The following is a 72089-nucleotide window of genomic DNA, read 5'->3' as shown; positions in this document are numbered from 1 at the left end:
TTATAAAAGTAAAAATGTGTTCTTTAATTCTAGCTTTAACTTTTAAAACATGCCCTTTTTCAATCAATAAAACACCTGCTGCTAAACTCGGTTCAAAAAGCATGGCAGCCCCTGCACTGGTATTAGAGCCGTGGCCCAGCACACACAGCCCTGTCCACTGCAGCTGCCAGTCCGCTTCATAGCCTGGGTCTGAGTGCATCTCCTGAAGGAACGCAACCTCTACCCGCTTCAGCTCTAAAAGGTTAAAAACGTGCTCTCTTAAAAAGTTGTCTGCAGCCATTAGCATTAAAATAGATTAAAACATTTGTTTAGGTGCCATTAAACATTTGTTTAGATGCCATTAAACTATACATTTTAAAATGCATCTTTGTTTTTCTGTCACAAACTTTTTGGCATGTCTAGCTCTTTCACAGTTGACTTCTTATATGCTAGTTCTGTATACTAAATAAAGATCTTAGATCAGAAAAAATGGGTGCTACATCCACCCTGCATTTTCATTTTCATTTTATCAAGGAAATCATTTTAAGCAGATACAATGCTACGCCGAGTGGCTTGGCTCTCGGGGATGTCGGAGAACAACGAGGAGTCGGAGATTTCTCCTTAATCCATGTCTTGCCCTTCCTCACAGCTTTCACCCTCTTCCAGGTCAGCGCCCGTTTCCTCCTCTGCTGTCAGTGGCTGCTGCAGCTGGGCAGGATCCCTTACAGAGCTCGGAGCCCTGCTCTATCTTACCTTTGCCCACTGACGAATTTTCTTCACTTTTGTTTTTTTCTTTTTTTCTGGAGTGATAAACACTTCCTCACTTTCACTTTCGGGGATCCTGCCCTCCTCCCCAGAATGCGTCCTTTTTTCCTGCCACTGTGCATCTGTCTCTGGCAGCAGCCAGTGGCGGCGTTAGGGATATGCAACCCATACAATTGCATGGGGCCCCAAGGCAGCGAAGATGAGTTTTTTTTGTTGTTTTTTTTTAACATTTTATTAACAATACATACTAATTCAAAACATGACAAGACAACAAGGTGACAGTTACATGACACATGACTAGGGAAAGCCAAAGCGAAGTGTATATCGCTTTTTAAGATGTTCGGGCCGGAGCAGGGACTCTGCCGGTGCCGAGTGTTGCAGGTTAGAGCACGACACACATTACGTGAAAAAAAATACATTACCAATACTGACAGCCGTGTGACCTGACAAGACCTGACAGAGGGGGTTATGCTGCAGATTATAAATGTGTTTAAGGTTAACAAATAAAAAAATTTTAAAAAATAAAAATAAGGTATACCTATTTTACACGTGATTACATAGATCGGTTAAATTTTGTGATTATTTTTGTAATAGAATAGTCCTATTCAGTTTCATAGTGCATTTATTTGTGCAGTCTAAAAAACAACCCTCATACGTAACGAGTAGATTAACCCATCTTCTAGCGCGGACCGTTGCTTATGCTTTAATTACCACAGAGTAAGCGCGTGAAAAAGAAAAATGAAATTACGTATCCCTGCAGCGATGAAAAGCGAAAACACAAGAAAAAACAAAGCATATGGTAACTTACCCTAAACTAACATCATTCTTTGCATCACAGCAAGAGGCAGGCGATAAAGAAGATGTTAATACTAGTAGTACGTCGTTGGCTGCAGCTACTGCGGATGTTACTGGACCACATCTCACATCATGCTGCCGCTAGCACAGCAGCTATCAGCATGTTATTTAATGAACCATCACTTTGGCCAGATCACATAAGCAATGGTCAATGATGCGAAATTGTAAAAAGAGGTCTGAAGCAGATTATGGAAATGGAATTTCCACAGAACGATATGACAGCAGTTGCACGCCGTTTTACAAAAGAGAACTACTACATGCACATGAAGAATGGTGGCAACATTCTTCGGTACGTGGCGTGTATATTCTCCTTCTTCGGATGCAGTGTTTTGCTTTTGCTGTGCCCTCTTTGGCAAACATGATAACAGTATTTCCACGGAGGGCTTCAAGGTCTGGCAGCACCTTTCACGTAATCTTAAAGCCCAGCCTCCTGCAAGGATTGCAGTCCTACCGCTACCTTACACAGATGACTAAGCCAGTCCTCACTGTGGATAACCACGTCATCTATGTAAGCGGTGGCGTACTGCTGATGGGACCACAAAATGTGATCCATCATCCTCTGGAAAGTGGCTGGTGCTCCGTACAACCCAAAGGGCATGGTCCTAAATTGGTATAACCCAAAAGGAGTCGAAGATGCGGTTCTCTCTCTGGATTCCGGGGTTAGGGATACCTGCCAGTACCCCTTCATTAAATCCAGTGTCATCATAAAATAAGCCATGCCTAGATGCTCCAGCAATTTATCTACCTGGGGCATGGGATAAGCATCATCTTCGATTTTTCATTGACTCGCCTGAAGTCAATGCAAAATCGAGTTGACCCATCTGGCTTATCCATTAAAACAAATGGACTGTTCCAGTCACTTTGGGACTCCTCTATTACACCCAGCTTGAGCATCTCATCAGTTTCCGCTTTGATTACTGCCTTTTGCGTTCAGGTATGCGGTACGGCGAACTGGCGACCCCGGCTTAACTTCAATGTGATGGTGGGCTACTCGAGTCTGCCCCAGGATGGGAGAAAACACATCAGGAAATTCCGCCACCAGCGCCCAAGCCTGACATTTCTGTGTTGGTGTCAGATTGTCTGCAATCTGTACTGACCCTGTTTTTGCCAACACAGAAAGATTCGGTCCCAGGTCTGTGACGTCATTTGCTTGCACCACTAACAAAGCCTCCTGTTGCAACCAGGGCTTCAAAAGGTTCACATGATAAATGTGCTTTTCTCTCCATCGCTCCGGCTGGCAGATCTCATAGTCCATCGTCCCAGTCCGATGTGTAACCTCAAAATGTCCTTGCCACTTCACCAGACATTTGGACTCAGAGCTGGATAACAATAAAAGTACTTTTAACCAGGCTCCTCTGTTGTATTTGTCATGCGCCCACTTCCCTACGACTCAAGACGTTTGCGCAGATCCAACACATACCGGACCGTATTGGTCAAATTGTCCTGCTGCTCCTCCCACATCTCTCTGACCAGATCAAGTACACCCCGGAGTCTCTGCCCATACAGCAACTCGAATGGAGAAAACCCTGTAGAAGCCTGAGTACCTCTCTGATAGCAAAGAAAAGGGGAGGAATCAGCTGGTCCCAGTAGTGCACGTCACTAGTAATAAATCTGCGGAAAATGTTTTTGAGGGTCTTATTAAAACGCTCCACAAGACCAACGGTCTGAGGATGGTAAACTGAGGTCCTAATGGTCTTAATCCCCAAAAGTTTACATGTTCTGCGAACTAGCCGGGACATGAAGTTGGTGCCTTGCTCGGTCAGTATTTTCTTGGGGATCCTGACCTGGGAAAAAACCTTCACTAGCTCGTTGGCAACATATTTAGAAAATACAGCTCAGAGGGGAATGGCCTCCAGATAATGCGCAGCGTAATCCAAAATGACCAATAGGTGTGTGTATCCCGCCGCACTCCTTTGTAGTGATCCAACTATATCTACTTCAATACGCTCAAACTCAGCTTCCACTAGTGGCAACGGCACCAGTGGGGCCCGTGGGACAGCTCTAAGGCTGGCATTCTGGCACTCCCCGCAGCATTCGCATAAACAACGGACATCATCATCCAGCCCCAGCCAAAAGAACTGTGTCACGAGCCTCACTTTGGTCTTGTCCCTTCCCAAATGACAAGACAGAGGAATAGCATGAGCCAATTGCAACAAATCTTCTTTAAAAGGCTGCAGAATGAGCAACTGATGACACACTTCCCCCTTCTGGGGTAATTTTTCAACACGGTACAAAAGATCTCGATCAATTTCAAAGTGAGGGTACGTGGCGGCATATCTGGGCTCAACCACCCGACCATTAACCACAGCTGCTTGGTCAAAGAGCCTGCCCAGCATGTCGTCACGCTCTTGCTCGAGCCAGAAGTCACGGGAGCGAGTTAAAAAATCAGCTCTCATGGCTTCTAGCTCAGGATCGGCCGCGGAGCCAGACCCCTGCGTCTCCAACCTGCGCTCTGCTATTCCTTCACTATACACTGGGGAGGCCAAGATTCCCCCAGCTACCTACACACGTCCCCTAGGGTACGTAATAATTATTTTTATATTCCTTTTATTTAATAGCAGCTGTCTTTTATTTAATCAATCTGTTATTTGTACCAATGTAATGAACTATAAAATAAAATCTAAGAAATTACAGCATTGAGACAAGCAGACTGTAGTGGATGACATCAGACCAGAAAGGAATACACAGAGACAGTAGTGGAGTGTGTTGAAACTGAGTCGTGGCAGCGCTCAGTGTTTTAATTGAACAAAATAAAAGGTTTAAACAAAACAGAAGACAGGACACGGCACTTACGCCAAAATAAATAGACAAACAAAACGGACTAACACTCAAACAAACGATGGACTAAGAGACAAACAAACACGGTGAGTACAAATACTTATTGTTATTATTATCGTTTATTTTCCTTTCTCCTCTCCACACCTGTTCTCCACTCACCGAACACACAACCCTGAGTGAGTAAAACGTGCATCTATATATACTGTTGTGCTGGGATTCAATTACTAATTAATTATTCACTTGAATCCCAGCACGTGAATTAATTATGTGCAACCTCGTGCTCGCATATTAAACACTTTAAATGCACGTGAAGTGCAATTCCCGTACCTAAATACAATTATACATTTTAAATAACTCGTGCTTCACACACCCATTTATATCCCATGCAGCCACATCTATACAGCAACATTAACACACCACATGCAACATATAACACAGAAATGCACACAGGGGCAGGACACATTGCCACAAGCATTCATTCACGTTTATTCACACTATATATATATATATATTATTATTATTATTATTATTTATTTCTTAGCAGACGCCCTTATCCAGGGCGACTTACAATCGTAAGCAAATACATTTCAAGTGTTACAATACAAGTAATACAATAAGAGCAAGAAATACAATAACTTTTGTTCAAGCAAAGTACAAGTGTGACAAACCACAATTCAATAATACAGCAGATAATATTGATAGTGACATCAGGATATGATTAAATAGTGATAGTTACATCAGGATATGATTAAATACAAAGTACTACAGGTTAAACACTTGGCAGATTACAGTATTCTGAAGTACAGGATTAAATGCAGTAAAATAGGGGGCAGATAAGAGCAAAATAAAGCACATTTACATGAAGGGTGATAGTGTCCCAGGATACAAACAGAGGAGTTCTACAGGTGCTGTTTGAAGAGGTGAGTCTTAAAGAGGCGCCGGAATGTGGTCAGGGACTGGGCAGTCCTGACGTCTGTAGGAAGGTCATTCCACCACTGCGGAGCAAGGGTGGAGAAGGAGCGGGCTCTGGAGGCAGGGGAGCGTAGCGGAGGTAGAGCTAGTCTTCTAGTGCAGGCGGAGCGGAGAGGTCGAGTGGGGGTGTAGGGAGAGATGAGGGTCTGGAGGTAGCTGGGTGCAGTCTGGTCAAGGCATCTGTAGGCTAGTACAAGAGTCTTGAACTGGATGCGAGCGGTGATCGGGGGCCAGTGGAGCGAGCGGAGTAGTGGAGTAGCGTGGGCGAAGCGAGGCAGAGAGACCACCAGGCGGGCAGCAGAGTTCTGGATGAGCTGGAGCGGACGGGTGGCGGACGCAGGGAGGCCAGCCAGGAGGGAGTTGCAGTAGTCTAGGCGGGAGAGTACCAGGGCCTGGACCAGGAGCTGGGTAGCATAGTTGGTGAGGAAGGGTCAGATTCTTCGGATGTTGCTCAGGAAGAACCGGCAATATATATATCCTGTTATTTACAGGTAATTTTCACTGCACTGCTAGTATGAAGACTTTAATGCAAGTAATGCCTCTATGATGCCACATAGATTTCAGCCCAGAAAAATAGGTTTAAATAGCGCACCTTATCAGAGGTTAAAGCCTGGTTTCCAAACAAACTAATTATCGCTCACTTCAAGGTGCACACTATGATTATCGCCCTTTAGTAAATACAGCGTGAATAAAGCTCATCTCATTATTCAAAGCGGGGTGCCTCATTTAAATATATTACCATGCATTACCATATAAATAACATATTCATTCTGATTACCATAGTATGGCACAATAAAATCAGTGTGCGCCATAATATGCCCACTATTTCATGCGATAATGAATGCAATTGCAATAGTAAATACGGAAATCATGAACATGCAAACTAATTGCAATTATGGTGCACCATAATGATTAGTGCCCTTTCGTAAAATATGTCCAAAGGATAGTATGGCTGGCCAAATAATTATGTCCAGTACTCCTTTACCTTTTTGGGTATCACTTTCCAAAAACTGATCTCTAAAATTGTACATGAACGCTAAAAACTGTTGTTATCAATACAGTTTCAACAAGTCAACAATTTACAGATTTTAGTATTTATTCTTCCATACATGTCTATGTTAAATAGTGGCACCTAGTTTTAATATCCATAAATTCATACAATATGTAGCTTGTTCAATCATGTAACATACAAAGGGTCCTCTCTCAAACTGTAGCCTGCTGAAGGTGTTACATTACTACATCTTGTCTTATTGCTGAAGGTGTTACATTACTACATCTTGTCTTATTGCTGAAGGTGTTACATTACTACATCTTGTCTTATTGCTGAAGGATGCTGCTACATATACAGCTATGGCCAAAAGTTTTGCATCACCCTATAGAGTTAATTAATTTTGCTTCATAAAGTCGAATTAAACCTGCTGTATAATGTTATGTTAACATGTTGAATTACATATACTTAACGAAAAACAGAAAACATTGAAAAATGTGACATTTTGAAATCTAAACCCTACCCCTGCCAAACTTACATTCAAAATTAAACCCAACACCAAAATCACACACACATACACACACACACACAGACAGACACACACACAGACAGACACACACACACACACACAAACACTATTGACACGTGTGTAAGGCTTTTGAAACTCTTGCCTATGTTTTGCCCTGACCTTGTAGCTCTTTAGCTTGGCATGTGGCCTGAAATACACCCATGCCAGGGAGTAACTGGCTTTTCATAATTCAGTGCAGCTGTGAGCTTGGACGGATGATAAAACTTTTGGTTTATCATATGTTGTTTCTGCTTAGAAAGCTGTTTTGAGCCTATGTACAAACCATAATCAAACCAATTAAAGCTGGTTCTAAAACCACTTTTGTTAAAAGTGACATGCTAGAACTTTAGGTAAGTGTCACGGAACGTCTAATAACACACTATACAAATGGAACACGTGGGCTTTTTCTGATAAACGTTAACCCTGTGCGGGGTGGTGTACATATTGTTTTGTTCCAGTTAAATGGCACAAGCTCTTATTGTTTCTTCAGCCGTTTGTTCCTTTCCATTATACAACCTTTGCTTATGTGTCCCTTTAAATGATGAAGAAGTGAAAAATCATTGAAACTGTCAGTAAACATTATGTGATGTTCCTGTGTTTAATTGTATCTCTGAATCAACTCAGGGTTAATGAACTCTTAAAATTAAGCTGTACATAGCTGGTTTACATCAGCAGTTTGCAATCACCAGCCTTGTTGTTTGACCTTGTGATGCGTGGGTATAGAGCTTTGCTGTCTGTGAAAATTGAGCAAAACTCATATCATATCAAGTTGTAACTATGCAGACAAGAAGACTGGGTATCTGGAAGCCTGGGCCACGGGAACCGATCCACAGGCGCCGGGGTGCTGTACAGTGATGGTGGTCGGGGTTGTGATGGAGGTGGTCTCCTCGCTTCCTCCTTCTCCCCTGGTTCTGGGTCTTCTATCAGGGGCGTCCATTTAACCCCCATGGTTACCCCTTTCTACCCTCTAAGTGACATTTTCCCACTCGGGTCTCCGCTAAAGAGGGGGCATTTGCCAGACTTGGGCCCTCTGGCATTGCCGGTTGTGCTGGGCCCTTCAGCGGTAGCAGGGGCAATATGCACTCTGAAGGTGGCAGCAGTGGCAGCTGCTCTGGGCCCTCCAGTGAGGGCAGCGCAGGCCTTGGTACGGGACCCTCAGCAGCAGGTGTAATGGCTGCTGAGGTTGGCCCGGCAGTTGCCCTTCTGAGTCTGGAGCCGGCAGAAGCTCCTCCCCCTCTGGCACTGGAGATGGCAGTGACTCTTCCTTCTATGTTCGTAGGCTGTGTGGTCCAGTGGTTAAAAAAGGGCTTGTAACCAGGAGGTCCCCAGTTCAAATCCCACCTCAGCCACTGACTCATTGTGTGACCCCGAGCAAGTACTGTTGATTTGATAGACAATGACATCTGTGCCTTCTGTTCTGTTGTCAATTCAACACTTGTCTTCTTTCTGTTCCTTAAGGATATTATCTTCAAGTATTGCTCATCTTTGTTAGACAGCTGGTGTTCCGGTCCTCAGGACTGTATATGCATCAACACGCACTTCCGCAGGTTAGTATTTCTAAGGGATTAATGTGTTCTTTTTTTGTGAGCAACTGTTTATTTTTTCCAAACAAAACAAATAAAACAGAGCAGTACAAAGCAAAACAAACTCAAGAATTATGTACAAAAGAGCTCATACACACAGCAAAGAGAAAAAAAGAAAAAGTAGTATTCCAGGAGTTTGGCCAGGGAGGTGGAGACCGAATCCCATGTCTCCACTGTCCCTTGCCCCATTTAGTCTAGCTGTTGCCCGCTCCAGATGAACAATATCTCTAAACACAGTTAACCAGTAGTAGGCTGCAGTCGTTGCAGGCTCAAGCCAGAGTGAGAATAACTTTTTTTGTAGCTGTCAACCTTGCCAACAGAATTTTACATTAAGGTCATTGCATTAAGGTCAACTAGTGAGTCATCATTGAGCAAAAATAAACAGGGTTCTGGCAGCAACTGAGAACATAACAATGTAGAAAGCACTTTGGCTACGTATTTACAAAATGCTGCAATTACTGAGCAGTTCCAGAACATATGAAGCACAGTACCAGGTGCACCAAGGTTGCAAATATTACAAGAAAAATCAGGAATAAGTTTCATACAAAAACACCTATAGGGAGTTGCATACGCTTTATGAATAAGTTTATAATGTATGAATTGATGGGCGGGATTTTTTGAGGCTGCAAGGTATTTGACCATACATTATCCCAATTAGGGGGATTTTCCAAACTCCCCAGTTCCCGATCCCAAATTTTAACAACAGCCAAGAGCCGTAAGATTTTTGTAACAGATTATTGCAAATATCTGAAACAACCCCTCGGGGGCGATTTGGATGGATCAATCCAATCTGCAATCAGATGAGATGGCAGAGCTGCATTCCATGGCACACCATAAGCACGCATAGCTGACCTAAGCCTTTAATACATGAAATAAAAGAAATGAGGAAGGAAGTAGGCCTCCTTGAGGTCTTGGAACATACAGAGACCTCCATTATCAAATATGTCCCCAAAAGTGGCAATACCTCGTGGTGACCAGGCTGGATAAATAAAGGGTTGGTTTCCTGTCAAAAGGAAGTAGTTATAGCAGATTAGAGATAATTTATTAAATTTGTAAGGACCCCCCAAATGTTTTTCAATGCTTTCCCATGTTCTCAGTGAGTTAGCTATAATAGGACCAAATTTCAAATGAATATTTCTAGAGCTAATACCAGCAAAAGGCAGGTCTTGTAATCTGTGACGTGATACCAAGGCTTCTTCCACAGAATGCCAGGGAACGCGAGAGTCGTGTTCCATCCAGGTTCTCAAAGCTTTAATCTGAAAAGCCCAGTAATAATATCTGAAGTTAGGAACAGAGTCCACCTGACAATTAAGCTAGTTGAAGAGTAGTTAACAGTACGCGTGGCCGCTTGCCCCCTGCCCACAAAATAAATTTTGAGATCATTGAGAGGACTTCTTCAAAAATATTGTGGAGGAGGAGCTAGAGGCAACATAGAAAACAAAAAATCAGATCTTCACAATTCCACAGCCTTTCTGTTCACGCGTTTCTTTATAAATTCCTTCTTATTTTGATACATCAATGTTCTTTAATGATCGTATTTTCTTTACATAAATCAATAAAATAACTCCAAGAAAACCCTCCCCTCCTATCAACAGCAGTGTGGAGTAGTGGTTAGGGCTCTGGACTCTTGACCGGAGGGTTGTGGGTTCAATCCCAGGTGGGAGACACTGCTGCTGTACCCTTGAGCAAGGTACTTTACCTAGATTGCTCCAGTAAAAACCCAACTGTATAAATGGGTAATTGTATGTAAAAATAATGTGATATCTTGTAACAATTGTAAGTCACCCTGGATAAGGGCGTCTGCTAAGAAATAAATCATAATAAATAAATAATAATAAATAAATAAACAATGGTATTTGGTTTGGTTAAATTAAAAAGTCTTATACATAAGAGAACAGCTAACCAAGGACTTACGATAAACAAAGTTTTTACAGCTTCCTGGGGGGCTTCACTTCGTGGGAAGAGTCAGCATCCCACTGGGTTTGTTCCCAGACCAAATCAATATCTCTTTCCTATAAGTCAGGAACACTGAGAGGAGGAGAAGCATCTACCATGCCTCCGTTACTAGTAACCCCGCTCTCCAAGTCACACTGAACGGCAACACCTTTGTCGTTTCGTTTGGTGTTCTGGCTTACAAGCACCTCTGGCCCCTCCCTTATTTGCATAAATGTACTCGGGTGTCGCTCCGCCCAGCACTCACGGCGTGTTATTCGGGGCCGGAACCGGGTAATAAACAGGTTAGATTGAAGGGGGAAGATCTCGCCAATCGTCTTCTCCCCTTTGTTGGGCTGTTGTTGAGTACCAAAACCTCCCTTTGTTTGATTAATATATCAAAGAAGGGCCAGTCCCTACCCAACAACACTGGGTACAGTAACACCTCTGTAACAGAGACTCTAACGTCCGTCGTCTGATCACCTGCTATGATCCTAATTTTAGTGGTAGGGAGTAGTCTGGTTTTGCAGTGCACACAGGTAATAGCCGTATGACCTGTTGTTACAAGATATCACATTATTTTTACATACAATTACATTATTTTTTACACATTATTTTTACATACAATTGCCCATTTATACAGTTGGGTTTTTATTGGAGCAATCTAGGTAAAGTAGCTTGCTCAAGGGTACAACAGCAGTGTCCCCAACCTGGGATTGAACCCACGACCCTCCGGTCAAGAGTCCAGAGCCCTAACCACTGCTCCACACTGCTGCCCTATATCAGGGCAGTTTTCTGATTCCTATGAAAAGATCCACTTTTAATTGCAAAATTTATGGAGTCCAGAATCAAAGGGCCGACTGTTCCAAAATTCTACTAATAGTTCGGTAGGAATGCCATCAAAGTCAGGGCCTTACCTTTTCATTAATTTAATAGCCATATCTTTATCTGTCCTTATTGCATTGATAGAGGCCAGAGATTCATTGTGTTTTCAGTCTCTACTCCGCCTATCCCCTTGAAAATAATATTTCTGTCTAGTGTGGTGCATAATAAATTCAGCTCTGGATAGAGACAATGCATTAAACTCACCCTTTAATACATTCAGTGGTTTAGCTCTATCCTCCAAGAATTTTATTTTCTGTGCCTTCTCCAACTCCAAGAATTCTTTCTATGTCATTGTGACAAAAATAGAATGATTCTTGGTGGTAAATCTCCCTCCCGACCTGTGAGGGCGCTAAGTAACGGGAACAGAGTACCCTGGACTGGTTGGCCTGACAATTCATTCCCAGGGTTAAAAAGGAAGTCAGTCATCTAGAAAGTGGGCGGAGCTTCGGTGCACTCATCAACCCGGAAGGGAAATGATGTGGCAGCCGCGGATTGGTGGAGAGGCTGCAGTCGTTTACCAAGGGGTCATGCTTGACAGTACAAATAGGGGTTGAAGTGATGTAATCTGTTCCTTCAGTTATGGTTAATACTAGAAGGACTGGAGATATACTCATACCTAGAAGCCCTGCAGCAGTCTTTCTGACGGCTGTATTCAAAACACTGTAAATAGTATAACGAACAGAGAAACAGTCGGATGTAATAGGTTTTTTTTTATTTTCTATTGAGTATGATACATAACATCTGAAAAACCGAAGCATATTATATATACACACACACATATGAACATTTATTTTACAAATCAAAACAAGAAAATGTAAGTGAATAAACATCTGAACAGACATCGGTTTACAACATAAATATTTATAAAAATAAACAATAGCAAAACATTTTTAACTTTTCAACAGCAATCAGTTTATTATCAGATGCGCAAAAGCAACTGAACAACGTAGATAAACTTAGAAGAAAATGTTTTACAGAAGCGCACAGCACAAGTAGTTATAAAAAAGTCTAATTTATTTTTCTTTTTTTCTTGTTTTGAGACAAAATGGTATTCCTTTACCTTGAGTAAGATAATGCGCTTCTCCACGCCGCCTTTCTGCACAGGGCACAGCTGTTCAAAGTTTTATTTTTATTGCACTTGCCAACCTGCATTGGCGTCTCTTGCGGCTCTCAGCGGGGTTGCCAGCTTCAGCTGTGGGTACACGCTTGGCAGTTTCTCTCTGTTCCAAATGCTTCTTGCGAAGTTCCTGTGCTAACTGTAAAATATAGTCTCTCCTTGGTAAATTCTTCTCTGTGCATTCTTTGTAAAGTACCCAGGAGTTGATGGCTGCTGGGTCCAATACATTGTAAAACACCTGAACAGGCCACCATCGGGAGCCAGCTTTCACGGAATACTTCCATGCCATCTGATCCAAACATCAATTTCATATTTTGTTGCGTTGTAAAACTCCACGGTTTCTGGTATTTATTTTCACTAGTCCTAATGCTAATTGACTGACCAAAGCAGCGCAGCTGGCAAGCAGGCGCCAGCCTTTCAAAAGGCGGATTGAAAACAATAGACTGTCAGTCATTCACTCAGACAGAAAGTAGAGACTAATCGAATTACCGCTAAACACACTGCGAACTGGTAAATAAAAATAATAAAGTAGAATACCGTTCTGTATAATGAAAATACAATTGTTTTATGTGTGGCCGTCAATGTGACTACTCCCAGGGCTTTTAAGTATAATGTAATATATCTCCTTTATTTCTGCACTCCCGCGTTTCATGCTTTGTGAGAATATTTAATACATACGGACAGAAAGGTACACGAACACACAGCCCCATATGTGTTACACGACTGGAGAAAATTACATTTTAAAACCAAAAACAGCCAAAATGATCACCGCGGGGCTTTTAGTGTTAATGCACGACCCGGAAGGACCAGTATTGTGAAAAGTTTCGTGAGTGTTTTGTTTTGTTTTGTATAAAAATACTGTTTGTTATTGTTTAGACAGCTAACACAATCTGGAGCTATCGCCAAAGGCCAGCACCAACCCGGACAACATCACTGCACTTTGTTACATTAAGGACTGTATATTCACTATGAGCACTCGAGCACGCACTGTGGACTTAAACAGAGCAATACACGCTGCTGTATTGCCTGTTTATTATTTACCGCTGTTATGCCATCAGGCAGTTGGATTACAAACCATTAAATAGCACCTGGATTATAATCGTCTGTCTGTTTATTGATCACCATTTAACCACTTTGCCACAGTCATTGATACGTTTGTTCCGAGATTAATTAAAATGTGAAGAGAGGAATGTGCAGTTACCTCTCAAGAAGCATTCAGTAACTTCCCAGAGTGTCTGTGGATTCTCCGTAGAATCAGTGTTAAACTGTAGAAATTCAATCAGTTTTGTAGCAAGGAAGTATTAAAATGCCATCTACTGGCTCGCAAGGTTTTATTGCTACAATTGAAAGTGTAAAGCACTGGAGAAGGATCTGAGTGCAATCAGAAGGATGTCAGTTTTAAACACAGAATTATAAACATTATAAACAGAAACAAAAATGTAATCCATCCGGGAATATGACTGGCAGAAAAAAACCTAAAGTCTTTAACAGTAATATTCCTCATACGCCACACATCCATTATATTCAGGTTGTTTATAAGATTGCACAGGGCCCAGGATGAAAAAGTTGTAGCAGGATCAGAAATAGATTTATCTAAATTGGGGTTGATTACTGTGTTAAAGTCCCCTTCTATTACATATGAATAATCTGAGAGACCAAGCATCAGATCCTGGGAAAGAAATCTGAAGGATATTTGTTATGGGCATAGATTGAACAGAACAGTATTTTAACATCATGGGCAGCAGTGTGGAGTAGTGGTTAGGGCTCTGGACTCTCGACCGGAGGGTCGTGGGTTCAATGCCAGGTGGGGGATGACTTTGCCTCCTTCTTCTCTTCTAAAATCTCAGATATCCGCAAACTCTTTAACACCTCTCCCTCCCCCGCACCTCCTCCTGCTCCAACCCCTACACCCACTACATCCCCTACTAACTCGCCCTCCTTCTCCACCTTCTTGCCCCTCTCAGACTCTGACCTCTCCTCCCTGCTCCAGGGTCACAAACCCACCACGTGTGCCTTGGACCCCCTCCCCATTTTTCCTCTCCTTCCCCACCTCTGACTCCACCATCTCCTCCCATATCTCTACCTGTCTGTCTGCTATTTCCTCCTGGATGCACTAGCATCACCTCAAACTCAACCTCTCTAAATCTGACCTCCTTTTCTTTCCCTCCTCCTCCCCCTCCTCTGATCTCTCTATCTCTGTTCCTCTGGAATCTACCACACTCTCTCCCTCTTCCTCCGCTAAGAACCTCGGAGTCACCCTGGACCCCTGCCTCTCTTATTCCCAGCACATCTCCACTCTGGCACGCACTTGCCGATTCTTCCTGAGCAACATCCGAAGAATCCGACCCTGCCTCACCAACTTACGATTGTAAGTCGCCCTGGATAAGGGCGTCTGCTAAGAAATAAATAATAATAATAACAAGGCCGCAGAAATGGAGGACAGGAGCTGAAGGAATAATCTGCGGCTGGTGGGTCTGCCTGAATCTGAGGAAGGATTGGATTTTTGAAGTCTATGCTACTGAAATGGATCCCCATGTTGGCAGGTCATCAGATTGAAATTGAAATGGCATACAGACTGTACAGTATTAGAGATGCTGATAGAAGACGACCTGTACACTGATATTTAACCTGCTTAGATACAGTGACAGACAGCTAATAATACAAGGGGCGAAATCTGCTTACACCATATGACAAGGTGAAAATAATTGGCTTCTTTTTCCACCGACTACAGCAATGTGACTGCTAGGAAGAGACAGGAATTTGCACCGGTAAGGAAGCGGTTAGTGGCGGGGGGACTGAGGCCTTTCCTTATATATTCGGCTACCCTGAAAATCATTGGTGATGGCTAACCCTCTTCAAATCTCCGAAAGCAGCTGAGGATTTCCTAGCGTCTCGGGGCGATGCTTGGAAGCAGACTTTGTTCGCCAACCTTACTTCCATTAATCCACCTGCACTGAAGATATTATTATTATTATTATTATTATTATTATTATTATTATTATTATTATTATTATTATTATTATTATTATTATTTGTGCTGCACTATTACCTTTCTCTCTCGTTATGCTATTATATTAGAATTTGTAATGTTTTTGTTTTCACCTGAGTGTACAGACAGAAGCCCATTTGAATTTAAGTTAAATAATCTGAGTGGAACTTAAAGTGTAAATGTTTGTTTCTATGTTTGTTTCTAAAGGGTTGACTGGCTGCAGTGCACACGGGAGCTTGGCTTGGGCATACGTTGCGGTTATAAAGATCACGGTCCCAAGCTGTTGGGATTGTTTGAGCCAGGGAAGCTGGTTTTGTGATCTGCCTCCTGCGGTTCTTCTTTTGTGTTTATAGTTGTTCTTCTAATGTTGTCTGTTTTGGAGCCTGTACCACATTTGATGTTCAAATTAGATGTTTTTTGGATATTAAGGTCTTGTCTTGGAACGTACGAGGTTTGAACTCACCTATTAAACATACAGAATGCCTTGACTTTCTGCATCGTAAACATGTAAATATAGCTTTATTACAAGAAACACATCTCAAATCGTGTGACACACATCGATTTCAAAATAAATTCTATAATATTGCTGCATACTCTTGTGCTGCAAATAAAACTAGAGGTGTATGTATCAAATGAGGCATTTAGTTAGTAGGGTAACTGGTCTGAGAGTCGGTTTTGGCTTAAGGGTTGGCACCTGAGGCTAATTATAGGGGCTGCTGCACGAGAAAAAAGGGGTATGGAACGAATGCAGAGAAGGAGAGTGCAGAGTGAAACAGAGTGCAGAAAGAAGGCAGCAGACATGAACATACTAAACAAAGAGTGCCAGAAAAAACAAATGAAAGACAGTTAAAAGAAAGAGGACACCATGTAAAGCACATACTGAAAAGGTTACTGGAGAGATATATATAAGAACATCAGAAACTTTACAAACGAGAGGAGGCCATTCAGCCCATCTTGCTCGTTTGGTTGTTAGTAGCATATTGATCCCAGAATCTCATCAAGCAGCTTCTTGAAGGATCCTAGGGTGTCAGCTTCAACAACATTACTGGGGAGTTGGTTCCAGACCATCACAATTCTCTGTGTAAAAAAGTGCCTCCTATTTTCTGTTCTGAATCCCCCTTTATCTAATCTCCATTTGTGACCCCTGGTCCTTGTTTCTTTTTTCAGGTTGAAAAAGTCCCCTTGGTCGACATTGTCTATACCTTTTAGGATTTTGAATGTTTGAATCAGATCACTGCATAGTCTTCTTTGTTCAAGACTGAACAGATTCAATTCTTTGAGCCTGTCTGCATACAATATGCCTTTTAAATCAGGGATAATTCTGGTTGCTCTTCTTTGCACTTTCTAGAGCAGCAATATCCTTTTTGTAACAAGGTGACCAGACCTGAACATAATATCCTAGGTGAGGTCTTACTAATGCATTGTAAAGTTTTAACATTACTTCCCTTGATTTAAATTAAACACTTCTCACAATATATCCGAGCATCTTGTTGGCCTTTTTACAGCTTCCCCACATTGTCTAGATGAAGACATTTCTGAGTCAACATAAATTCCTAGGTCTTTTTCATAGATTCCTTCTTCAATTTCAGTATCTCCCATATGATATTTATAATGCACATTTTTATTGTCTGCGTGCAGTACTTTACACTTTTCACTGTTAAATGTCATTTGCCATGTGTCTGCCCAGTTCTGAATGCTGTCTAGATCATTTTGAATGACCTTTGCTGCTGCAACAGTGTTTGCCACTCCTCCTATTTTTCTGTCGTCTGCAAATTTAACAAGTTTGCTTACTATACCAGAATCTAAATCATTAATGTAGATTAGGAATAGCAGAGGACCTAATACTGATCCCTGTGGTACACCACTGGTTACCTCACTCCATTTTGAGGTTTCTCCTCTAATCAGTACTTTCTGTTTTCTATAAGTTAACCACTGCCTAATCCATGTGCATGCATTTCCTTGAATCCCTACTGCGTTCAGTTTGAGAATTAATCTTTTATGTGGGACTTTGTCAAAAGCTTTCTGGAAATCTAAATAAACCATGTTGTATGCTTTGCAATTATCCATTGTCGATGTTGCATCCTCAAAAAAGTCAAGCAGGTTAGTTAGACACGATCTCCCTTTCCTAAACCATGCTGACTGTCTCCCAGGATACTGTTACCATATAGGTAATTTTCCATTTTGGATCTTATTATAGTTTCCATAACTTTACTTATAATAGAAGTCAGGCTTATTGGGCTGTAGTTACCTGGTTCGGTTTTGTCTCCCTTTTTGTGGATCGGTATTACGTTTGCAATTTTCCAGTCAGTCGGTACAACCCGTGTCAAGAAACTGTTGCATGATCTTGGTTAGCAGTTTGTAAATAACTTATTTAACTTCTTTGAGTACTATTGGGAGGATTTCATCCGACCCAGTGGATTTGTTTATTTTAAGAACTCCTAGTCCCTTTAACACTTCTGCCTCTGTTATGCTAAAGTTATTTAAAACTGGATAGGAACAGGTTGACATGTGGGGCATGTTGTCCGTGTCTTCCTTTGTAAAAACCTGTGAAAAGTAATCATTTAATATATTTGCTATTTTTTTTTTTCTTCGTCTATGATTTTGCCATTTGTGTCTCTTAGACATTTAACCTCCTCTTTGAATGTTCTCTTGCTGTTATAATATTGGAAAAGCATTTTGGAACTGGTTTTAGCCCCCTTAGCAATATTGATTTCTATCTTTCTTGGCCTTTCTAACTTCCTTTTTGACTTGTGTTTGCAGTTCCAAGTACTCTGTGTACTTTGTTTTTGGTGAATATTTTTTTTAATTGATCTATTAAACCATTTTGGCCATTTTGTTTTAGGTTTAGATTTGTCTACTTTTGGGATGGAATTGTTTTGCACCTCTAGTACTACATTTAAAAAAAAAACAGCCATCCTTTTTCTGTGGATGTTTTCTCTATTTTACTCCAATCTACTTCTGTTACATCTGTTTCTTACCTTCATAGTTTGCTTTTCTAAAATTGTAAACCTTAGCTTTAGTCATTACTTTTTGGGTTTTAAAAATCACTTCAAATGAGACCATGCTGTGGTCTGTTTTTGCCAATGGCTCTCTGACCTGTTTTAGTTATTCTAACTTCGTTATTTGAAACATAACAGGCCAGACAACAAAAAAACCATAATAAAAAAGCTGCCCGCATTATCATTAAGGTGAACTACACCACTGCTAATCAGTGGTGTAGTGGTTAGGGCTCTGGACTCCTAACCAGAGGGTCGTGGGTTCAATCCCCAGTGAGGGACACTGCTGTTGTACCCTTGAGCAAGGTACTTTACCTAGATTGCTCCAGTAAAAACCCAACTGTTTAAATGGGTAATTGTATGTAAAAATAATGTGATATCTGTATAATGTGAAATAATGTATAATGTGATATCTTGTAACAATTGTAAGTTGCCCTGGCTAAGGGCGTCTGCTAAGAAATAAATAATAATAATAATAATAAAACCGCCCATCAGCCACTTACTTTCTGCCGTCTTGGAATCCACAGTAACAAATGACTTGCTCCCTCGCAATATTTATAGTGATGTCACTTAAGGATAAACAAGCTTATTAACATTTACAAGTGAAATGTGGGTTTCTATGCAAAACTGGGTGTGGATTTACCTGTGATTTTCATCATTTATATGTGTAAATGAGATTCACCCTATCCCTCTCTTTGGCCGTTTTTTTCGGCCACAAACCTGATTACACAAGTAAATATTCCAAACCTGCACACGCATTACCATTTCACGTGTAAATTGCCCCGCATGGAAACCCCATGATCAAGACTTATATTTGACAAAGATATTGTTACGTTACCATTTTTGGAATATCAATTTAGTACTGGGATTGTATTTTGATCTAAAAAAATAAATCAGATGGTGTATCACTGCAATTATATGTTCACTTATGTACCCTTGTTTGGGCCCAGTTCAGAACTGAATGTCAAGCCTCAAATTAACTACAAACATTTCCAGGTAAGGTAAACACAGTACCAGACAAGGATCACCACTCAGGATATTCATGACAGAATAACATTTGCAAAAAATTACACCTTTGGTGTAGTAAGTACTGTCCTACCCACCAAAGAGATTAAATAGTAAAATTAGTAATTGTTTGAGGATTGTGGATATCATTTTCTAGATTTACCTGTCTATTTTGTTTACCTGTTTTTATTATTTTGACGATAAAAAAAACAAACAAAAAAAATAAAAAAGCACACACTTAAAGAGCATGTTTCATGTTTAATAAAATTTAAAAGGAATTGTATGTGGGTTTGCAAGAAACTTGCCCAACAATTAAGGGGTTTTATTTATTATTAAATTTATGTGATAGTCTTCAGACTGTACATGTTAAGGTTATATTCTCAGGTTATACATATTGAAGTGCATTTGTATGTTACTCGGTACCAGTACATTGACTAATGCCTTAAAGGATTATATGGGGGCAAGCCATGTTAAGCACATCAAGCCTATTAAAAAACAAAGAATACTGAGAATCGCCACCCTAAAATTAAATTGTCTTGTGTGTGTGTGTGTTTATTACACAATATGTATAACTGAAACCTCATCCAGAAGTTAATATATACAAACATGAATTAAAACTGTACAATTTCAAATATACATATTCAACTGGTCACAGCTGGTTAAACCTGTATTGGACAGCCACAATTTATACATTAACACATCCAGTGCATGAACAGCTTCCTATCTCCAAAAACACTGAACACCTTCCCTCCGGCAGTATAATGAGCATCCAAGCCTGCGCTACCCACTAGTTAACATTTAATTCTCACCTCGGCTGACCTTTGTAAAGTGCAAAAGCTGGTCTTTGGAAAGGGTTTCTAGCCCAAGTCAATATACAGAGGAGTGAATCATAATCCCCCCCCACCATCGGTCCCTTTAATAAATGTAAAAAAAAAAAAAAAAAAGGTTTTCAGGCTAGTTTAAACTGGATTTGGGAACATTAAAGTCAGGCACAGATGTATCATCTTCATAGTCACTTTCAAATTCTGAAAGCTTATCTTCATCCTCACTGCTAATGTATTCCTCATCATCTTCATGTTCATGTTCTTCTGCATCAAGGTCTCTAAGGACTTTGAGGTTATCTGGACTCTTCCCAGTTAATCTCTATAAAGGAAAAAAACCTGTTACTCAAAGCTATTAAACTTCCAAGTTATGGATTCTTCTGGTTTTATAAATAAACCAATCTTACCTCAATCATACTGGCCATGTATTGTACATGCTCTGCAAGGTCAGCCAGTTCTTCATTTTCTTGCTTTAACTTTGAGATGTTCTCCTCTTTTAACTCAATTTTCTTATGCAGCTTTTGAAAAAACAAAAACAAAATTAGTCACACTGGTCTCAAGAGTTATAATCTCGCATACCACATTCAATGTTGCACATTCAGTCTTTTGCTGTAGCATGGATTCACCGAACCTTGCACATATGTATTCCGATCATATGCCAAGAGTTTATGAATGTTTACAATTCACAGGCAAAAAGTGTGGGAAAAGTCTCTACTTCAGACAACTAAAGATTTAACAACAAGTAATACAAAACTATTATATACCATCTCATTTTCTTGAAGAACCTTATAAAGTGCTTCCCTCCTTTCATCTGCCAGTTCTTTCCAGTAGGTAGATGGAGGAGTTTCTGTTCAAAACAGAATACAATTAAGGAAAGACTTTAAATATTACTGGCTACAGAAATTGGCATTTCCAAATTCTATTCATTTCCTGTTGCATCAAGGTCACAGCTTAAAATGCAAATACGCCACAATGACCTTATCAAGTTGTCACAATTGGAGCAGTTAAAGATGTAGCGATAGGGAAAACATGCACGTTTGACTTCAACCCCATTTATTGGAGACCACACAGTTTAAGACAGAGGGAAGGAGAACTGTTGTTTCCAAACAGTGTGCCAGTTTCAACAACTTCTTACCTTTGACCATAAGTTCATAAGTCTCTTTGGTCATTCCCTCTGGCCCATTCTCATTTTCATTGTCTTCGGTATACACAGCCACTTCAGTTTTGGCCCTCTTTGAGCTTTTTGGCTGTTCCTTGCTCCACAATTTCCTTTTTGGAAGAGACCTGACTGGCTACAAAATAAACAAAATGATGACAACTCCCAAGATTACAAATGTAATCCCTATAAAAAGGTTTAATCCCATTTTCTAAATAAATGAACAATTAAAAAGTGTTTTTTTACCTCTCTGGTCCTCCCAACAAGGTACCCAGTTATCACTGTAGGTTGAATTGCTTGTAGTGTACGCCTAGCATTTGAACCTCCATCAACTCCTACAGTGAAGATGCTCTAGGAGAAAATAAGAAAAAAAGTTTAACATTTGACCAAGGCTGGCTTTAAAATTACCAATTTACGGATGCATCGCGATTATCTAAAGTATTTCAAGCCAACCATTTCAGGGCCATGTTCCAAAGGTGTGTCAAGTCAATATTTTCCAGGGAACATGCCTTAGTATTGTTTGTGGGAATGAACACTAGTATTATCAAATTTAACTGACCTAAACATTATTTGCAAAAGCTTAACTCTATTCTTCTCACTTAATAATTAGTTACACTTCCACCATGGGATAGCAAATAAAAGTAGATAAATACAAGATGGTATTGACAGGACCGGTGTGTGTACTATTTCACTAGCGTGGGAAAGCAGCATGCTTGCCTAGTCTGACATGGAAACTGTGTTAGATTCCCATGGGTAGCTGCTTTGCCAAAGATTATTATCTTACTGCGGTGTTCTTGAACAAACGACAGCTAGCGTGGGAACAGGCTTCCCTATCATATAGACCAATTTAGTGTTACAGGTTAGTTAATATATATATATATATTTTTTTTAAAGTGTGTCAGCTACAAATACAGTAGTTATCAAAAGCACCGCATGGGGTCTGGTTAGGAGGGATTCTATTAATAAAAAAAAAGGGGGTGAAAACCGTTCTGTGACTATTATTCAAAATGACTACTAGCCTATGCAGAGGTCAAACAGCAATATCTATAAACTGACAGCAATATAAAATGATTGGTTTATTCTAACCCTTTTTTTTTTTTTTTTTTTAAATGCACAGTTTACAGTGTAAACAGCCTGAACCAAAGGAGAAGTGATAGAACATTGATAGAGCATTTGATTTAGCAAAGACTAAAGAGTAAATCTACAGAACCCCTAAAAGGGACATCGTGAACAAAAAAAAAGTACATATTAGCGCTGGGACAAATATCTGAGCGAATATATTCTTACATTTATTCAGATACAAAAATCAGATGTATGACTGAAATGACAAAAATACCTTGCAGTTATTTACCACGACAGTTTAAATAAATGGCAAATGAAAAGGAGCTCTGATGCGAGATTAATATATAATAATAATAATAATAATAATAATAATAATAATTACACAGGATGAACACAGCAGCTCTTGAGCCTCTATTTAAAAGTTTCAGACAGCAAAAGTAAAACAAACCAGAGATTATATGTGCGCACTAATAGTGATCTCTATGGAAAGCCACCTGGGACAATAAAAGCTCAGCCCACTGCTACCACCCCTGCGCTGACTCGGGAGCGGCGAAGACGAGCACATGCTGTCCTCCAAAGCGTGTGCCGTCAGCTGACCGCTGCTTTTTTTTTTTTTTTTTTTTTTTTTTTTAAACAGGCAAGCCCGCAAGCGCCCGATCAGACTAGAGGGGTCGCTGGTGCGCAGTGAGCCGAGGACACCTTGGCCGACCTAGCCCCTTTTCAGACCGAGTCCGTTTGCATTCATAATGCAGTTTGCAAGTGCACTTGACTCGTTTACATGGTGTTTGAACCGGATGTTTATCCTGCAAGGCATATAGAAAGATGGCAGCTATTGATGTATTACTCCGGTTTTTAATTTTGCGGTCCATTTATTCAGCGCGTCAGGTCCAATTTATTTTCACACGCGCAGTTTATTTTAGACGCGCTGTTTAAAAGTATATTTTTTCACAGTAAAACAGGTTTAAAAGGCACTGCATATCAACAGGACACTCAGTACTGTATCTCCAGCCCCGCCCACCCCTTGTTCGCTGTATTTTTCACATACCTCTTCATAGTCGTGCATACCGATAAATCATCTCCTGATCACTCATTTTATCACCAAACTCCTCAATAATGCGATCCAACTCATTACTTTATTATATAACATCTCAAAATGCTCTCCAAATGTCCGCGATATTCTTTGAGCGCTGGATGCAGAAGCAGCTATCTTGTTTGTTTATGGCCTTATGGCCGTGTTATCTCTGAGTATTGCCCAGACAGGCTTTTTTTTTTGGGGGGGGGGGGGGGGGGGGGGGGGGGGGGCTTCTCTCGGCTCCTATCGGTCTCACTAGGCCATTGAATGGTTTTCTCTGCTTTTTCCGGAGTAAAAAAAACTACTAGAGACCTGTTTTTCACATCATTTGGAATAGGGAAAATTGTAATGTCAGATCTGGTCCAACATAGGACCGCAAAGGGTTAATATAGCATGTTTTAGATTCTTACATAATGCTGTGGAAGAAAGCACTGGGGAAGCACTTCGCCAAGTTTAAGTTTAAGCAATTCTGCACGGTTCTCCTACTGTCGGCATTAAAACACAGTAATTTGAGAAAAGATAGAATATTTTACTATTTTGTGAGTTTTGTCGAGTTCAGCATGATTTTGGTATCTGACCAAAAATTCTACCAGAACTTCATTTTCTCGCACTGTCCATGTAGTTTAGGATTACCAGATTCACAGTGAAAAACTGGGAGTTATTTTTTTGTTTGTTTGTTTTTTTCATTAAAATTTACTGACTTTGTAGCAACTCTGAAGCTAAAAATAACAGTATATAAAACACAATAGTTTAAAAATTAAACACCGGATGAATTTATTGCAGATGATAACTCATTATTGTATTTTTATATTGTTATCTAGTCAAAACATGTTACGTGTACAAAAAGCCAGGATTTAAAAAAATAGATCAGCTGTTACCATTTAAAACATATGGTATACACATAATCTGAATGGTTAAACAAATAATCCATAAGATTGTTCATTTTATTTTTGAATGGTGTTAACACCCCAACAGCGTTACATATAGTTCACCTAACAAAGCACTATTCATCCATTATTTCTCTTTAAATGCAGTTAAGAAAATATTCCTTAATGTAAGGCCGACCGAACAAACAATAACAAGCTGAGCGTTTCGAATGTTGCACGCGATGCTGCAGATTCACTTTGTTTAAAAAGGAAAATAGTAAATGAATTACGCTGTTAATTTAAATAAACTATATTTTACAAAAAAAGAATGCACACATACAGTACTGTGCAAAAGTTTTAGGCAGGTGTGAAAAAATGCTGTAAAGTAAGAATGCTTTCAAAAATAGACATGTTAATAGTTTATATTTATCAATTAACTAAATGCAAAGTGAGTGAACAGAAGAAAAATCTAAATCAAATCCATATTTGGTGTGACCACCCTTTGCCTTCAAAACAGCATCAATTCTTCTAGGTACACTTGCACAAAGTCAGGGATTTTGTAGGCATATAGTCAGGTGTATGATTAAACAATTATACCAAACAGGTGCTAATGATCATCAATTCAATATGTAGGCTGAAACACAATCATTAACTGAAACAGAAACAGCTGTGTAGGAGGAATAAAACTGGGTGAGGAACAGCCAAACTCAGCTCACAAGGTGAGGTTGCTGAAGACAGTTTACTGTCAAAAGTCATACACCATGGCAAGACTGAGCACAGCAACAAGACACAAGGTAGTTATACTGCATCAGCAAGGTATCTCCCAGGCAGAAATTTCAAGGCAGACAGGGGTTTCCAGATGTGCTGTCCAAGCTCTTTTGAAGAAGCACAAAGAAACGGGCAACGTTGAGGACCGTAGACGCAGTGGTCAGCCAAGGAAACTTACTGCAGCAGATGAAAGACACATCATGCTTACTTCCCTTCGCAATCGGAAGATGTCCAGCAGTGCCATCAGCTCAGAATTGGCAGAAAACAGTGGGACCCTGGTACACCCATCTGCTGTCCGGAGAGGTCTGGTCAGAAGTGGCCTTCATGGAAGACTTGCGGCCAAAAAGCCATACCTCCGACGTGGAAACAAGGCCAAGCGACTCAACGATGCATGAAAACACAGGAACTGGGGTGCGGAAAAATGGCAGCAGGTGCTCTGGACTGATGAGTCAAAATTTGAAATATTTGGCTGTAGCAGAAGGCAGTTTGTTCGCCGAAGGGCTGGAGAGCGGTACACGAATAAGTGTCTGCAGGCAACAGTGAAGCATGGTGGAGGTTCCTTGCAAGTTTGGGGCTGCATTTCTGCAAATGGAGTTGGGGATTTGGTCAGAATTAATTGTCTCCTCAATGCTGAGAAGTACAGGCAGATACTTATCAATCATGCAATACCATCAGGGAGGCATCTGATTGGCCCCAAATTTATTCTGCAGCATGACAACAACCCCAAACATACAGCGAAAGTCATTAAGAACTATCTTCAGCGTAAAGAAGAACAAGGAGTCCTGGAAGTGATGGTATGGCCCCCACAGAGCCCTGATCTCAACATCATCGAGTCTGTCTGGGATTACATGAAGAGAGAGAAGCAACTGAGGCTGCCTAAATCCACAGAAGAACTGTGGTTAGTTCTCCAAGATGTTTTGGCCAACCTACCTGCCGAGTTCCTTCAAAAACTGTGTGCAAGTGTACCTAGAAGAATTGATGCTGTTTTGAAGGCAAAGGGTGGTCACACCAAATATTGATTTGATGTAGATTTCTCTTCTGTTCACTCACTTTGCATTTTGTTAATTGATAAATATAAACTATTAACATGTCTATTTTTGAAAGCATTCTTACTTTACAGCATTTTTTCACACCTGCCTAAAACTTTTGCACAGTACTGTATATGTTGGTCAAAAAGTCCAATATGTGTGGAAATTACACCACAGTCACTGCACTGGTATTGTACCTCCGCCATTTTGAAACGCCAGCTAGTCAGCTCCTCAGAATGTTAGCTAACATTACGAAGCGCTCTCGGCGTGCAGATCGTTCAATAGAAAGCGCCACCCAACGCTCTGGAGCGCTCTGCCTATTGAACTAACCCCTTTGGCAGCAGGGGATGTTGGGAAATTGAGTTCAAAATGCCCAGCCAAAAAAAATCTGCACACACACACGGATGAAGGCTATATTTGCATCCCAAGCCATTCGAGAAAAACAAAACAAAAAATGGCATAATACTGCAGTAGTGACATCAAAATGGCGTATTAGTCTAGAAGATTATACTTGACCTTTGATCCGTATTTGACTTGCACCACAACCACTTTCAATCAAAATGTTTAGTTTTAAGTCACTTGACAACACCCACAATTCATGGTTTAGGCACTTAACAAATCTGTCTTGAAGATTTACAATCATCCTCCACCAACAGGAGCACCAACCAAGCGAATGAGACAAATCTTCGAAAATTAAATAAAAAGCATACCTCATTGAAACACCTTTTCCTTAAATACGTTATTTTTTGCAGTTCAATATCTACCCAGTTTAATTCACCATTCCTGAATTATCAAAAATAATTATATTTAAAATTCTTTAAAATTGACTTCATTTACGTTATTCATTAAATTAACTTTTTAAACAAATTTGAACCTTTACACCTGTTTATTGTCTATTTATCACAGATAATATCCATGTATTATAAAAAAAATAGATGGGCTTCAGTGAGTTGAAGGAAAATAATTCCATCTCGGGTTTCCTTGACAGTTTATAAAATGTCACAAATCCGAGATGGAATTAATTTCCTGTAACTCACTGAAGCCCATCTATTCTCTCTCCTGTTTTAAAAAAAAAAAAAAAAAAGTTGAGTTGACAGATCTTTCTGATGACGAACTACTTCAAATTACACAACCGTCAAACAATTTGGTGTAAAATGAAAACCAGACACTATTTATAAAATTATTTCTGATTCTAGTTTCTGAGGGTTGTGGCTACCACTGATACTTTCAGTTTTTGGGTAGAAGATTATTAAAATTAGACTTGGAGACATTTCTAAAGAAATGAATTTGAGTACATTTTAAAACTATTTTTTTAGAAACTAGGTAACCGTAGGGAATATTTCAGAGTAAAAACATTGCCTTAATAATAATCTTTTAAAAAAAGTATAATACGGTATACTTTCGGTGGATTTGTCCTGAAGCCGAAAGTCACGTTATGTCAGTTAGACCCCAGAGCCGAAGGGTTAAAGGATTGGTTTCTAAACTACATTACCCAGAAAAACGGCAATGACACTTGTTTAATCCGTTTTGGTTTCCTATATGGCCATTGGATAAACAGAACATTTTGTTTTGTGGGCTTTTCAGTGGCCGTTGCGCTGCCAGTCACAGCTCAAAGTTGTACTGAAAATAATTAAGTCAATCTACATCTTTAAAAACCTAATGCCAACCATCCGAGATTCTGCAGCTTTTTAAAAAATAAACATACTGCTAAACCATAAATAGCTTAAAGGTTTTTGTAATTTTTATGTTAAATATTTTTCCTAGAGCAAATTTGAAACTGAGTGACAGCACTAATTTCAATACAGTCAGCACTCAGATATACAACACTCAGATACATGTCTGTTGCGTTTTACCGTCCTTGTATTAAGAAACAAATCAATTCCATTATATATGAAAGAAATTAATGCACTTGCCCATCACACGCAATTTCCGACTTCCATCACTAGTTTTCTGATACAAAGCCCATCTCTTCAATATTACAACTGGATCATCCGTCACAACCCATGCTTCCCGCCCCGCACTCTCAGTCTGTCTATCGTGCAGTTACACAGCGCTTCCTCCAATTTCACCTGACAAAAACCCAGCAACAAAGCGAACGAGACAAGCTACGGCAATGTAAAACAATTAATCATTAAACAGTTTAGATACTGCGATAGATTTTTTTATAAATCTGATGTTTAGCCGCTTTTGTGCATTTTCATTTGAAAGTGAATTGTAACGTTAAGGCCTTATCAAGCACTATATTCTGCAATTTTGAATACTGTTCATTCTTTTTTTGTTAATCATTTGCTAAATTGTACTACTTTTTACGTTTTACGCAGTTCTGTGCATGGGTGACATTTATTTAATTTGCTGTTGGGTTGTTAATGGGAAATTTTACATATTGCTACAATATGTACCAGATTTAAAATAAGGTACTGTACAGTCCACGTGTTATCTCTTTTGGAAAGTGATATTCAGAATCATATTGTTCTGAAATAAAACACTTCTGTTGAAAATATAGTACTGTACCAACAAAACCAACTACAGAACATCTAAATGGAAGCCTACTTATTTTAAAACAGTCCTTTCAGCTATGTATTTTGACATTTTATTTGTGTTCCCTGAAAAACGGACAAGGGTTGGAATGGGCCAAAATGAAATAATCAGATACGCGTCACACGCGTTTAACCGTCACTGAAGTAAAAAAAAAAAATGTTAGGGTCGGATGCGAGTGCTTACTGTTTACTTTTTTTTTTTTTTTTTAATACTTTGTAGTTAAGTCTTTGCAATGTTAAAACGTTTTGCCTATTTAGGGTTTCTTTACTTAGAAAATACTAACCAGAGCTGTAGGTATACATCAGAATAGAATACAAAGAGCTTGTGTGTGTGTGTGTGTGTGTAGATATGGTTTAAACGCCGACACCTGCATAGCAGTTAAACGTTCATAAAAATGTACCAAAAGCACATCCCTACCACACCACCCACTCAATATCGCGGGTGTCGGGGTCCAATACAAATCAGCTATATATCGAGGGCCGCGACACAGCGTTCCCAGTGACCCACCTCAGGATGTAGGCTGACACACTTTGACCCGGATTGAGCGAGACAAAAAGCATTTAGGCCTGACGAAATAACACAGCCACGCCTGCGTGAAGGTTTCACTTCCAGAAGGAACGTTTTTGTTTATTCTGTTTAGCCGTGGTTTTGTTGCTTGAGACACACCATGAGGCAGACTGCAGCAGGGATGAAGAAACATTTACTGTAATCAACATCTGTGCAGACGGTTCAATCCAGAGAAGCTTGGATGGAACCATCCGTAACAAGCTGCTTCCGGGGCATTGATACGCGCATTGTGTACTTGCGTCTGTCATCCAGGTCAACCCTGCTTTATTAAAAGCAGTGCAAAATCGCGTAGCAGATCTGCATGACACCAGGAGCATGCCAATGTGAAAGGGGTTTAACTCGCAAGAGAAGGCTATTTTATCCCATTAGTCTTCATGACATGGAGTAAACTGAGTCGTGTGTGCAGTGATTTGCGAGTTATTATTGGGACAGACACACTGATGACCGAGCTCGAGCCTGCTTTTGTTCTCAGAGAGTGGGTGCAACTCCAACACAAAATGATGGCTTGTCTACAAAAATGCTAGTATTGCAAAGACTGAAGAAGAAATTACACAAGAAAATCAAATGAGGCTACCACAATCTTGTATAAGTATTAAGCACTAACCCCGGTGAAGTTAGGTTGATATTGGCGCATTCACTGCATTCTACATTAAATAGTTCTTAGCTCTACATACATATATTGGTGTTTCACTATGTCCCTTTAGGGGTTCTGTACAAATATCCGATTAATTTGCTTACCTTTGTGCTTGAAGCAGTCGTGCCTGCATCTAGTCGGTGCTTCACATTTGTATTCATTTCTTCAATACTAAAAACAAAATGTGCTTGCAGTTATACAAGGTCTATAGAAAGTTTAACCATAAGACATGAATTACATATAACAGCATACAACCCAAATGTTTGCATACATGGCCAAATACTTAAATGTAATTAAACTGTATAAATAGATACTCAAGGGGAAAAAAGACCAAAAATTAATAGTTTAAAATGGACATGGCCATTTACTATGCATTTAAAATGAAATGACTCAATAAATTCGAATACATCCCCTACATTAAACCAAATGTAAAACAGGAAGAATGAGCGATTACACTTTCAGCAAATGCTACACTTGCCCGACTGCGTGGCAAGCTAGTTACAAGTTGTTACAAAGCGTAAGCCCGCCGAAAATAAACCGCCAAACTCACAACAAAGCAGCTCCCCATCCTACCACACGCTAGCAGTTTTTCATGTCCTCTTGATTTGTAAATACCTTTGGAAGCTAATGCCATTCATTTAGATGCTGACTTTTAGGCAACAGTCGATTGCCATTCATTTTAAAGATGGCGTTCTCAAAGCAAGTTAAAAATAAATAAATAAATAAATAAAAAATAAAATAAATAAAAATAAATAAATAAAAATACAAAAAACCGCACTTGCTTAAAAAAAAGTTTAACAAAATAAATAAAAATAAAATGTACTCGCTTCCTCAAAATGACACATTGGGGAAATGTGTACAAGAACAGAAGAAAGTTTACAAACGAGAGGAGGACATTCAGCCCATCTTGCTCGTTTGGTTGTTAGTAGTTTATTGATCCCAGAATCTCATCAAGCAGCTTCTTGAAGGATCCCAGGGTATAAGTTTCAACAACATTACCACGCGAACTACAAAAAAAGGACCATAGACTAGTATTTCACTACTAGTATAAACTGGGGTTAGAAGAGCGCCTTACGAAAAATATTTTTATAAAACTGCACGGTTCACCACATATGTATTAAATGCAGATTAGTTCAGGGAATACCAACGCGAACTTTTACAAATGCGTTTTACACAAAATGTGTTTACTACGTTTCCGGATGAAGTTAGTTTGTTACAAAAACTAAAAAGAACTACACACCATAATCAGCTTTTATACATTTTACTAATTATTTAAAACAAAGTTTGTGAAAGAATTACCCACACTTACCTTGCGTAGTACAAAAATACACGGCCAATATTAACCACACAGCCAAGCTGAATACAATACTGAATCTCTTGCTACTTGAATGCCACACTATCGCGCGCCGTGTTAAATTGTGATGACTTGTCACGTGATCACCATTTTTCAGGAGGATCCTCAGATGTTACAAAGAACAGACGTTTGCAAACTTGTACATAGAACCTGTCAAATCTTATGCAATTGGTTCCTGAGGTCCATTAGATAAGTACAAATATCGTATTTCTGAGGGATTCACTGCAGCTGCTTTATCAACGCCCGGGCAAATGGAACTATGTGAGGTACATAAGTGTGTAAAACACCACAGTACGATACTACACGTATACTATACAAAGAGGATCAATGACAAGTATTACAAAAAAAACACTGTAATACAGTATTTGGTAATTTACAAAACAGGATGTCTAAAACAGTTCTTACCGTCTATGCCAAAGTAATCCATCAAGTTGTATTAGCACAGTGCGTGTTAACCGACTTACAAAAAAAAATCGTTGGTCAGCGAATAAATATTGTTTCCACTCTTTAATGGTAGGTTAATGATATGAATCCCTTGCTTTCTTGTTTTCTTTTATTTAGCATGGTTAAACTGGGCTGTTGAAGTGACAGCATATACAAGTGCAACTGAATTCCCAGACGCAACGCCTTTTCTTTTTTTGTGTCTTACTAAGAGACGAATTTATTGTTTTAATATAATGTGCATTGATCAGTTTCCACATGTGTAAATGACACATGCATGAAAGAGGTCAATCGGTTAATAGATGATGGTATCATTACGTTATGGGATATGACAGGTTCTACTGTACTAATACCTCAGTGGTTTGGAGCATTAATGTAGGCTCTTATGTTGTTCATTTGCTAAACAGGAGGACAAAATAACTAGTTTGTATTTGGTTGCATTGGCCTCATTACAGTATAGGTTACCAAACTTACTATATGTTTGATAATATAAAAATAGCGGTATATTACTTTCATGTATAAAATATTAAATTAATCGAGACACGTCCCCAGATAAAAGTATATTACAGTTTACAGTAAAAGCGTATGGTTTTAAATATAATTTACAATAGCCAGTAGTTGTTACCTTTAATCCCTTAGAAGCTGTTTCTGTCATTAAGTACAAAAAACAAACACAAATTTGACGGATCTGGAAGATTCCATTTATAAAAACTCCTACTGCTTACTGTTGAAAGGAGCGATCATGATTTAGTGACGTGGAGGGAAGCATATTTCAAGAGGCAAATGATTTGCAGTAGACTCTACCTTTGGGAGGATCTATAGACAAGATACCCAACTGTACCTTTTCTTCCGTCCCTGTCGAAGCGGTGCATCATGGGAACCAAAAGAGTTCCGGTGTGACGCTGATTTTGGTACCCCATGGAATTCGGTATTCCCTGTGATTTCACGCCTGCGCAGATGCGGTTTTTTTTTTTTTTTTTTTTTTTTCTCGAAAGACGGCTGAATTGGAGTCAAATATATCTGTGTATACGCGCCACACTATTTTCTCCCAATAAAACCGTGATGTAGTCAGGCTTATTGTTTTACTTAGTTACCGTGATGTAGTCAGGCTGATTGTAGTTTGAGGCACGAAAGCGTCACATTGTATTTATATTTTAGCAATTCTATATATTGTAACGACCCTGGCGATGGCAGCATCCTGGACATTGTGTTTGTCTTGTTTGTTACGTCCTGTTTAAGGTTCCATGTATTGTGAGGGTACGGGGCACGCCGTTGGTGTGTGTCTGCGTGAGTGCATGTGTGTGTGTGCAGTGGGTGGTTCCACCGGAGGCTATAAGTAGGGGGGGGGGGAGCCGTGAGCGGGACAACGCGTGTGAATGTCTGACTGGAGAGCGACTGCGAGAGACAGAGTACCGGCTGAGAGAGTGCTTGTCGGTGAAGCAGTGTGTGAACCCCCAGTGAGTCTGCGGTGTAAAAGAGAGAGAGAGAGAGACAGACAGCTATTTGTTATTTTGGCGTGAACCCCTGCCCAAACAGGGTTTTGTTGTGTTATTAAAGAAATTAAAAAACTAAAAGTACGTGGAACCTCATCTGGTCTCCCCCGAGTCTGTCTCATCCCCATAGCGCAGAACGCTACATTGGTGTTTCAGGAGTGGGATTTGTACAGCGCCTGCCACGAGGGGTGAAACAGAAGCAAGAGGGAGAACATGGCGGACACGAGAGTGATGAGAGGAGACGAGCTGCGAGCCAGACTGGAGCAGCTGGTCACTGAGCTGAGGGTCAGGAGCTACCCGAGAATGGGCGCTGCATGGGGAGGAGAGAACATGGAGCGAGGGAGGAGCAAGAACCCTTGGGCGAAAGAGGAAAGAGGGATCAAGATGGCGGAGCTGGGAGGCAGACAGACTGCTCCGCAGGCTGAGGGGCACTGCGCCATCGTCATCGAGGGAGAAGGAGATTCTTTGGCAGCCGTCATCGGCCACAGAGATAGGAGGAGCGCAAGTGCGCATCAAGGAGGAGGCAGCGTCACCATCGGACACGCCCGCCCTGCAGCAGAATGTCAGCAAGGGGGTTTATTACAGCTGTCTGCAGCACAACGGTAAGGCCGATTGGTGAGACTTTGTAAAGCAGTTTGAAATGATGGCAATGGTAAACAACTGGACAGACAGAGAGAAAGCCGGTAATTTAATTGCTTGTTTAGAAGAAGAGGCTTTACATTGTTTAACCACCGTCGATCTAAATGGCTGTAGTAGCTATGGGACATTGATTGCTGAACTGAGCGTGTGTCTGACAAGAGAGCGTGATGTTAAGCCCCGACATGGGCCCCGTGCCGATCACGGGAGAGAGAATATGCGGTGTGGGGGGAACATGTTGCCAGGGGCGAGCCGGCAGTCAGTGAAAGCAGGCCGCTATGACAGTAGATCGCCGTGGGAGGCGTACCACGTCAAATTCAGGATGGCAGCGCTCACTAATGACTGGGGGCCGACGGAGAAAGCAGGACAGTTGGAGGCTGCATTAGAGGGAGAAGCGCTGCAGGTTCTGCTGGACTTGGGCCCAGACGAGGTGGCCCAATACGAGGTGCTAACCGCAGCTCTCGAACGACGTTTTGGGAGAGTGGAGCCCACAGTCGGGTTGCGCCTGCAGCTGGCCAACTGCACTAGAGCTCCCGGAGAGAAACTGGGCGTAATGGCTTCTGATGTCCGGTACCTGGCCCGGAGGGGATACCCAATGTTCCCGCCAGCCACCCAGGAGGACCTGGCTGTCGAGGCCTTTGTTTGCGGACTGACCCCGACCGCTCTACGTCAGCAGGTCCGGTTTGCTGCCCCAACCTCCCTAGAGCTCGTCGTGGCTCACGCCGAACGAGTCGAGGCGGTGCTCGAGGAGGGGGAGCGGGACCATGCCCCTGGGAGCGAGAGTGGTCAGCAGAAGAGGCGGCCTGACCACACACCACCTAGAGCTCGCATGGACCAAGCAGAAGAAGAGGAGGCCCCGTACCGCATCATTGACCCCACCTGGCCCCCGGAGCTTACCACCCTCATCAGGGCGGCGATCACCCAGCCAGCTCGGACTCCTGAGACCCCCCCACAGCTGTGCTGGGGCTGTGGACAGCCTGGCCACCTACGGCGCCACTGCCCAGCAGCAGCTGCTGCACCACCACGCCTGACACAGCAACCGCAGGGAAACGTCAAGGGGCCCGCATAGACGGGACGACGCGTGCCCCCAGTCCAGTCCCCTTAATCGCGGACCACCCAGCTGCAGCGGCCGCCACCAGTACTAACCCATGTAGCCGACAGAGCAGGGCGTCACCCCTCACGGAAACAGCCGACCACAGACAGTGCCAGCCAGCTATAGCGGTAGGAAGGACCACTGCCGGGGACTTCTGCCATGTCCCTGTCCGCATTGAGGGGGTCCCATGCACTGCTCTCGTGGACACTGGCTCCACGGTGACTCTCATCCGCCCCGATGTGCTCCCTGCAGGGGTCCGGCTGGAGCCCACCACCGTGCAGTTGCGCACTGTGACTGGAGAGCTAGCCCCCATGCAAGGAAAGGGCAACCTTGCTATTGAAGTGGCTGGACGGACAGTACACCACCCTGTCTGGGTAGCAGCTGTACAGGACCCCTGCATACTGGGCCTGGACTTCCTGCGCTACACAGACGGACAGCTAAACTTCCGGACCGGGACACTGCACATACAGGGGAGCCCGGCTTTAGCTTTAGCCTCACCCCTTGGACTGCTGGGTCGGAGTCGGGACCCCTTCGCACGACAGTTTCGGGATCTGCCGAGGACACAACGGACCGCTGCCGTGAGACGGGAGACCTCAGCACCCCCGGGCTCCATCATGCGCCAGTCTCATCAGGGACAATACAGCGTCTCGACGGCCCCCACTCCGGAAGGAGCTACTGCTTGCACAGCCGCCTTCAGGTGCCAGCGCTCGCCAGCCAACATGGCCACCCTCAGGCCGCAACGCTCGCCAGCCAACACGGCCACTCTCAGGCCGCAACGCTCGCCAGCCAACACGCCCACCCTCAGGCCGCAATGCTCGCCAGCGTGTACAGCCTCCCTCCTGCAGTTCTAGCGTGGCCCAGGGGAATGCAGCTCTCCCCCAGGCAGCCCCGCCACCCTGCCCGGCGCCGCCAACCGCTACCCAAGGGCTGCAGGAGGATACCGCCAGGCCACGCCCTACTGTCAGGAGTAATTCAGCGTCCCCAGCAATCTCCCCTCTGCCACCAGTCTCCACTGAAGACCCAGCTCTCAGCGCAGTGCACGCAGTTTGGCTCAGGAGCTGTGAAGGGCTTTGCACAGAAGAGCGTCGTCAGCTGTGGGAACTGGTGTATGAGTATCGCCACAGTTTCGCTACCGCCTCGGATGACGTGGGGCGGACACACCTGGTGCAGCACCAGATCGAGACGGGAGCCGCCCGCCCCATTAAGCAGCGCCCTCGCCGCCAACCACTCGCCCTCCAGGAAGCCACAGAGCAGGTGCTGGAGGAGATGAAGGCGGCGGGGATCATTGAGCCGTCTGACAGCCCCTGGACCTCGCCGGTAGTCATGGTGCGGAAGAAGGACGGCAAGTGGCGCTTCTGCGTCGATTACCGGCGAGTGAACGATGTGACGGAGAAGGACTCCTACCTCCTTCCCCGCATCGATGAGTCCCTGGACTTGGTGGCTGGCTCTAGATGGTTCTCTTCGCTGGACCTCCGCAGCAGCTACTGGCAGGTTGCGCTGGATCCCTCTGCACGGCCGAAGACTGCCTTCTCCACTGGATGGGGTCTGTGGCAGTTTACTGTGTTGCCGTTCGGACTTTGCAACGCCCCCGCAACGTTCGAGCGGCTCATGGAAAAGGTGCTGGCCGGAGTACCCCCCTCGGAGTCCCTGGTCTACCTGGACGACCTGCTGGTCCACGGAGGGACCTTCCAGGACGCCCTGGCCTCCCTGCGTGAGGTGCTCCGGCGAGTGAGGAAAGCGGGGCTAAAACTGCACTCTGAAAAGTGCCAGCTGATGCGCCAGGAGGTCTCATTCCTCGGGCACCGAGTGGGAGCAGAGGGGATCCAGACAGAGGTGGACAAGGTCACCGCAGTGAGGGACTGGCCTATTCCCGTCAACCCCCGGCAGGTTAGAAGCTTCCTAGGGCTTGCGTCCTACTACCGCAGGTTTGTGCAGGGCTTTGCCACCATCGCTGCCCCCTGCACCGCCTCCTGAGGAAAGACGAGCCCTTTGAGTGGACCCCGGCGTGCCAGGAGGTGTTCGCCTCCCTGCAACATGCGCTGTGCCAGTCCCCGGTGCTGGCTCCCCCGGATGTCCGTTCTCCCAGCTGGACACGGATGCGAGCAACGAGGGGATCGGGGCTGTCTTATCCCAGCCAGGTCCAGAAGGGGAGCATGTGGTGGCGTATTTTAGCCGGTCGCTCAGCAAGGTGGAGCGCCGGTATTGCGTCACCCGACGGGAGCTGCTTGCGGTGGTGGAGGGGGTCCGCCACTTCCGCCACTATCTCTGCGGGCTCCCCTTCACCGTTCGCACGGACCACGCTGCCCTGCAGTGGCTTCTGACGTTCCGGGAGCCGGAGGGACAGGTCGCCCGTTGGATCGAACAGCTTCAGGTGTTTCAGTACCGGATCCAACACCAGGCTGGTGAGAAGCACGCCAATGCGGATGCGCTGTCCCGTCGTCCCTGTGCCCGGGAGGGATGCGCCCATTGCAGCAGAAATGAGGAGAGGGAAGCAGAGCTGTCCCGCCGGGGGGAAGAGCAATGCCGGGTGGCAGTATCGGCTGAGAGGGTGGATTGGAGAGCCCATCAGGACCGAGACCCGGACCTCCGCCCCATACTACAATGGCTAGAGGAGCAGCGAAGGCCTCCCTGGGAGGAGGTGGCCCCTTTTTCCACCGCCCCTCGGGGGCTGTGGGCTCAGTGGAGCGGGTTGGCCTTGCATGACAGAGTCCTTCAGCGGCAGTGGAAGGTGCCCGCCACGGGGGAGGTGAAGTGGCAGGTGGTTGTCCCGGAGGCGATGCGCCAGGAGGTGCTAGAGGCCCATCATGGGACCCCAGGCACTGGTCATTTTGGAGTGACGAAGACCCTGAGGCGGCTCCGACAGTCGTTCTACTGGGGGCAGTGCAGGCGAGACGTGGAGGATCACTGCCGACGCTGTGACATCTGCACTGCCCGGAAAGGACCCCAGGGCCGGTAGCACGCCCCGCTCCAGCAGTACCAGGTCGGGGGGCCTATGGAGAGGATTGCCGTAGACGTACTAGGCCCCTTTCCACGCTCCAAGAGGGGGAACCGGTTCGTTCTGGTGGCCCTCGATTACTTCACTAAGTGGCCAGAGGCGTACGCTTTGCCAGACCAGGAGGCAGAGACGATCGCTGAAGCACTGCTGGAGGGGTTCTTCAGCCGGTTCAGGGTCCCTCAAGAGTTGCATTCCGACCAAAGGTGCAACTTTGAGTCCCAGGTCTTTGCCGGGATGTGCCGGCGCCTGGGCATCAAGAAGACGCGGACCAACACTCTGCACCCTCAGAGCGACGGACTGGTGGAGAGGTTCAACCACATGCTGGCCGTGCAGCTGGCTGTCACCACCGCCACCCACCAGCGGGGCTGGCACACCCACCTACCTGTCGTGCTGTTGGCCTGCCGCTCTGCTGTCCAGGATTCCACCGCCTGCACCCCTGCCCTGCTCATGCTGGGGCGTGAGCTGCGCACTCCTGCGGAGCTAGCTTTTGGTCGTCCCCCAGATGCCCCAAGTGTACCCCCGGGCCCTGAGTATGCCAGGAGACTACAGGACCGACTGGAATCAGCCCACAGCTTCGCCAGGGACCAGTTGCAGGCCGCTGGGGTACGGCAGAAGCGGAACTATGACCTCCGAGTACGGGGGCGCCACTTCACCGCCAGGGAGCTCGTGTGGGTCTTCAGCCCCAAGAGACAGCGGGGCTGAAAATTGGACAGCCACTGGCTTGGTCCTTGCCATGTCCTGGAGAGGATCGGGGACGTGGCCTACCGGGTGCAGCTACCTCACAGAGGACGCAAGGTAGTGCTGCACCGGGATCGGCTGGCCTCCTACCTGGGACAACACCCAGCACCATCCGACCCAGCAGCTCCTGACAGTCCTCTCCTGCCCCTCCTGATCCACCCCGCCCTAACAGTCCTCCCACCCCCAGAGCTGAGGGTTCCTCCCCCGACGGTTCAGTTTCCCTGTCCCCTGTGGCTGACAGGAGCCCGTCCTCCACACAGGGCTCCCGCCCGCAAAGACATCATCGCCTCCCGGGTCGTTTCCGAGACTTTGTTCTTCCCTCAGGGACGAGGGACTAAGGGGGGGGGGCTATGTAGTGAGGGTACGGGGCACGGCGTTGGTGTGTGTCTGCGTGAGTGCATGTGTGTGTGTGTGCAGTGGGCGGTTCCCCCGGAGGCTATAAGTAGGAGTGGGGGGGGAGCCGGGAGCGGGAGAACGCGCGTGAATGTCTGACTGGAGAGCGACTGCGAGAGACAGAGTACCGGCTGAGAGAGTGCTTGTCGGTGAAGCAGTGTGTGAACCCCCAGTGAGTCTGCGGTGTAAAAGAGAGAGAGACAGCTATTTGTTATTTTGGCGTGAACCCCGGCCCAAACAGGGTTTCGTTGTGTTATTAAAGAAATTAAAAAAATAAAAGTACGTGGAACCTCATCTGGTCTCCCCCGAGTCTGTCTCATCCCCATAGCGCAGAACGCTACAATATTGTTTTTGACATGTGAAATTCTGTCTCTGAAATGTAAACTAATTAATGAGGTATCACTGCCCAGACAGACTTCGATAATATTTAATAAGCAATGAATAGAAGTCAGACCAAGTAAAACATAACACAAATACTGGGCAGCGTGTCTTTTTTTTTAATTTATTTTACTCTTCTGTTTGGTTAAAGCTCTCTTTATTCCTCAGTGTAGACTGCAAATAAATATTTGGCTGTGTTCGTGTTACTCCTAGAAAATTATACATTATTAAAAGAGTTATATGTTTTTTGTACAGACTGTCCAGTGAGGTATGTGTTCAATTGTAATAAACACTGGGTCCCCCAATATTCTACATGGGTGTGGTTACAGTATTCTATAGATATTGAAAAGCCATAGAATTCTGTATCCCCTCACAATATAATCAAAACACCAGTTTAATGGACCGTCATATGTTTTGTGTGTGTATATATATTTATATATATATATATATATATATATATATATATATATATATATATATATATATATATATATTAAGCCATAGAATTCTGTATCCCTTCACAATGGGCAGCAGTGAGGAGTAGTGGTTAGGGCTCTGGATTCTTGACCGGAGGGTTCAATCCCAGGTGGGGGACACTGCTGCTGTACCCTTGAGCAAGGTACTGTGGTGATTGGGGGGGGGGGGGGGGGCTGTCCCCCTCCATTGGATAGAGGATGAATAACCTCAGGTGCAGGACATTAGTTAATGAGATACCGATAAAAGGGAGAGAGACTGATCATAAAGGGGGAGAGATATGCAGAGAAAGAGATCGGGAGTGGAAGTTTGCTGGTGTTGACTGGAGAAGATGGGAACGCAGGGGAAGAAAGAAACCATATGAACTTGATTACAGGACTGCAGCCTGCATGTAAGTTAAGTGGAGTCTCAGACTATTGTTTATTTTTTCCCCCTTCGAATAACTTTCGTGGCACTCGGGGGGGGGGGGGGGGGGGGGGGGGGCGTTTTATAATTATGAACTGTATTGGATCCGGGGTGGGGGGGTTGACGATACTCTTGTTTTGCACTAAAATCGATCTCTTATTGTTTGGCACTGTGACAGGATAAGTGGCGCGGTGCGGTAGATATATAATGTCCAGACTGTTTCTCCCAAAAATTTTTCTTTTATTTTTACTAACAAAAATACCAAAAATAATCAAAATGAAAAACAATAATCCACCCCGCTATCAACGATGATATCGGGGTAAAACAGAAATAAACTCAGTCTCCAAAAGTAAACAATAAGACACTCCACAACCACAATCCTCCGTGCACGAAAATGTGCTCTTCTTCTCTGGAACTGCTACAGGTATAATTAATAGTGAACCAGAGAGGGTTCATTACAGTGGTGGCAGTGGTGGGGTTGAATTATAAGTAAATTGTGGTGTGTGAACGATGACTGAGGAGGCAAGTAGTTCAGCACAACCCCCTGGGGGTGTGAGCAGATACAGAGACCTGTGTTTACACCGGACACCTTTACAGGGGAGGGGCGTGACTGTTTGGATTGGATAGATCAGTTTGAAGCAGCCGCGGAAATAAATAAATGGAATTATATTATGAAATTAACATTTATGACTCTGTTATTATCGAAGAGAGCGCGTGAAATTTATTGGGGTTTACCGGCAATAGCACGCACAAATTATGTGGAGCTTAAGGAGGCTATGGGCAGATATTTGACGAAGTCAACTATCAGTGAATGGTATAGGATGAATTTTGGAAATAGGAGACAGCAAACTAAAGAGTCTGTATGTGATTTTGGGAATGCTATTCGTAGGTTGGCAGAGAAGCCTTATATTAGTATGGATGTTAATACCCAGGATATTTTAGCATTCATCAGCTAAAATGGCAGTTGGTGAGTGCCCCTATCCTTGTTTTCCCTGACCCCAATAAGAGCTTTGTTTTGGACAGTGACTTGGGGATTGGGGCAGTCCTTTCCCAAATTGGGGGAGGGCGGGAACAGGTTGTTGCGTATGCAAGCCGGGCTTTAACCCGTCAAGAACGAAATTATGCTACCACAGAAAAGGAGTTGTTGGCTGTAGTTGTTTTTACGGACTATTTCAAGCATTATTTACTGGGAAGAAAAATGTTGTTGCGGATGGATCATAGTTCCCTACGATGGATACATAACTTTGGCCAGGTTGAGGGACAGCTAGCCAGGTGGCTAGAAAGACTAGCGCCATTTGAGTATGATATCGAACATCGGCCTGGGAAATTGCACAATAATGCGGATGCTTTGTCCCGGCGACCTCAGATGACTCCAGTTGAAGGGGAGGCAAACCAGGTGTTGCAACTACAGGAGCCAGAAGAAAGTAGTTCCGAGGTCAGAGAGGATTGGGATTTGCGTAAATCTCAACAGGAAGATCCGGAAATACAACAGTTGATCCAGTGGAAGCATAGTGGACAGAAAGGTGACCCTTCTACTGATGGAGAGCCGATATTTAATCGGTTGTTGGAGTTGTGGGAACAACTGCAGGTGGTGGACGGGTTACTTGTGAGGATAGTGGTAGGGCAACAAGAGGGGAATGATGGTCAGGTCGTTTTACCCAGGTCATTGGTACTGGAAATACTATGCCATCTTTATGACAGTCGGATTGGGGGACACCTGGGTATTAATAAATTGAAGGAAAAAATAAGAGCACAGTTTTTTTGGCTGGGGTGGGCGCGGGATGTAAAACAGTGGGTTAAGTCCTGTAGGATTTGTGCCACCTATAAGTTGACAGGGGCTACGCCACGGGCAGCGTTAGTTTCTTCCAGGGCCTCCCGGCCATTTGAGAGGGTTGCCCTGGATATTTTAGGCCCCCTTCCTGAGACTGAAAGGGGAAATAATTACATATTAGTGATTGCAGATTATTTCTCCATGTGGGCAGAAGCCTTCCCCTTAGCTAATCAAGAAGCTATCACGATAGCAAAAGTAACAGTGGAACAGTTTTGTTTACGATGGGGGGCCCCTAGAGTTATTCATACTGATCAAGGTCGCAATTTTGATTCCTTGTTGTTTAGAGAAATGTGCCGGTTGATGGAAATTCATAAGACTAGGATGACACCTTATCATCCTCAGTCTGATGGATTCGTTGAACGACTTAATAGGACGTTGACTGCCATGTTGGCCTCTTTTGTAGATTCCAACCAATCAGACTGGGATGAATTAGTACCTTATGTAATGACAGCCTATAGGAGCAGTGTACAAGCCAGTACCCATTTTTCACCCTATAAGATATTATTTCGACGTGAGATTACCCTCCTTGTAGATGTTCTTATGGGATTAGAGCCTGGGGTGGGGTTTTCTTCTGTGTCAGAATATGTAAATGGCTAAGCCGCAACCCTGAGTTCTGTCCATGAGGCAGTGCAGAGACATCAAGAGAGGGCTTCCGGGCAACAGAAAGGGTGGTACGATTTAAAGGTGAATTATCAGACATTCGGTGGGGGGAAGGGTTTGGGTCCGAATAGGATTATACAGAAGATACCTGATGTCCTATATCAACTGGAAGCAGAAGATTTTAACCCTTTGCAGTCCATTTATTAAGTGCGCGTCAGGCACGTCAGGTCCAATTTATTTTCACGCGCGCAGTTAATTTTAGACGCGCTGTTTAAAAGTATTTTTTTCCACAGTCAAACGGGTTTAAAAGGTCCTGCATATCAACAAAGCACTCACTAGGCATCTCCAGCCCCGCCCCACTCTTTCGTTCACTATCGCTTTCACATATGCTAAGAAATAAATAATAATATTAATAATAGTCGTACATACCGATCAATCATCTCCTGATCACTCGTTTTATCACCAAACTCCTCAATAATGCAATCCAAGTCATTATTTTATTACTATAACATCTCAAGCTCTGCGAATGTCCGTGATAGTCTCTGTGCACTGATACACTAACAGCCAGCTTGTTTCCTTATGACCGCCCATATGTAATGCCAGAGGCATGTATGACTATTCATGAGATACGCCTTTTTTTATCGGCTTGTCTCAGCTCCTGTCGCTCCCACTCGGCCGTTGAATGGTTTTCTCTGCTTTTTCCAGAGAAGAAACGACTAAAAACCCATTTTCTGCGTTTTTTTGATGATGTCGGACAGGGTCCGACAATGGACCGGATAGGAATAATTGCAATGTCTGACCAGGTCCGACAATGGACCGCAAAGGGTTAACTTTGTTATGCATTACAATAGACTAAAACCTTGTTTCGATATAGGTATCCGGGATGAGGAACATCTAAGGAATGTCCAGGCCCAGAGGAGATCGCTGGAAAGTGGACTACAGCCTCCATCCTCTCCCAGGAGACAGTTTCCAGTGGACTGGGGAGTACGACAACGAGGAGCAGAGACTGTCAAGGATGCCTGGGATGGAGATGGAGGAAGCCCCTGTTCAGCTTCGGGAGGATCCTGGTTTGCCTATGGTGGAGGACATGGGTCCACCTGTGGACTCCCTCCCTCTGCGGTCAGTACGTGTTTAAGAAATCTTGTAGTTTCTAAACATTTCTTACTTACCTACCATCCCGTTTTATAATTATGAACTGTATTGGATCCGGGGTGGGGGGTTGACGATACTCTTGTTTTGCACTAAAATCGATCTCTTATATATCTATTGTTTGGCGTGTAGTTTGCACATATTGTATTGCTGTAGTTTAATTATTTCCTGTGTGATATTTTATTCGAATTATGAATTTGCAGTGTGTGTTGTGTGAATTTTCTGGACAAATATTTCAGTAGGATAGTTGTGTGTGTGTGTGTGCATGTGACCACTGAGATGTATCCTCAGATTCCTGCCCTGTGAGCTGAACTATTAGAATAGCTTATTGGATGGTTTTAGACAATGGTTTAAAATTAAAAAAAATACTCTTTTGTGATACAGGGTTGCCTAGTCAAGTTTGTTCACATTCTCCAACCGGACCTTCCGGTATAAAAAAGGTGGTGGCAGCAGAACCGCTACAGGTATCATTAATAGTGAACCAGAGAGGGTTCATTACAGTACTTTACCTAGATTGCTCCAGTAAAAACCCAACTGTATAAATGGGTATGTGGCAGAGCAGGGCTCTGCCCTTAGAAATACTGGCAGGGAAGGAGTTAAATTCTCCTCCCTGCCCAGATTGATTGCTTCAGGTGGGAGCAATCAACTAATTCATTATTCAATTAAGGACTGAGCCACCTGGCATAAAAGGAGGCTTCAGCCTCCCATTAGAGGAGAGTTCTGGAAGGAGAAGGAGCCAGTGTTTTGTGTGTGCTGTTTTTCTGTTGGTTTGTGTTTGAATCCAGTGAAGGCAATGCCCAGCCTGGAAATCTTCATTTTTGTTAGTTTTGCTTTTTGTTTTGTGTTTATTTTATGTTTAAAACCTTTTTGTTTGGCCCTTGTGCCTATTTATTTGATTATTTTTGTTTATATTAAAAACTTTATTTTGAACTTTAAAACTGTCTCTGAGTCTCAAACCTCAGTCAATCCTGTCACATTTGGTGTCAGAAGTGGGATAACGCCACCTGGAGGCTCAGGGCAGTATTTTTTTTTTTGTTGTTGTTGTTTTTGAATTTTGTGAGGTTTTTTTTGAAAAAAAAAAAAAGAAATGGAGCTGGCCCAGGAGGAGGTAGATGACAACTGGGAGCTGTTTTTAAAAGGGCTCGCGGCAGAGTTGTGCCCCGGCTGTGGGGCATATGGGCACACAGTGGCCATCTGCCCCACCCAGTATGAGGAGGAGGAGGGGCAGCTGCCACTGCAAACAGAGGGGAGAAGAAGGAGGCAGAAAGGAAGGAAGACATGGGAGGAAGAGGAGTGGTGCACCCAGTGCATGCAGTATGGGCACGAGGAGCATCACTGCCCGGAGCTGTTACAGGACACAGACCTGGAGTGGGAGGAGCCCGAATGTCCTGCGCCTGAGTGGGAGGAGCCCAAATGTCCTGCGCCTGAGTGGGAGGAGCCCGAATGTCCAGAGCCCAAGAGGGGGGAGTCAGTGCGTCCAGAGCCCAAGAGGGGGAAGGCCGAACGTCCACAGTCCAGGTATCCATCAGCAGAGGGAGAGTTCCTGCCTGTTCCACCATCGCAATGGGAGGACTGTGTGTCGCTCCCACCTCCACCAGCAGAGGGAGAGTACCTGCTGGTTTTGCCTCCATCGCCGCCATCAGCAGAGGGAGCATGCCTGCTGGTTCCCCTGCAACTGCCATCCCGAGAGCCAGAAGAGGGGGAGCTGCCGTCCCGAGAGCCAGAGGGGGTGGAGCCAGTGACCCGAGAGCCAGAAGGGGAGAAGCCACAGACCCGAGAGCCAGAAGGGGAGAAGGCTGAAGCCCCTCAGCAGCCCTTGCACATGCTGCTGAGAGGAGCTCAGGGGAGGCGCATCCGACTGCGACGACAGGAGGTGCCAGCCCAACTTCAGAGGCCGCTAGAATGGCCACAGCCACCACCGCCAATGCCAGAGTGTCTGGAACCGTTGCCGCTGGAGGAGCTGGAACTGCCGTTGCCGGAGTGGCCGTCGTCTCCGCCTGTTGTTCCTGAGGGTCCATCGTCTCCACTTGTTGTCCCAGAGGGTCCGCCAGCAGAGCGAGACGAGTGCTGTTCCCGCCTCCGCCAGCAGAGCGAGACAAGCTGTTGTTCCCGCCTCCGCCAGCAGAGGGAGATGAGCTGTTGTTCCCGCCTCCGCCACCAGAGGGAGACGAGTTGCCGTTCCCGCCCCCGCCAGCAGAGGGAGACGAGCCGCCGTTCCCGCCTCCGCCAGCAGAGGGAGACGAGCCGCCGTTCCCGCCTCCGCCACCAGAGGGAGTCGAGCCGCCATTCCCGCCTCCGCCACCAGAGGGAGTCGGGCCGCCGTTCCCGCCTCCGCCACCAGAGGGAGTCGGGCCGCCGTTCCCGCCTCCGCCACCAGAGGGAGTCGGGCTGCCGTTCCTGCCTCCGCCACCAGAGGGAGTCGGGCTGCCGTTCCCGCCTCCGCCACCAGAGGGAGTCGGGCCGCCGTTCCTGCCTCCGCCACCAGAGGAAGTCGGGCCGCCATTCCTGCCTCCGCCACCAGAGGGAGACGGGACACCGTTCCTGCCTCCGCCACCAGAGGAAGTCGGGCCGCCATTCCTGCCTCCGCCACCAGAGGGAGACGGGACACCGTTCCTGCCTCCGCCACCAGAGGGAGACGTTCCAGGTTCCCTACCAGCGTTCAGGGGCTTTGAAGGTCCGGGGCCCCCACTATTGAAGGATATGTATCCCCGGTGGAGGACACTGCTGTTGTACCCTTGAGCAAGGAACTTTACCTAGATTGCTCCAGTAAAAACCCAGCTGTATAAATGGGTAATTGTATGTAAAAATAATGTGATCTCTTGTAACAATTGTAAGTCGCCCTGGATAAGGGCGTCTGCTAAGAAATAAATAATAATAATAATAATAATAATAATAATAATAATAATAATAATAATGACCGTTGTTAGCATTAATAAAATCTAAAACAATAGCTGTCTACACCAGAACATAATATTACAAATCAAAGTTTTATTTGAACAGTCCCTTATTTTTACTGCCAACAGCAAAGGAAAAGAAAAAAACAATAATATTTCAGTAACTTATCTGGGCTAAAAATAAACAAAAATAGAAACAATATTAATAAACTAAATATAAATAACAAAAAGTAATGTAAAACTAGTCTGAAGTTGATGGAAGAATAATAAGAATAAGCAAGCAGCAATACAGGGGGCCAAGTATGGAAAAATAGATGTGGCATGTGCCAGTCTGCGAAGATCCACGAGTGCACAACATTGTGGCTTGGAAGCAAGGGCGTAGGTTTGGTTTGAACATTGGTGGGGACACCATTTTTTAGGTGGGCGGAGTCACGGTCGCTAGGGGGGTTCGGGGGCATGCCCCCCCGGGAAGAAATTTTTTAGGAGACAGCTGTTAAATGGTAACTTCTGGTGGCTTGAAATGAATGCTGGACATGAATCGAGGACAATCTGATTGACATGAAGTTGGCTGGTATACACTTAAAACTATGATAAAGTGTCCCTCCTGGAAGCTGGTTTGACATCCCTGCTATAGAATTACTAATTACCTGAATTATAACCTATCCCAGCCTTACTGTAAGCTACCAATACCCCTGGCGCTACAAGCATGAGCACATGCACGCTTACGTGCTCTGCTTGCCACTCCTGTGTCTGTGCTGCTGCTCGTACCTGGGTGCATTGCTTCATTCACCTGATAAAATAATAAATTGATGCATGTCATATAGAGAGAAAATATATGGCTATGCTAACTTTATTTGCTGAGTATTACTATACAGCATTAGCCTACTATTATATCACATTGTGCCTCAAACAATAATATATCTCAAAACTGAGTAACACTTTCACTGTTATAATCACTAAGTCATTACAGACCTCACCTGAGACCCTGTTGCTCCACCTGCCTCTGTACTGCTTTTACCAGGCTGCACTGCTTCACTCGCCTGATAAAATGATAAATTGATGCATGCTGTTTAGAGAGAAAGTATGACTCTGCTAACTTCATTAGTAAATTATTTTTACATTTGCTATGAGAATCATTATCAATTGTGTTTATTACTTTAATAACATCTTCCTACTTACACTTTGACTTTTTGTAAAAAAAAAAAAAACTTCCTTATGTCCATCTTTCTTTTTTTGGTTGCTATTATGCTTGTCACCTAAAGCCAAATTGAAGTGATTAGCTAACGTTAGATGAATGACGATATCAAAACATGCTCACGCACACTCACACTCACACTCTCTCTCTCTCTCACACACACACACACACATAATGATTTAGCTGTGAAACAAGCTAGCTAGCCACCAAGGACGTGGGGTTAGCAGCTAGCAATGGGTCACTAACGTAATAGGTAGGTAGGTCGGTAGGTTTATTCACATAAACTATGTTGCTGACGACCTGACAATACCTTCAGCCCCGGCACCTGGCTTTCATTCAGTCAGTGGGTCACACTCATATCAGACTGACCGACAAGCGGCAACATCAGATGAGCGTCTTTCCAGAGTCCAGCCTAAACCAGCGGTTCTCAACCTTTTTTTACTCACGCCGCACTGAAATTTATTTGTATATCTGTCGTCAACGTCCCCCCCCCCCCCCCCATTTATTTGACTTTTTAATATATATTTTTTTATGACTACCTATATAATATAGAGCGTTTATTTAGCCGCCTGGATAGTCACACTGTCCATTCAATCAAATACATATGTTCGTGTTCGCTTTTTAAACACAAGATACAAAAATATCAAGCAAGGAGTAAGTTAGTTACAAAGGGAGGAAGGAGGAGGATAGAAATAATGTGACAACGCATTAACCAACAAACACAAACTAAATATCGAATTAAACTGATTATATTTATTCTTTTTTAAATAAATGTGAAAATTGTGGCACAATATACACCGTTTAAGAATGACTAAAAGTTTTTTTTTATTTTAAACCCGGAGATTTACCTTTCACTCCCGAGTCCTTGTGCACTTTCGCACTTCTATGAAAACAACACACTCTGCTGGTCCCTGACCTCAGCCACGCACTGAGTCCGTGTTACAGTGATGCATTATGGAAGGGCCTAAGCCAATCAAATTAGCGGGGTTTTTTAGTTTGTTTTTTTGGAGGAGGGAGGAGTAACGAGGGGGGGTCTGTTATAAGACGTTTCAGATTTATCAAAATTATTGGTAGGGACAATTCAACGGTCCTTTGACATTGGTAGGGACATGTCCCTACCGTCCCTAGCTAAATCTACGCCGGTGCTTGGAAGCCTCATTATTGTATGCACTTGCAGCAATAGAAAAAGGAATGGTCCACATCCTTTGGCTGATGCTGTGGATTAATGCAATCCAAATGGAACCAGAGGCTGCAGCCATCACAAGCAATCTGTAAAAGAAAATGTAACGGATTGCAATTAAAATTAAGCATCAATAGTAACGTGATTATCAGGCATGGAAATCAACTTCATTACAAATTTGAAATTAATAAAAAAAAATAAAAAAAAATTAAAACAGGGAAGCCAAGGCAACAGCATGTGGTATTTCTGTGAGATTTATGTACAATTACTTAATATGAGATTCAGGTACAATTACATTACTTATTACTGACAAGCTAATTAAGCTTCTTAATTGGGTTTTAAACTGTGCTTGAACATCTGTGGATATGACCACCTGTCTATATACATATATATATATTATATATATATATATATATATATATATACAGTGCCTTGCGAAAGTATTCGGCCCCCTTGAACTTTGCGACCTTTTGCCACATTTCAGGCTTCAAACATAAAGTTATGAAACTGTAATTTTTTGTGAAGAATCAACAACAAGTGGGACACAATCATGAAGTGGAACGAAATTTATTGGATATTTCAAACTTTTTTAACAAATAAAAAACTGAAAAATTGGGCGTGCAAAATTATTCAGCCACCTTAAGTTAATACTTTGTAGCGCCACCTTTTGCTGCGATTACAGCTGTAAGTCGCTTGGGGTATGTCTCTATCAGTTTTGCACATCGAGAGACTGAAATTTTTGCCCATTCCTCCTTGCAAAACAGCTCGAGCTCAGTGAGGTTGGATGGAGAGCATTTGTGAACAGCAGTTTTCAGTTCTTTCCACAGATTCTCGATTGGATTCAGGTCTAGACTTTGACTTGGCTATTCTAACACCTGGATATGTTTATTTGTGAACCATTCCATTGTAGATTTTGCTTTATGTTTTGGATCATTGTCTTGTTGGAAGACAAATCTCCGTCCCAGTCTCAGGTCTTTTGCAGACTCCATCAGGTTTTCTTCCAGAATGGTCCTGTATTTGGCTCCATCCATCTTCCCATCAATTTTAACCATCTTCCTTGTCCCTGCTGAAGAAAAGCAGGCCCAAACCATGATGCTGCCACCACCATGTTTGACAGTGGGGATGGTGTGTTCAGGGTGATGAGCTGTGTTGCTTTTACGCCAAACATAACATTTTGCATTGTTGCCAAAAAGTTCGATTTTGGTTTCATCTGACCAGAGCACCTTCTTCCACATGTTTGGTGTGTCTCCCAGGTGGCTTGTGGCAAACTGTAAACGACACTTTTTATGGATATCTTTAAGAAATGGCTTTCTTCTTGCCACTCTTCCATAAAGGCCAGATTTGTGCAGTATACGACTGATTGTTGTCCTATGGACAGAGTCTCCCACCTCAGCTGTAGATCTCTGCAGTTCATCCAGAGTGATCATGGGCCTCTTGGCTGCATCTCTGATCAGTCTTCTCCTTGTATGAGCTGAAAGTTTAGAGGGACAGCCAGGTCTTGGTAGATTTGCAGTGGTCTGATACTCCTTCCATTTCAATATTATCGCTTGCACAGTGCTCCTTGGGATGTTTAAAGCTTGGGAAATCTTTTTGTATCCAAATCCGGCTTTAAACTTCTCCACAACAGTATCTCGGACCTGCCTGGTGTGTTCCTTGTTCTTCATGATGCTCTCTGCGCTTTAAACGGACCTCTGAGACTATCACAGTGCAGGTGCATTTATACGGAGACTTGATTACACACAGGTGGATTCTATTTATCACCATTAGTCATTTAGGTCAACATTGGATCATTCAGAGATCCTCACTGAACTTCTGGAGAGAGTTTGCTGCACTGAAAGTAAAGGGGCTGAATAATTTTGCACGCCCAATTTTTCAGTTTTTTATTTGTTAAAAAAGTTTGAAATATCCAATAAATTTCGTTCCACTTCATGATTGTGTCCCACTTGTTGTTGATTCTTCACAAAAAATTACAGTTTCATAACTTTATGTTTGAAGCCTGAAATGTGGCAAAAGGTCGCAAAGTTCAAGGGGGCCGAATACTTTCGCAAGGCACTGTATATATATATATATATATATATATATATATATATATATATATATATATACAAACACACAAACACACACACACAACAAAGTCAAATTTAAAAGCATTACCCTGTCCTCCTTCTCTTCATGGGAAACTTTCTTCGACATTTCCTCTTCACAAATGCGGCACAGGGCACAGATCAGTTAAACTCTGAAAAGCACGCAATCTAGATTAGATTGCATTTTATTTAGTAGTGATATAGCATTAAACTTAAAACAGATAGGGTTTTTGATTTTAAATGTTCAATTAAAAGCTTTTTTTTCAAACAATTTAACAAACTGATGGTGCCTAACTCCAGAAATAACTTAAGAATGGGAAGTTAGTTATATTTTTTATTTTTACTTTGGGAGAAAGAGACAAGTTTACCTAAAATGAAAATGTAATGAATTTCAGATTAATTTCTCTTGACTGGATGTAATTATTTTACAGACACTCAGGAGTCCATAAATCTCATAAAATCAATATCCTTTTTTTTTCCAAAGAAGGAACCCATGCAGAACAAGGAACACATGGAGAACAAGGATCCAATCCAATCTTTTAAAACTAAATTTTAACATCTGAACTGGAACTCTGAACTGAGTAGAGAAAATACATTTCTGGCTTACAAAAACAGCATTCAACAATATTGTTACTCGTACCATTTGTTGAAGAAGGATTCAATACAAATGCCTCGTTGTTTCAATTGACACAAACCTGGCAAATGTTGGCATATGAGAGGACACAATATTTTATTATAATAATCTATTATAAAACAAATGTATTTTCTCAACCCTTTTTAATGATTATACATTTACCAGACTCATTAATTAAACTCTCAGCTATGTCCCTTCGAAAGTTATTAATGGTGTCAGTGCTGTTGTTGCAAACAATTCTTTCTCTGTTTAATAGATATTCTGCAAACTTGAAAAATTAAGACATACTTGGAAAAATTTTAAATGGCAATGTTTAATTAATTCATTATTGAAAACTGTTCAATCCTGGAGGTGGAGCCTAACCTGGCAAACAGAGGGCACAAGGCGAGACCACACCCAGGATGGGACAATTGTAAATGTTTGTGGCAATGTGCCCCGCGCCTGTGTGCATTTCTGTGTTAATGTTGGTGTATAGGCATTGGTACACGGGATATAAACGGGTCTGTGTTTCACGTGTGATTTAAAATGTATAACTGTTTTTTAAGCACGAGGATTGCACATCACTTCACGTGCATTTAAAGTAATTAATATGCGAGCACGAGGTTGCACAGAATTACTTCACGTGCTGGGATTCAAGTGAATAATTAATTAGTAATTGAATCCCGGCACAACAGTATATATAGATGCACATTTCATTCACTCGGGGTTGGGTGTTTGAGAGTGGAGAACGGGAGAGAAAGAGGAGAAACAAAAATAACAAAAACAACAAATGCTATTCGTGTGAGAGGGCTCGCATGATACTTGTTGGGTTCGTCCACGTCTGTCTGTCTGTCTGTCTGTCTGTCTAGTTACTTTGGCTAATGCGCCGTTTTTGTTTGTGCAGTCAGTGTTCTCTGTTTTGTTCAACCGTTTTATTTGCAATAAACCGGCGCAAGCAAGCGCCTTCATCATTTCATCCGTCCTGTCTGTCTTGTTCATTTCCTGGTTCTGACGTCACCACTCAGCCAGCCTTGTGACATATGGTGTCAGGAATGGGATGACAACAGCCCCAAGCGTCAGACCAGGGAAAGTGCATTCTTTTTTTTGAGTGTCGTTTTGGGAAAAAAAATAAATAAAATAAATACAAAAATAAACAGGACTGTTTGTTAAAAAAAAAAATGGGAAAGAACGGCAGCAGCCACAACACCAGCCGGAGGAACAGCAGCCCGTGTGTTACTGCTGCGCTGAGCCAGGGCATTCCAGCACAAACTGCCCGATACCCCCTCGGACAGCTACCCCAACTATGCCCCATCTGTGGAGGTGAGCACTACGTGGCCCGCTGCCCTGTCCATCAGGAGAGGGAGGAGCAGGGGTCGCCTCAGTCTCCACCACCAACAGGGGGAGGTAGACTGCTGCTCCCACCGCCCCAACAACAACTGCAACAGCGGCCAGAGGAGCCAGAGAACCTGTTCCCCTGGTGCACCTGGTGCGGAAAGGTGGATCACCGCTGGAGGGACTGTTCCGAGGTGCCACCGAGCTGGTGCGGGTGATATGAAGAAGGGGGACACGACTGGTCGGGATGCCCCTATGCCAGCTCGCCAGTGGGGAGCACGAGCTTCCAATGCCGGGAGAGGAGCCATTGCTGGTTTTGCCTTCCGAGCTAGAGGGAGCGCCGCACCAGTCCCCTGCAATAGAGGGTGCACCGCACCAGTCCCCTGCAATAGGGGTAGAGCCGCACCCGTCCCCTACAATAGGGGGAGAGCCGCACAGTACCCTGCAATAGGGGGAGAGCTGCACCAGTCCCCTGCAATAGGGGGAGAGCCACACCAGTCCTCTGCAATAGGGGGAGAGCCGCACCAGTCCCCTGCAATAGGGGGAGGCTACACGCTGCTCCCACCTTCGTCGCCAGGAGACTACACGCTGCTCCCACCTTCACCGGCAGGAGCAGAGCAGCCGGAGCTGCCTCCGCCACCTTCACTGGCAGGAGCAGAGCAGCAGGAGCTGCCTCTACCTCTGCCACCTTCACCGGCAGGAGCAGAGCAGCAGGAGCTGTCTCTACCTCCGCCACCTCCACCGCATGCTCCCTCTGCTGGTGGCGGCGACAGAGGCGGAACCAGCAGGCATGCTCCCTCTGCTGGTGGCGGCGACGGAGGCGGAACCAGCAGGCATGCTCCCTCTGCTGGTGGCGGCGACGGAGGCGGAACCAGCAGGCATGCTCCCTCTGCTGGTGGCGGTGGGAGCGACAAGTCGTCCTCCCATGGAGGTGGAGGTGGCACCAGCAGGAACTCACCCTCTGCTCGCGGAGGTGGGAGCGACACACAGTCCTCCCAGGGCGGTGGAGGTGGAACCAGCAGGAACTCTCCCTCTGCTGGCAGGTACCTGGGCTGTGGATGTTCGGCCTTCCCCCTCTTGGGTTGTGGACGCACCGACTCCCCCCTCTTGGGCTGTGGACGCTCAGGCTCCTCCCTTTCAGGCGCAGGACGCGCGGGCTCCTCCCCTTCAGGCGCAGGACGCTCGGGCTCCTCCCTCTTGGGTGCTGGAGATGGCCGGGTCTGGTCTACTGCCCAGAACCACTCTGCAGCGTCCCCCACCAGACCCTGGTTCCACATCTCTTCAAACTGTGGGTCCCCGTAAGGGCAGTCCTCCCTGACGTGCCCAAACTCGCCACAGGCGCCGCACATGGGAGCCCCCTCCTTCCTCCACTGCTCCTGTTCAGCTGCCCAGTCAGGGGGTCCAAACTTAGTTGGCACCTGGGACCACCACCTCTTGTTCAGCTGCTGTGGTTGCTGTTGTTGCCGTTGTTGTTGGGGCGGTGGGAGCAGCAGTCTACCTCCCCCTGCTGGTGGTGGAGACTGAGGCGACCCCTGCTCCTCCCTCTCCTGATGGACAGGGCAGCGGGCCATGTAGTGCTCACCTCCGCAGATGGGGCATAGTTGGGGTCGCTGTCCGAGGGGGTACCAGGGGCAGTTGGTCCTGGAATGCCCAGGCTCAGCGCAGCAGTAACACCCGGGCTGCTGTTGCTGTTGTTGCAGCTGCTGCTGTCTGCAGCTCCTCCTTATTCCTCCCATCCTTCCTATTCTTCCTCCCATCTTTCTTCCTCACCTTCCTTTCTCCACACTCACTGGAAAAACGAAAAAACGAAAAAAAAACCTGCAGTACACCACTTCTGCCTGAGTCTAGGAGGCGCTGGTGATCCCACGCTGGACACCACGTGTGACAGCGATGACGAGTGGTCTGACGTCAGGCAGAAGCAGGAACAAAAATACTGACACCGGGGAAGTACTGCAGTTCAAAAAGGCTTGCGCCATTTTTATTAAGCAAACAAAAATAAAATAAATATTTAAACAGAAAACACTTTGCTCAAAGAGCGAAAATAAAAGGTTTCAACAAAACAAAATCACAAACACAAAAATACATAAACAAAGGTCAGGCTGGGCAGATTGCCTTCACCTTTCCTATGTTTCTTTTATTAAGTTTCGTTTTCGTTTTTACTCACCGTCTCTCTGCTCTCTCGTTCCTCCTCTGAACTCCCACCCCGAGCTAGAGCTCTGCAGGCTTTTTATAACAGGTGACCATCTCCCGATTAGCAACAAATTAAATCACCTAATTAATTCGGGAGATGGCCACCTTCTGCACGAGTTTACTAAAATCCTGTGTGGACGGGGCTTCCCATCCACGCTACTAAATAAGAACACAAACGGCTACTCCGACACATCTATACATAAAACAATAACTAAATATACGGCGCTCACCGAGATATATACAATAATAAATAATAATAATAATACAAAATAACACAGGGGCGGAGGGGGACTCTGATCTAAAAGTAAACAAACAAAACAATGTACAGGGCACCTCGCCCTGTTACAGGGTCATAATTGCAAATAGCTTTCTCTATGTGAGAATGCAAGACAGCTTAATTGATAATTAGTTCATCACTACATAAAGCTCTGAGGAAATGGCAGTAGTAGTTAAAATGGAGCTAGAGGAAGTTGCTGATTGTGGTCGTGGTCATGGTTATGGTCGTGGTCGTGGCCGCGGTCGTGCTCAAGGTTGTGGTCAACAAAAAAGGCGCATTAGAGTGTCCAATGAAATCAGAGCTACAGTGGTTGATCTTGTTATAAACAGGGGTTCAACTATGGCAGAGGCTGGTTGCACGGTCCAACCAATCCTCAAACGGTCAACGGTTGCATCAATTATCCGGATATTTCGTGCTCAAAATAGGTATGTGTGTAGCATTCTAATGTTATTCTTTACAGTAATTACTCAATGTTACTCATTGTATATATTTGGTGCTGATGTCAAAGTTTTGTCTTGCAGAACCGAAAGAAGACCTTCCTCTGGAGGGCGAGGGCGCATCCTTACTGCTCAGCAGGAGATGGCCATTGTGGACATGGTGGTGACACAAAATGATATACGCCTCAGGGACATACAGCAAAACATCTTAGGAAATAATGAAACATTCCAAGGGGCTGAGACCATAAGCACTACCACTATAGCACACATTCTGAAAAGGCACCAAATATCTATGAAGCAGATATATTTGGTTCCTTTCCAAGGAAATGAGGACCGAGTCAAGGCATTACGACGTGAATATGTTCAAGTGAGTATACAGTAATGTTACAAGTATTCTAGTGGTGGTATGAACACGGTGGTGCTTAGTGGAACATCATTTTGCATCATTGTGCATATTCTTCTGCTTAGTGGCCATTGTTCTACAGTATAATGGACACGCTCTAAGCATTGTTCTGTGATTGTAATATGGCAGAATCTACTGTAAATCACATGCATTATCCTTGTTCAGAGAATGATGGAATTGGATGCAGGGGTCAACCACCACGAATTCATCTACATGGATGAGGCAGGCTTCAACCTGGCCAAACGTCGACGACGGGGTCGGAATGTCATTGGACAACGAGCCACTGTCAGTGTGCCCGGACAGCGTGGTGGAAATAGAACCATGTGTGCAGCAATTTCTGACAATGGTGTTGTGGCCAGAGATCCAGTCATTGGGCCATATCATTCTGCTCACCTTCTCCATTTTCTGGATGTGTTTCACAATCGCCTCGTACAACCAGATGCAGCAACTACATTTGTCATAGTTTGGGACAATGTGAATTTCCATCGCGCAGTGGTTGTGCGAGAGTGGTTTGCAGCACATCCAGAATTCCAAACCATGTTCTTGCCATCATACTCCCCATTTCTGAACCCCATTGAGGAGTTATTTTCTGCCTGGAGGTGGAAGGTATATGAGCGTAACCCTTACCAGCAGGCCACACTCATCCAAGCCATGGATGAGGCATGTGAGGATATTACAGCACAACAGTGCCAGGCTTGGATAAGGCACTCCAAAAGATACTTTCCTTGGTGCCTTGCTAATGAAAACATAAGCTGTGATGTTGATGAAAATCTTTGGCCAAATGCAGAGCAGAGAATAGATCATTGATGTCAATATCAGTGAATGCATGTTACAGTATATCTAATATTCTATAGTTACTGAAGGTAGATTTTGTTCATTTGTAATTTTGATTAATTTATGTATTATACTTTTTACTGTAAAACAAAATGTCAGCATATGTTACTTTAGCTTTCTATTACTGTAGTTTTTTTTTTCCAACAGCAGTATTTGTTATTGTTACTGTAAGACTAATTTATGTTATTGTGTTTCAAAGATTAAAAAGAAAATGTTCAGACAAAGTTTCTGATGTTTTGGTGTCTTTATTGTTGCATGGTTGACTCCACTGCATTCATTTTGCAATGGATACAGGATTTTGATCAGTAGTTTGGGTTTTGGTCATCTTTGGACTGATACATAATATTTGATACAATTGTGTAGAATATCACTGAATGCTTACTGTACATTATTTAGAATATGTTTTATTTTGTAGGTTGCTATCATTTTGCTCATTATAATGTTGATCATTTGAATATGATCAAATGACACTTTTAGACTTTGTTTTGATTTGAATTATTTTGTGTTTGACAGCATTATTTGCTAATGGGTGTTTTATTAAGCAATGCTTCAATGATTAAACTTCAGTGCTCAAAGCATCTGATGTTTTGGTGCTATGATTTGCTTTTGCGTGATGTATTTAATTTATTTGACACAGTAGTATTTATTTTGCACTCTGCATGGGATTTTGATCCCAAAATGAGCAGTTCAGCATCTTGTGTTAAGAGTTATGCACATTGGGTCACTGTATTGAAAAATGAGTCAAAGCAATTGTAAAAAAAACTGTAATACAAAATAACTATTACTGGAAACATATGGAAGTATTTTACAATAAAAAAGTTAAATAAAAATTTAAAAAAATCTGTAGATAGCAATAAAAGACTTGTACATGTAATATTGTAGGTATTATGAAGTCATACAAACACACAATGTAAATATTAGTTCATAATAACATTAAAATAGATTAGTTATTCTACCAAGCAATATTAAGTCATTCATTAATTTCCTTTATCCGTTTGTCCTGGTGAGGGTCGTGGCTACCAAACAATATTGATTTACATAATTAATATTGTTTAATGTTCTACAAAACAAAATCATCAAAAATACTTTTTATTTTGCTTGCATGGTGACCCTGAAAATGTTTTTTTTTTTTTTTTTTTGTTACCTTGCAAACGTACACTGTACATGATACAGAGCCCCTCTGTTTTGGATGAGGAACAGTCAAACAGGACCATCTTGACATTACCACACCTTTCTTTCTCATGAAGGCTCTACACAATAAATATTGCATAAAATAAATACAAATGTAAAATAACACAATTTGGTTAAAACAATTGTCTGTCAACTACAATCGTTTGACAATTGTAGCTTTGTAGGTTTGACCTGTACATTTCTTAGAAACACCAAAATGTGGAATTTTAAGAAACTGAATACATTTCGTTAGTCATGTATATTTTAAATGCAAGTGTAATATCACAGTAAAGATGAATACACATTGAAGAACATGGAAGTATCACTGAAATACATAAAGCATAATTTTCTCATAAGCAGTAGCTTAAAATAAAATATTTGTATAAGTACCTTGTAACATCTCTGCACTTCTCAATCTGAGACTTCTGTTCTCCCAAAGAGTTGAGGTACAGCGTCGCCACCTTCTCTCTTGGGTAGATGGACTAAGTCATAAGTCATATCAATGCGGCTCAATTATACTCAGTTTGCTTTGTAGGAATATTAAAAGTATGAATAACTGCATTTTAGTAGTGTGTGTCTGTGTGTGTGTGTGTGTGTGTCTGTGTGTATATATATATATATATATATATATATATATATATATAATCACTTAGCACTAAAGTCCAATGGTGAGAATCATTACTGCACCCAGCAGAATTTCATACTCATCTGGAAGGAGCTTAAAAAAGTAGAATATATTTAATAACGTGTACATTTAAGTTATTATTTAATAAGGTTTACTTTTGGGTCAAATACAAACCTGTCTCATTGCTGGTAGTTTTCCATGCCACATCCCTGTCATTGCATAACTGTCAATGACACAAGCTTGTCCTTGTCTTTTGTCATTGTGTCTCTTTGTTAGTGATGAGAGATATGCATTAATCACCTAAACAACAGGAACATTTAAGCCTATGTTTCTTGTACAATGTAGACTGTAATTGTAGACTGAATGTAGACCAAATTGGCAGTCAGTATCTAATCACAGTTTATTGTATGTGACATAAATATTCAGTTAAAAACTCAAATTCATAATTTACCTCACTTTCTAGTTCACTGCCAGGCTTCACATTTTGGATGTCAGTATCGAATATTTTATATTTTCCAATTTCTTTGCTGGCTCTTCACATTTTGTCTTCGTCTCCGGCCTTCAGAACTGGTTCTAAATCCTGAGTTTTCTTTTCTCTCTTTTTCTTTTTATCTGATGCCTTTTCTGTGTTTCCTTTTACAATCCTTTGAATCTCCTCATGCCGTGCGATGCATTTACCGATTGGTTCTTCACCCACTGTTCCTTCAACATCTAATGATGTCACCTAAAATATATCTATATGAAAATGTCAGTGTTACATTAGGATTTAATTATAAACAGGGGTTCAAATAAAGCTGGAATGCATCGACTTCCATGCTGTTTTCCAGGCTTATGTTCATAAGGTCTACATTCATTTTAATTCTCGGATAGAAAATAGATAAATAAAAAAAATGTGTCCCAATTTTGAAGAATAACATCACCATTATCCACCTGTGATGTAACAAGAGTTTGTCTTCAGTAACTGTAGGCATGTACTCTTCATAGTTTTCATAAAACTGCTTTCCCTTTATAAATGACAGCAGATCTGTCTGCCAGATCTGTTGATCAGGATATTTCTCTGAAAAAAATGAGGGGAGTATCCAACCTTTTCTGCAAGTATTTATATGAGAATCAAATAATAATGTGAACCCCTGAATTTATATTAACTTTACATTGATCAAATGTGTATAACTTCTAGTTTGAAACATTAAGCCATACCTGTATCAATGGCTTAAGAAACAGAAATTTACATGAGAAAAACTTAGGAACATGTACAATCTTTTCAAATTATTTTTTTTATAGAGACCTGTGACGGAAATATAATAAGTTCTGGTTGTAAATCTCCCTCTCGACCTGTGAGGGCACTAAGTAGCGAAAGGGAAAGGCTTTGGACAGGTTGGTCTGACAGTTTATTCCCTAGGTCGGGAGGTCAGTCAGCCTGGAAAAAGACGAGACTCAGGTGCGGGAACATATTGACCTGGAAGGTAAACGAGGTAGCAGCTGCAGACAATAGAGTCAGCTGTAATCGTTTACCAAGGGGTCATGCATAATCGCATAAAAGGGGCTGGAGAATTGTAAATCTTTTCCTTCGCTTGGGTTTCAGAGTTACGAGGAGACTGGAAGGACCGAGAGATATCCCCAAAATAAAATAAAGAATTTGTGAGTGTTTTGTTGGTATTTTCTGTTTAGATTTTGTTTTGTTAAATAGTACTAGACGGCTAAACACAAATCCGGAGCTGTCGCCAGGGGCCAGCACAAAGCCGGATCACCACAGCACTTGTTTTCACCAATAGCACGTAATATATTGTACTTCACCACAAGCACTGAGAGCACTCACTTTGGACCTGTGATCGTGTGTGTGTCTAATTGTGTGCGTTTTGTACCGCGTTTATTGTTTGCGGGACAGCAACACACATTGCTGTGTATTGCCAACTCATTATTGTTTTCTAGCTGGTCATCAGACAACCAGATTTCTAATCATTAAAACCCTAATTTCACCCGTACTTTGTTGTCTGTTTGTTATTGGAATTACTTCATCCGCACTGCACCTGCTATACTCTTGCTACTAATTACCACTTTGCCACAAGACCTCATAATGCTCAGGTACATCAGAGGGGTACTGGGCCTCACGTCCAAACATGAGAAATTATGGACTGTACTTAGTGGTTAGCTGCTTTTTCGTCCTCAAACCAAACAGCACAGGATCTAAATAGAGATCCCAGCTTTCAGGCATTGTTCCCACTAATTTGCCAAGTGCCCTGAGAATAATAAAGTATATAAAAACATGTTGGTAACATGTGGAAGATGGCATCTACATGCAAAAAATATTAACAATTTTAAATTGTATTTTTCCAACAGGAAAAGGGAGGGTATATGAAGATACATAAATATTTCAAATAGACCTTACCTTTGTATTACTCCATCCATTTTCTCCACCAGACCATTTGTCTGTGTATGATATGGCGCTGACAGACTCCTTTTTATTTGGAGCAAATTGCACAGTGTGGTGTTGAGCTACAAGCAATATAAAAAGTAATATTAAAGGACATGTATTAACATAGTATTAGCCTTTTTCATGTGTACATTTACAAACTGTAACACAAACAGTAGAGAAAGAGGTGTGGTAACGGTTAGATTTTAAATGCAACTTTTCTATAATTTTAAAATTCTGATTTAAGAAGGACTTACCTATTCAATATACAGTTCTTATTAAACTGTTTACAATGATCAATGACGCTACATCAAACATAATACAATATCACAACCACAAATCTGACCCCCTTCCGGCACCTCCTCAAGACACACCTGTTCAGATAGCACCTGTAAATCATATTCCTTCTGGAATGCTCCTTATTAACTGTCTCTGTATTGTAATTGCGCTGTTTTTTTACAAAACAAACTAAAACATTCAACAATTCACCACCTTCAAAATAATAATAATATAAATATAATATAATATAAATACCTCATTGTTGAATTCTCTTCCCTGGGTCTGTCAGAATTCTCTTTGGAGCTCCAAATTGATAAAACATTTTCACAATGCATCCAGCAACCTCTGAAGCTGACTTGCTCTTTAGGGGGAAGACTTCAGTCCATTTTGTGTAGTAGTCTACAACTGTGCAGATATATTCATGGTCTCTTTCTGTTTTTGAAAACTTGCCAATGATGTCCATACCGACTAACTCCCATGGTTCGTTTACCTGAAATAAATCCAATTAACTGTTAAACTCAAACTCAAAATACAGTGTCAGATATTTGTTTTTAGGTTAATTATAGGAAAGAAATAGAATTTTTAGATACCATAGTAAAACTTGAAGAAGGTTCAATTGAGACTGACCTCTTCTGTAAACCTACTGACATGCACCAGTATTTACACATGTCCTCTGCACATCCGATACACACTAAAAGGGCAATCCCAAAGGGTCTAGGAATAAGAATACGAAGAATATGCTCAAAAGAAAGTGACTATGTAAAACAAAGAAATGTATCAAAAAACAAATCTTAAAAAAAGAGGATACAAAGAAAGAATTAGAGACAGAGTTAAGAAAAGTGGATAAACTAAAAAGAGATGATCTACTAGATTATAAAAATAGAGATAAAAAGGTCAAAAGAGTCCCATTAATAATGACTTACTCTAAACTTTTGCCCAATATTTCTAAGATAGTTTGGAAACACTTGCGGATTCTACATAATTCAGAAAAATTAAAAAAAGTATTTCTTAAGGCCCCAGTTGTAGCATTCAAAAGAGAAGCTAATTTAGGTGATATTTTAGTTCACAGTAAACATAAAAGAATAATTGACAAAATAGGTTCTACTAACATATGCACTAGTAGATGTAAAGTGTGTAAACACATAGACAAACGTAAAAATATAATTAAACATAAGAACACCACATATCCACTAAAAACTAATACCTACTGTAAAAATAGCAATGTTGTTTATGGAATAGCCTGTGAAAAATGTGATGAAATCAAATATGTTGGAGAGACTGGAACTACTTTATATAAAATAATTCAGAACCACCTTTCATTAATTACAAATAAAAAAATGAATGAACCAATAGTACAGCACTTCACCAGTCAGGGACATGACATAAATGATGTAAAGTTTGTAGTATTAGAACAGCTCAAATTAGACAATGCGACATATAGAAGAATAAAAGAAAGTAAATGGATAAGTAAACTGAACAAGATTATGCCAGCGGGACTCAACAGAAAAGAATGAACTAATTAACTTCAATAAATATATAACATTTAAATAAATAAACAAAATTCATTCAAAAGTTGTGCATGCTGATGTGCTGGGGAGGCCAAATCTAGACTGATCCTCAGAGCCAGCATTGCATGATATAATAGAAATATAAGTTTATATAAAGTAGTGTTAATTAGAATTAATACAGATTCAAAGATAGAAGTAAAAATGATGTCACAATATATAGAACACCATTACATCATGTAAGAATAAATCATGAATTTGAATGTAAACAATAACAAGTAGTTGTCATGCCGTCAAAAACCTATAAATACTTCCAATGTTTGGATTCAAACACAGGCTCCCCTGAGAAAGATATGTACAACATATCGAAACGTTGGGCAGCTGGCTCTTTGAGCTAATATATATATATATATATATATATATATATATATATATATATATATATATATATATATATATATATATATAGTAACCCGGTTGGTATTAGTTACGTAATGTGTAGGATAGCCAGAAGGTGTAGAACAGGGTGAACAGATGGACGCCACACAGGAAATGCAAAACTACAGTAACTTTTATTGTGCTGCTGCTCTTTCTGCGTTATCCACAACACAACATAGAGTGTCCCTGTAGTCTTGAGGGAGTAAACCATACACGTAATAAAGTTCAGGATTGTCTCAGGTCCGTCGCTCACCGTCCACTTAAACCTCCTGGCGTGGAACTGCAAGGTGAGTAGGTTCAACTTTCTAGTGGGCACTCCCAACCCTTATAAACCACAGTTACTTTATTCCTGCGTTGCATACATTTCCTCCAGTCCCCTCTAGAGGCAGTGCACAGACAGGCCACCCCTCCTCCAGCGAGTACGTTGGTTCAGCTCTGCTGCTCCTGGGTTACAGAGGTCCTGTACTGCAGGGTGGTCACGACTGCCCCTCCTGGTACTTGGTGGAAGTCCTTTATATGCTGCAGGTCTTAAAGTTAAAAAGTATACCGTCCAGAGACCAATCCTAACTAATAAAACAGTACTTCAAATAAAGCACACGGTGTTTTTTCTTCCACTGTACACCGTGTGCGCCAATCTCTGCTTCTCTCAGCCTTTGTTCCCCGTAGCTCAGAGATATAACAGTCACTGACTTATATGCATTGTAAATCCACTCCGTTGAGTAAAATAATTAAACACGCTGTTACTTCACGTCTCACAAGAACAGACGCGCACTTTCTGCGTGCACAAGCAGTGAGGTATTTTTCCAGCAGCGTCCTCGGTGTTGTTAGTGCACCGCAGGAAACTTAACAATCAGTCAGTCCCACAAAGAACGCCAGTTCCCTGTACCACATTAACACAGGCTGTCTGTCTGGTAACAGCGAATGAATAACAATGCAAAAACCTGGGTTTACATACCCTTCCTTTAAGCCTCTGTACTTCGTCTAACTTAAAAGACGTTTTAAGTGCTGGTTGTTTTTATAAATCCGAAGTGCCTCTTCAGGTTAATAAAAGAAGGCTTACAGCTTTCCTTCTTCATAAACTGAACTGTGCTTCGTTGTTCAATTTAAATCTTCCACCGTACGCCGTCTCCAACTACTTCAACAATTTTAATATTGTAGACTTTCGCCGTCTCTACAATCAACACGGAACTCTCCACCGTTCCTACGACCCCCCCTCTCATTAGCTTTGCCAGTCAATTTAAACCTGCGCTAATTACCCAGTATGCACTGACTGGTCACGCTAATGATTATGGGTTCTGTAGTTCACTCTATCCCTTACTTCTCACAACGGGATTTAAAAACAACCAGCAACACATTCATCTTAATACATCCCATTTATACAGCGTTTTCGTTTTGGTACAACCGTTCTTTTTACTTCATTTATTTTATTGTACCCTCTGTATACCTCATTCCTTCTACAATATATATATATATATATATATATATATATATATATATATATATATATATATATATATATATATATATATATATATATATATATATATATATGTAGCCCAGTGGTAAAATACTACTAACGTATATACAGAAATTCCCTATAGACTATATATGGAAGAGTTTGTGTTTTGCAGTAGAGTAGACTCAGAGGGAGGAGAGGTGTTCTCATGGCCAATGAGGTGTCGTGTGTTAGAAGGACCACGTTTCCAGAGAGAGAGAGAGAGTGCGAGGTAGACTGCAGCGACAGAGAGGTTTGCCGTGATCCAGAGACCGCAAGCAACTGAGAGCTGCAACTGGGAGAAGCCTTTCAGAATTGTGAGTTTCCACAAAGTGTTTTGTTTTAGAATAGCAAGCGTAACTGTGTGTTCTCAATAAAGCTTGCGAAGGGGCCATTTTGTTTTATTTCTAGGCCACAACGTACCCGAGCCACGATTCAGGCCTGCAACAGTATTTGTTTGTTTGTCTGTCTACATGTGTGTTATACGTGGGGCTGGAGTGCACTCAATTAGAGTTTATTTTGAATTGAATATATTAGAAGAGTACATCTGAGTTAAATAAAACTGAAGCATAGAGCATTTAGTTATTGTTTAGTGACTTAAAAGAAGTTACATGGGGAAAGTATTTTGTTGTTGGAATTGTTTATATTGTATGTACAATTTACTTACCTGCAGTTCATTATATTAGTTTAAAAGCCGAGAAAACCATTCAATTGCCGAGTGGGAGCGACAAGAGCCGAGACAAGTTGAAAAAAAAAAAAAAAGCGTATCTCATGAATAGTCATACATGGTATCTGGTATCAGATAACGGGGCGGGTCGTAAGTAAACAAGTTGGCTGACTGAATCAGCGTACAGAAAACACAGACATTTGCAGAGCTTTTTTGAGATGTTATAGTAATAAAATAATGATTTGGATTGCATTATTGAGGAGTTTGGTGATAAAACGAGTGATCCGGGGATGCTCGATCGGTATGTACGACTATTATTATTATTATTATTATTATTATTATTATTATTATTATTATTATTATTATTTATTTCTTACATAGGTGAAAGCTATAGCGAACGAAAGGGTGGGGCGGGGCTGGAGATGCCTAGTGAGTGCTTTGTTGATATGCAGGGCCATTTAAACCCGTTTGACTGTGGAAAAAAATACTTTTAAACAGCGCGTCTAAAATTAACTGCGCGTGTGAAAATTAATTAGACCTGACGTGCGATTAATAAATGGACCGCAAAGGGTTAATTTGCATTTGTTATATTGTTGAATATAAATTCCTGTGGATGCGTGCCAATGAATAGGGAAACCACATGACCATCAGGTGGAGGCATCGCTAAAGAAGAAAAGTAAGTGTGATAGTTTATGTCTGGTAACACTGTGCAAAAACAAAAGGACCATTGGTTCTGGGATAATAGATAAGAATCCAGGACCCTTACTGTTAGGTGCAAGGCCTGTTGGTGTAGGGGTAAGTGAGACAAGTGTTGCATCTTTTTTGGAGGCATCACTGGGATATATCCTGTGTACACCGTTACCGTAACGCGTACTGCACGTGTTGTTTACATTTGTCAAAATGTTTATGAATCGCCCTGACCAAGGCACGCTGATTGCATGGTGCCGCAGAGAAAGTTTAAATGTGAACAAGGCCATTCTGGTTACTGGAGTGCCAGAGGGCACTGAGGTTTGTCAGGTGGAGGAGGTACTGGGCACCATTCGGGTGTTAGGCCGCGTGAGAGTGCGTGAGAGTTGATGTAGGACGGGTCCCCACTGAAGTGCTACTAGTGGAGGGCGCTGCCCCTTGGAGCATAATTGTGGCAGGTAGAGCTACCACTGCTCCCATAGAAGTCACAGAGGGGACTGTTACTGAGCCGCTTATGTCTGAAAGTGTAAATTTGACTCAGCAGGATGCCCAGGCTGCCAATACTACTGAAGCCATACTCCAGGCTTTGGAGAAGGTATTGCTGAAAGGGACAAAGCCGGATAACGGAAATAATTATTACCGCAGATTGCAGGTATTTTCAGGAACTGTACCCACTCCGGCAGGAGAGGAAGGTTTTGATGGCTGGAGGGATCAAACACTGATGATGATTCGAGAATGTGACTGCACTGACCGTGAGAAGTGGAAGCAGATTGCAGAGAGTGTGAAGGGCCCTGCCTTGGACATTCTCCAAGCAGTGCAGGAGGGTAACCCAACTGCTGGCCCCTTGGACTATGTCAACACCCTTGAAACCACATTTGGATGTCCTGATTCAGGTGCAGACCTGTTTTTCAAGTTTCGTGCCACTCAGCAACAGCCCACTGAAAAGCTGTCTGAATTCCTGAGACGCTTGGAGCCCATGCTGAAGCTGACAGTAAGGAAGGGAGGTATTGCACCGGCACAGATCAACCGCGCTCACCTTGACCAAATCATTCGTGGTGCAGCTCGGTCAGAACTCGTGCTTCTGCGCCTGAGGCTGCAGGAGCGCAAGAAAGACCCCCCCTCATTTCTGATGCTGCTGAAGGAAATTCGTGAGGAAGAAGAGCAGGAAGCTACTCGAGAGACATTGAACGCTCGCAGTAACCTTGCGTCTACCTCTGCAAACCCCAATGCAAGTCACCCTGAAATGAAACAACTGCAAACACAGATGAAGGAGCTACAGACCTACATGGCAACCTTGCTGAAGCAAAAGCAAGAACAACCTATCGCTCCTGCGAAGGATGGAGAGAAAACCCTCGCTAAGCATATGCCAACTCCTCCTGAAGCCAAGAGCGAGACTGAAGAACTTAAACGGGTCATTCTCCAGCTACAGAAGTGGCTGTGAAACCTGAGGTCCCTGTAAGAAAGGAACCACGTCAAAGGACTCCAGAGTCAGTTCGCAAGAGTTTTTCCCCTGAGAAGAAGTACTCCACAGACCGGGACACTTTTTTTTGTTATCGGTGTGGAGAGGACGGGCACATTGCAACGCATTGTCAGGCCCCGGGAGATCTTCACAGATTGAACCAGAAACTACTTTGTTCGATGCAGAAATGCAGGGGAGACGGTGGAGGCTCCCAAACACCACCTCCTACTAATGCTGAAGTGAAGATCTCTGTGAAGAAGGCCACCTCACAGTTGGACAACATGCCTGGCATGCCGAGAGGACTGATTGGGCCAACTTCAGTTGTCTGTAAAGATCGAAGGTCACCCCTGTCGAGCACTTCTAGACAGTGACTATTGTGTTTCAGGGATGGTACTGGAAGTTTCTATCACACTTGCCTGTCCATCCTGTTGCTGGCCTAGTGTCATGTTATATGTAATTACTGCTTATTTTTTTAGAGCCACCTAGTGGTCGTTTAAGGACATTCAGGTTATTTCTATTACAATTCATTGCATTTTCTTTATTGGCCAATTGAAGTCATGTGACTTAGAGGTCATAGTTCAGACCTGCCATTTTGATTAGTATTTACAAGTAAACATACAGTAAGCATTGCAATCCACTGCCATCTGACCGTGCTGAGCCTTGGAGAAGCTTTGCTTGTAAGTTTTAATGTTTGTTCAAGTCATCTAGTAATAATTTCAAGCATATTTGTTAGATTGTGAAACATATTTGTGAGGCTGTGTAACATAAGCAGCTCACCCCTGTTAATTTGCATGTTTCTGTAAGCGATGCTAGCTAATGATAACTTTCCATGTGCTTTGTTAGCTGGTAGCTATGTAGCCTGCATAGCTGTTTTACTAGCCTTCTCATATGCATAACCAGCTGTATTGAGTTACACCTTTTATGAGTTAAAGTACATTTATGTTTATGTACAGTATTGTTTATTAAGCACATACTGTTTTGTGTGTGTGTTTCAGTTTCACATTGTCACGGAGTGGATAATGAGAATCAAGACATTCAAGTAAAGACATCTTTATTTTACTTCTGCGCCTGATTCGTCATTTAAGCTCCACATGTTTAGCTATCTGTCGATTCATGCCAAGTTACGCATGCAAGGGACAGAATACCTAGCCTTATGGGGGCTTAGTGAGAGCAGCTACCCCTATGAGGGGTATGTTGTAGCTGAAATAGAACTTCCCAAAGAGGTGGTCGGAATCAAAGAGCCCATTTCTGTGCTGGCGTTGATTTGTCCCGAACTGCGAAATCACGACCAGATTCCAGTGATTATAGGAACGAATGCCAACCTTTTCCAGCGACTTGCGACTATGTGTGCCGAAGCTGTGGGCCCTGACTTAGTGAAATCGTTGTGCATTCACCCCTTGTGGGATGGGATGTTGGACTCGCCAATGGAGTGGAACACCGCATTCGTCAGAGTGACCCCAGACCATTCAGAGAACGGTCATGGAGGATAGCTCCAGCTGACATTGAAGATGTGCGTCGCCATCTACAGCAGTTGCTAGCTGCTGGCATCATTACGGAGTCCCGTAGCCCTTACGCTTCTTCAATAGTGGTGGCCAGGAAAAAGAATGGAACGGTAAGGATGTGTATTGACTACCGCACTCTGAATGCCGTACCATCTGTGGCAATGCGCCCCGCCCCTCTGTGCATTTGTGTGTTATGTGTTGTATGTTGCGTGTGTTAATGTTGGTGTATAGTCATTGGTACACGGGATATAAACGGGTCTGTGTTTCACGTGTATTTAAAAAGTGTAGATTTGTATTTAGGCACGAGGAGAGCACAAATCACTTCACGTGCTGGTTAAATGTAATATGTGAGCACGGGGTTGCACAGAATTGATTCACGTGCTGGGATTCAAGTGAATAATTAATTAGTAATTGAATCCCAGCACAACAGTATATATAGATGCACATTTCTTTCACTCTGGGTTAGGTGTTCGGTGAGTGGAGAACGGGATTGGAGACGGAGATAAAGATAATAATAATAATATTAATAGGTAAATCTGCTCACCGTGTTTTGTCTGTAGTCCGTTTTGTTTGTCTTTTTATTTTGGCGTGTAGTGCCGTGTCCCGTGTTTTTGTGTTTAAAACCTTTTATTTTCTGTTCTGTTTATTAAATGCTGAGCGCGATCACGCGCTCAGCTTCACCAAAACTCCAAGTCTCTGTGTGTTACTTCCTGGCTCTGGTCTGACACCACCCACTCCGGCCATCTTTGTGACACATCCCAGATCAATACACTACCCCCAGAATTGATGACGCCCTGGACTGCTTGTCAGGTAGTAAGTGGTTCTCGGTCTTAGATCTACGCAGTGGGTACTATCAGATTGGCATGGCTAGTGAAGACAAAGAGAAAACAGCTTTTATCTGTCCGCTTGGATTTTATCAGTTTGAGCGCATGCCACAGGGAATCACTGGAGAGCCTGCGACTTTCCAGAGGCTTATGGAAAGTGTGGTGGGAGACATGAACCTGCTACAAGTGCTAGTGTACTTGGATGACCTCAGTCTTCGGGAGAACTCTGGAGGAGCATGAGGTGAGACTACTGAAGGTGTTGGATCGTTTGGAAGAGCATGGACTGAAGCTGTTGCTAAATAAGTGCCAGTTTTGACAGCCTAAAGTCAAGTATGTAGGCCACATCGTGTCGGAAGAAGGCATAGCCACAGACCCAGAAAAGGTCAGAGCAGTAGCTGAATGGGAGAAGCCCACTGATCTGAAGTCACTGAGATCATTTCTCGGGTTCTGTGGATACTACTGCAGATTCGTCAAGAACTATTCTGCAGTAGTGAGGCCCTTGACTGAGCTAACCAAAGGTTACCCCCCAGCACAGTACAAATGCAAAGATGCTGCAAATAATATTGGAAAGCAGTATTTTAAAGTGTCTGAGCCTTTTGGAGAGCGATGGGACCAGTCTTGTGATGAAGCCTTTCGCAGCATAATCAAATGTTTGACGGAAGCTCCCGTGTTGGCGTTTGCAGATAGTGAACGGCCGTACATCCTTCATACTGATGCCAGCCTGGATGGGCTTGGAGCGGTATTGTACCAAGAGCACCCGGAAGGCCTGCGTCCTGTAGCATTTGCCAGCCGGAAGTTGTCTGACGCAGAAAGGAGGTACCCAGCTCACCAGCTTGAATTTTTGGCACTGAAATGGGCAATGGTAGACAGGTTCCACGAATACCTGTATGGTGCCAGGTTTGAAGTGAGGACAGACAATAATCCCCTGGCCTATGTGTTAACCACGGCTAAGTTAAACGCCACGGGTCATAGGTGGTTAGCTGCCCAAGCTACCTATGATTTTAGTTTACAGTATCGACCCAAGAAGAACCATATAGATGCTGATGCTCTGTCACGCCGAAAGCATACCAACCAGAGTAGAGAGGATTGGATTGAGATGTCCCCTGCTCAAGTGAAAATGCTGTGTGACAGCATTGGAGTAAAGGAGTCTGCAATTACCAAGTCAGTACAACTGATGGATACATTAGGTAGTCTGCCTGAGGGAATACCTCAGGCCTACAGCTTCCCAACCACGCTTGGAGTTGGGTCATTGCCTCAGTTAAGTCCGAAAGACTTGAAAAGAGCCCAGCTAGCAGACCCTGTGATCGGACAAGTCCACCAAGTGATTAAAGAGAACCGTCCTACCCAGTCGGTGAGGTCCCCTTTACCTGATGTAACTCTGCTATTGAGAGAGTGAGCTAGATTGGTCATTAGGGAAGGATTACTGTATAGAACTGTGCGAAGACCCCCTAATGGAGAAGTAAGTCAACTAGTACTCCCAGAAGAGTTCAAGTCCATGGTATTGACCTCGTTGCACGATGATCTAGGTCACTTAGGAGTAGAACGGACGGTGCAACTGATTAAAGACCGATTCTACTGGCCTTGCCTGGCTGCTGATGTAGAACAGTACATCAAGACATGTGGTCGTTGTATTCAGCGAAAGACTTTGCCCAAAAAGGTAACACTGTTGGGGCAACACGAGTTCT

General features: G+C 43.0%; 2 protein-coding genes, 1 long non-coding RNA gene and 1 pseudogene across 4 annotated transcripts; 2 read left to right on the top strand and 2 right to left on the bottom strand.

Moving 5' to 3' along the window:
* Positions 1 to 19650: 19650 nt before the first annotated feature.
* Positions 19651 to 32464, bottom strand: LOC117394858 (geminin-like). 2 transcript variants are annotated; one of them, XM_059013460.1, is made up of 7 exons: positions 32345 to 32464; positions 30029 to 30095; positions 21636 to 21740; positions 21369 to 21525; positions 20998 to 21080; positions 20641 to 20751; positions 19651 to 20555 (listed from the first exon to the last, which is right to left on the bottom strand). In XM_059013460.1, the coding sequence occupies exons 2-7, from the start codon at positions 30083 to 30085 to the stop codon at positions 20367 to 20369; spliced, it is 702 nt and encodes a 233-aa protein (XP_058869443.1). In that variant the 5' UTR covers positions 30086 to 30095; positions 32345 to 32464; the 3' UTR covers positions 19651 to 20366. The 2 variants fall into 2 exon arrangements, with proteins under 2 accessions (XP_058869443.1, XP_058869438.1); XM_059013455.1 differs by lacking the exon at positions 32345 to 32464 and adding an exon at positions 31234 to 31352.
* A 1619-nt stretch (positions 32465 to 34083) lies between these two features.
* On the top strand, positions 34084 to 37897 carry LOC131731453 (uncharacterized; annotated as a pseudogene).
* Positions 37898 to 43496: 5599 nt separating this feature from the next.
* LOC131731437 (uncharacterized) lies at positions 43497 to 58958 on the top strand. The gene is made up of 4 exons (XM_059020788.1): positions 43497 to 43874; positions 56191 to 56473; positions 56675 to 56794; positions 58953 to 58958. Exons 1-4 carry the CDS (start codon positions 43657 to 43659, stop codon positions 58956 to 58958), a joined length of 627 nt encoding a protein of 208 aa, XP_058876771.1. The 5' UTR covers positions 43497 to 43656.
* A 225-nt stretch (positions 58959 to 59183) lies between these two features.
* Positions 59184 to 62300, bottom strand: LOC131732534 (uncharacterized). Its single transcript, XR_009325563.1, has 3 exons — positions 62083 to 62300; positions 61525 to 61631; positions 59184 to 59873 (listed from the first exon to the last, which is right to left on the bottom strand). It is a non-coding gene; the product is annotated as an uncharacterized LOC131732534 (long non-coding RNA).
* Positions 62301 to 72089: the final 9789 nt, after the last annotated feature.

This window comes from Acipenser ruthenus, chromosome 3 (assembly GCF_902713425.1).
Source record: "Acipenser ruthenus chromosome 3, fAciRut3.2 maternal haplotype, whole genome shotgun sequence".
NCBI classification, from domain to species: Eukaryota; Metazoa; Chordata; class Actinopteri; order Acipenseriformes; family Acipenseridae; genus Acipenser; species Acipenser ruthenus.
The sequence above is the reverse complement of the archived record's forward strand: the minus strand, read 5'-3'. Positions and strand labels throughout refer to the sequence as shown.

Excerpts from the sequence above, each read along its gene's own strand:
- LOC117394858 (XM_059013460.1), bottom strand. The coding sequence starts at position 30,085 with ATGAATACAAATGTGAAGCACCGACTAGATGCAGGCACGACTGCTTCA. Across the intron at positions 21,741-30,028 it reads CGACTGCTTCAAGCACAAAG|AGCATCTTCACTGTAGGAGT; the intron begins GTAAGCAAATTA and ends ATTTTCTCCTAG. Across the intron at positions 21,526-21,635 it reads TTGTTGGGAGGACCAGAGAG|CCAGTCAGGTCTCTTCCAAA; the intron begins GTAAAAAAACAC and ends TTTATTTTGTAG.
- LOC131731437 (XM_059020788.1), top strand. The coding sequence starts at position 43,657 with ATGTCCAGGCCCAGAGGAGATCGCTGGAAAGTGGACTACAGCCTCCAT. Across the intron at positions 43,875-56,190 it reads GTGGACTCCCTCCCTCTGCG|AACCGAAAGAAGACCTTCCT; the intron begins GTCAGTACGTGT and ends TTTGTCTTGCAG. Across the intron at positions 56,474-56,674 it reads TACGACGTGAATATGTTCAA|AGAATGATGGAATTGGATGC; the intron begins GTGAGTATACAG and ends ATCCTTGTTCAG.